This window comes from Zootoca vivipara, chromosome 5 (assembly GCF_963506605.1).
Source record: "Zootoca vivipara chromosome 5, rZooViv1.1, whole genome shotgun sequence".
Taxonomy (NCBI): domain Eukaryota; kingdom Metazoa; phylum Chordata; class Lepidosauria; order Squamata; family Lacertidae; genus Zootoca; species Zootoca vivipara.
Genome location: NC_083280.1, coordinates 88,517,961 through 88,589,748, shown reverse-complemented (window position 1 = coordinate 88,589,748; position 71,788 = coordinate 88,517,961). Strand labels below are relative to the sequence as shown.

The window sequence follows — 71,788 nt, the reverse complement described above, 5'->3', positions numbered from 1 at the left end:
GCTTGGTACTAAATGAGTGTCTCCCTTTTGTTGTGGCCTCTGCTTGTTTTGTCTCCCAGCCTTTGTATGGGCACACACAGCCTGTGACCTGCTTGGCTGCCTCCACGTCCTACAGCATCATCGTGAGCGGATCCGCGGACAGATCCTGCATCATCTGGGACCTGAACCAGCTGACACCCATCGCCCAGCTTCCTGCCCACGAGGCCTGCCTCTCGGCTGTTGCCATCAATGATTCAACGGTAAGATATTCATTCATCATCATCCTCCTGACACGTCCATGAACATTTCATGACGACTTAATGGGTGCCCTTCCCTGCAAGAAACCATCTTGAGACGCGACAGATTGATTTTTCTTCTTTTTACAGAGGTTTCTAATAGTCTCCTTAATGCTGAGAGGGGGCACTAAAAGCAGCCGCGGAGACAGAGCTGAAGCAGGAGGGGGGGGGAATTGTTACAGGCTGTTCTCTCTGTGCTGGACTCGGCCTCCAGGCTTTTTCGCTCCTGTTTGGTTACAGGTGACCCTCTCCACATGCATTTCATTTGTTTGAGAAAATCAGAATCTTCTCCCGGCCAGGGCCGGTGCTAGGGTTTTTTGCACCCTAGGCAAGATCACCTTCTGGCGCCCCCCCCCCCGCCGCCGCCAATCATATTTCAAACACAGATGTATTTCACATCCAGCCTGTTCCTTGTAACCATGATCTCTGCTACATGTTCCAAAGCAGTGGTAGTCCTGCTACCACAGAATAATAGTGCAGGGTGGGGAGGGAGGGGGAAGAGAGAGGGAAGGAAGGAAGGAAGACAAGGAAGGAAGGGATGAAAGAGAGAGAGGGGGAGGGAGAGGGAGGGAGGGAGGGAGGGAGGGAGGGAAGAGACAGAGAAGGGAGGGAGGGAGGGTCCAGTCACAAATTAGTTGCCATGGGTGGGGTAGGGGAGGTGTGGCACAACACAGAATGAGGGGGAGAACCACCATGGCAAAACTTTCCTCAAAATGGCAGTGCCCTCCAGCTTCCCGTCTCGCCCTCTGGCTGCCCGCCGCACTTGGCCTTGCCGGAGGGCACGACTGGGAGCTGGAGGGAGGGTGCAGGCGGAACAGATGGGACAGCCCTGGGCAGGCTGGATTGCGCCCCCTCCATTTTGGCGCTCTAGGCAACTGCCTATTCCGCCTAAATGGACGCGCCGGCCCTGCTCCCGGCCAAGGGCTATGCCCTGTGCCAGCCTGTTTCTTACTGAGAGGAGAATCTGTCTAGTTGGAAGGGGACCACCGAGGCTCATCTAGTCCATCTAGGAATGTGCAGCTGTCCTGTACAGGAATCCAGCTTGCAACCTTGGCGTTGCCAGCTCTAACCAACTGAGCTAGCTACCTTGAAACGGCCTCTTCTTGTCTCACGACGTTCCTCTCCAATAATCAGCTAACGCGGGCGAGGCACTAAATGTAGGGTTAAACTAAATGTCCTATTTGCAGAGGTGTGTCTAAGCTTCTCAACACCACACCTGGAACTGGAAAAGCCATTGGGATTGGAGAAGCAGCGAGGGAAAGGGTAGTTTGCTTCACCCACTGTTTCTGTGCTCCAAATCTTCCTCTCCATGGCTATTTCCCCCCCTCACAGTGCCTTAAATGCAGAATGCACTTAACACCCCAGGGGAGGAAAGTTGTGCGGAGAGGATTCTGGCAAAGAATTGATAGAGTAGCCTAGTGGTCACCAAACTTCTGGGGTGGCAGATGCCAGTCACAAATGGGCACCCGTTGGGAGCTTGGCGTAGCGCAGAATAGCTGCCACACCTAAAACAGTTGAAAAAGACAAGACCACAAAAAGTGTTCAAAGATGGAAAATGTTGCCTTGAACAGGCCAGCCCATTCTTGTGTTCAATTCTGGGCATCACAATTTAAGAAGGGTGTTGACAAGCTGGGATGTTTGCAGAAGAGGGTGACCGAGATGATGGAGGGTCTAGAAGCCAGGCCTTACGAGGAGCTCTTGAAGGAGCTGGGTATGGTGAGCCCAGAAAAGAGGAGACTGAGAGGAGATATGATCATAGCCATCTCCAAGTATCTCAAGGGCTATCACATGGAAGAGGAAACAAGCGTGTTTCCTCCTGCTCCGAGAGCAAGATTTGAACCGATGGCTTCAAGTTACAAGAAAGGAGATTCCAATTAAACACCAGGAAGAACTTCTTGACAGTAAGAACTGTTTGATAGTGGAACAGTCTCCCTTCAGAGGTGGTGGACTCTCCTTCCTTGGAGGCTTTTAAGCAGAGGTTGGATGACCATCTTCCATGGATGCTTTAGCTGAGATTCCTGCATTGCAGGTGGTGAATTAGATGATCCTTGCAGGGCTCCTTCATCAATTCAGAATTTCTGACTTCTGGCTTCGTGAGGCTGGCGTTGTATATTGGCAAGACTATTGAATTTTAACCAGAAAGACGCAGGTTCACATCCGTTCTTGCTGTAATGGTCATTTTGTTATCTACCAGTCACCTTGCCTGTGTTGGTGGACAGACTATGCCTAAGCCTGCCACGTGATGTATTGTGATGGGACACAGGTGGCACTGTGGTCTAAACCACTGAGCCTCTTGGGCTTGCTGATCAGAAGGTCAGCGGTTCGAATCCCCATGACAGGGTGAGCTCTTGTTGCTCTGTCCCAGCTCCTGTCAACCAAAGGCACACCCGTGCAAGTAGATAAATAGGTACAGGTACAGCAGGATGGTAAACGGTGTTTCCATGCGCTCTGGCTTCCGTCAGGGTGTTCCGTTGCACCAGAAGCGGTTTAGCCACATGACCCGGAAAGCTGTCTGCGGACAAACGCCAGCTCCCTCGGCCTGAAGCGAGATGAGCGCCACAACCCCATAGTCGCCTTTGACTGGACTTAACCGTCCAGGGGCCCTTTACCTTTTAACCTTTTACCTTTGTTATTTACAAGTCACCCTTGCCTGTGTTAGTTGGAGAGAGACTATGCCTAAGCCCGCCCCGTGCTCTCCAGTGATGTATTGCGATGTGTTTCAGGGTGACATTGCCTCTTGTGCTGGGACAGCCCTCTACTTATGGAACGTCAATGGACAGCCTCTGGCTACAGCAACCTTCAGCCCTGGAGCCACAATTTCGTGCTGCTGCTTCATGGAAGTGATGGACTGGGACGTGCAGAGCCTCATAGTCACGGGAGACACAGGTGGGGCTGTAAAGGTAGGCCTCTCCAGGGGAGAGTTTCCACTTTGGGGGGCTCCTCAGCTTGTCCCAGCTTGAGGAAAAGTCTCTGGGGTTTTTTGTCATCTTTTGTTGTTTAGTCGTGTCCGACTCTTTGTGGCCCCATGGACCAGAGCATGCCAGACACTCCTGTCTTCTACTGCCTCCCGCAGTTTGGTCAAACTCATGTTCGTAGCTTCGAGAACACTGTCCAACCATCTCGTCCTCTGTCGTCCCCTTCTCCTTGTGCCCTCAATCTTTCCCAACATCAAGGTCTTTTCCAAGGATTCTTCTCTTCTCATGAGGTGGCCAAAGTATTGGAGCCTCAGCTTCACAATCTGTCCTTCCAGTGAGCACTCAGGGCTGATTTCCTTAAGAATGGATAGGTTTGATCTTCTTGCAGTCCATGGGACTCTCAAGAGTCTCCTCCAGCACCAGAATTCAAAAGCATCAATTCTTCGGCGATCAGCCTCCTTTATGGTCCAGCTCTCATTTCCATACATCACTACTGGGAAAACCATAGCTTTAACTATATAGACCGTTTTCGGCAAGATGATGTCTCTGCTTTTTAAGATCCTATCTAGGTTTGTCATTGCTTTTCTCCCAAGAAGCAGATGCTTTTTAATTTCATGACTGCTGTCACAATCTGCAGTGATCATGGAACCCAAGAAAGTAAAATCTTCCCACTGCCTCCATTTCATGCATTTAGTTAATTTCACCATCTTGGCTACTCTTGGGCAAGCCAGCATTTCAAAGTTGAGGCTTGGAACAATGCAAATTTGCTCACCACTAAAACTCCCCCCCCCCAATACTATTGCTTTTAATTTTATGCAAAAGAAAGCAGATTTAACTGACATACTTATTAAAGTTTATTTCATAACGTAAGATTATGTAATCATAATTCAATATGCTTTATTATTAAAGTGGATTTAATAATTATTAAATTTTTATTATTGAAGCTTATTGTATTCAACTTTTAAGTTCCAATGACCTTTATTTTAAAAATATCACCACCTTACCTTTCCCCATTAAAAGTTCAAGGTGGCTCATAACGAAAATTAACTATGAATTAAACGTTTTGAGACATCAGTTGCAAAAACACTGAAACACCAAAAACAGGAGCAGTCAAAATTCACCACCACCAACAGTAAAAGTTATTCCAAATAAGCAGAGATTGTTAGAACCAGTAAAATAAATGGGAAAGGTTTTTTTTTATAAAAAAATAGCTTTTGGTAGAAGACCAATAACGAACAGGGGGGTGAGACGTCCCTTTCTCAGGTGACAATCCTATTATTAAATCTATTTTCTTCTGCTCTTATAGGTCTGGAAAGTTGAAAATAATTCACACCCGTGCCAGGACATTAGTATGAGATCACAAAATAACTCTTCTGAATGCCAAGGGGAAACGGGTAAGGATAGCTTGGACAAATGTTCTCTGTGAAAGAGAAGGCATTATGTTGACTAACAGATTAGGAATATGTTGCCGCAATCTGGAAAGAAAGGAAGTTCTCAGTTCCTCTTCTCCAGCCTACCAGAGGTCCAGCAAAGCTCATGCCTTTTGCAACAGCCAACCTTTGGCCTATCTTACTCCTATGTCTGGTATTCTTCAGTATTTTTTTTAATCAATGACTTAGATCAATGGTTCTCAGTCTTTCTTCTCTGGGCCCCGCTTTCAGAATAAAAAATTGCTTGGACATTTTTTACTGGCAAGAAATACATTGGAAAACAAAAAGAAACAACTCCTTGCAGTGCTTGATTTTATAACATAGATCACAACTACTTTATAAAGCAGCATCCAGAAAGTATAAAACAATGCAGCTCCGTAAGAACATGAATCAGTCCCAAAATATAAATGAGCCTCTTACATATGTACCTTAAGTATGTCTACAAATTCGTTGAGAAGTGTGAGCTTCAAACACTGCAATATTTCACCAGCTAACCAGCAATATATCAATATATCATGATGTCTGAAATAAGGATGGGACTGTGTAGAGATGAATACCATATTCTGCAAATTAAAAAATATATATTCATACTGTACTATACCATACTGAAATGTTTAAATGTCTTTTTATGGTCCTTGAATCTTCCTGCCACAATTGCCATCCTCTCCTGCCACACCAGTGGGAAGACTGTATCCAGACTATTTAAAGAAATATTATAGTACAATGAACCTGCGAGCAGGATTTGAGCTACAGAAGTAATCGGATTATACTATGGTGGTTATGGTTTAACACAGGCACCCCCAAACTGCAGCCCTCCAGATGTTTTGGCCTACAACTCCCATGATCCCTAGCTAACAGGACCAGTGGTCAGGGATGATGGGAATTGTAGTCCAAAACATCTGGAGGGCCGAAGTTTGGGGATGCCCGATTTAATAGATGGGTGCAGCAGAAGGGGAGAAACAACAACGAGATGGGCTCTAGTTGCCCACTGTGTGAACTAGATGGTGTAGGGACATGGGTGGCGCTGTGGTCTAAACGACTGAGCTTCTTGGGCTTGCCAATCAGAAGGTCAGCAGTTCGAATCCCTGTGATGGAGTGAGCTCCTGTTGCTCTGTCCCAGCTCCTGCCAACCTAGCAGTTCGAAAGTATGCCAGTGGAAGTAGATAAATAGGTACCACTGCGGCGGGAAGGTAAACGGCGTTTCCGTGCGCTCTGGTTTCCGTCACGGTGTTCCGTTGCGCCAGAAGCAGTTTAGTCCTGCTGGCCACATGACCCAGAAAGCTGTCTGTGGACAAACACCGGCTCCCTCGGCCTGAAAGCAAGATGAGCGCCGCATCCCCATAGTCACCTTTGACTGGACCTAACCATCCGGGGTCCATTACCTATATATATATGAACTAGATGATTCATTGGCTGAGCCAGCAGGCTCTTTTTATATGCTTACCTTATAAAGTATGACTAAGAAATGGTTATAGAAAAGGCAAGGTCTTTAGCAATATGCATTTCAGAAAAGCTCCCTGCTGCGATGGAATAAAAACTGGAGACCTGCCAAGTCTGCAGGAAGCCAGCAGGGGGCTCCTGGCCCAAAGATTTCTTCCGTTCTTGTCCACTGTATTGAGCTCAAGTCAAATTCAATTGAGCTCCGGGGAGGGAATGTAAAGCTTAGACGTAATGGAAACCCCAGCACTTAGAAACGTAAATAAATGGTTCCAGATTAGCTAACAAATGCAGCAGCTGCCAAGAGTCTTATTTTGACATTCGTATGTTTTTGAAATATTTGCATACACATATGCAGAAAATGCTTTGCAAGTCGATTTTGGGTGAGTGCAAAAGTGTCGCAAGCATTTCCTGTAAGAAGTCCGATTTATGTAAGTTAGGTGAACGCAGTTAACAAGAGATTATGGTCCTGGCAGGCCTTTTTTGCATGTTGACTATCCAAATGTACATTCATAGAAGTTTCTAAGCATGGCATGGGCAGTTCCCACTTACCCCAGAAGGCATGGTTTTCGGGATGTGGGTGGACTAAGATGTTTATCTTACGCTGAACTAGGGCTGTGCACTAAATCTCATTGTTAGGTCAATAATCCTTAGCGTAGTAAGATAATAAATGTATCGTTGGAAGAGAGATTCCACACAGACATTCTTACCACCGCAGCATCTCTCACTACCAATGAGGCTTAATCCTTGCAGACGCCGGAGTCTGTGTTTCCTAAAAAGTCTACTTACTTTCAAGGTATTTTCAGCAGCCTGAGATATTCCCCTGTCTATTTGGCAACATTATGGGGGGGAGGGGGAGGGACTATTAATCCAAAATGTGGTCATTACAAAGACTGAAGTAACAATGATTGAGTTACAATTTTTGCACAGTGTTCTTGGCATTTAATTATTGGTTGTATTATGAGCAGATTTAGATAAGTTGATAATACCAGGACTTCATGTAATTTGTTTTAACTGGGCAATTACGGGCTGCATTATATCCTGGCAGCAAGGTATTCTGGGGCATCTTATTAAGCACCGAGCCAGTAAACACTGATGAACAATTTTGCTGAACTAGGCATGCAATTTAGAAAGCAATAATACACAAATCCAATTTAGCTCACAATTGATATAGCCACACGTCAGCACATGTAACTATCATAGCCTGCAAATTCAATTGGGACAGGCCCTTCTGGCAACAGCACAGGCCAGGATTAAATATATTTGTTCTCCAGTTAACAAGTTGCTGACTATAAACAAAACATTTGCCACTTCCCACACCCACCCCCTGAAATGAAAATCCCCAAGCATTTTCTGAATATATATATTTTTATATATTTTAAAAACCACACTACAGGCAACAAGGTGGAGAAACCATTCACCCTCTGCCTGGAGATGAATCTCAGCATGACTCCGTCGGAGAGAACTAGCAAAACCATTCCAGCTGTAACAGCCCTGGCGGTTTCCAGGTAATCATTTCAATTGCAGTATCTCATATGGCCACGAGAGGGCAGACTAACAATGAATTTGGTCTTGCGGTTTCATTATGAATCAGACTTTTCTGATGGGGGGTGGTGGTATTGCATATAAAATAAGGATTTGCCTTAGCAGCAAAATGGGGGGGGGCTGACAGGTGTTGAGGAGCACTGTGTGAAGAACCCCCCCCCAAGACCACAAAAGCAACATCTGGCAACATAGTTGTGGGCAATAAAAAAAATAGGAGCAAAGTTTTCCTTAATTCACCTATCTTTATGATATCTTTATGAATACCAAGGCCATGAAGCACAGCAGAGACACAAGTACGGCAGGGCGTGTTGGGTTTTTCAATTTTCAAATTCCAAAAATGAGGGGTGCTAAAAAGCTGTAACAAGACTTGGGAATTCAAAAGATATTTTGGTTAAATTAATGTAAATTAATGTAATTCAGTTTTGCTTGGTAAGTAAAACGTTGGCAGAAATTGCACGGACATCATTAAAGATGATAGTACTTGCTGTATTATTATTATTATTATTATTATTATTATTATTATTATTATTATTATTATTTTATTTAGCATTACCTGACATTTTTTGAAGGTAAAATTAAAATTCTTTGGTTTTCCAAAAACAGTCTATGTGCTTCCTCATCAGGCTTACCAAGCTAAATGTTGCCCAATCACAAAATAATAGCAAATTTGAATTCCTCACGCCCAGTCCTTTTTTTCCTGGGGGAGCGAGGGTACGTATACCCCTAAACATTTTTTGAATCTAAGTTTGATTTGATTGAGGGCCAGTATTTCAATATGAGTAGGAAAATGAGAGTGCCCCTAAACATTTGTTTAGAAAAAAAAGCACTGCTCACACCCCAAAACATGTTTTTAAGACCCCTCACAAAATAAATTTGCAAAAATAAAAAATAGGTTTCATCCACTAAAATGGCAGAATTAGCAGCTCAGAGCCAAACCGGAATCATATATTTCCCCCTGGCTTGGGATTCTTGTGTGGGTATAGAAGGCTTCCCCGCCCCCAATGCAGATTGCCCCTCCCACAGACCTGCAGTTTGCACGGAGGGGGGCAGGAATAGCTCCCATTCACTTCAATGGGATCATTTCCCCACACTGCAAACTGCATGGCTGTCTGGGGTGGGAGTGGGGGTAATCTGGATCAGGGTGAAAGCTCATACCCTCCAACATTTCTCTGATGAAAATAGAGGTGTCCTATTATTATTATTATTATTATTATTATTATTATTATTATTATTATTCCCCACCCATCTGGCTGGGTTGCCCCAGCCACTCTGGGCAGCTTCCAACATATAAAATAACATAATGAAACATTAAACATTTTTTTTAAAAAAACTTCCCCGTACAGGGCTGCCTTCAGATGTTTTCTAAAGGTTGTAGAGTTCCTTATCTCCTTGGCTCGGGCGTCACATCATTCCTTACCCTCCCACATATCTCTGATGAAAATAGCGACAACCTAAGGAAAACAGGGACGCGGGTGGCGCTGTGGGTTAAACCACAGAGCCTAAGGTTTGCCGATCAGAAGGTTGGCGGTTCGAATCCCTGCGATGGGGTGAGCTCCCATTACTTGGTCCCTGCTCCTGCCCACCTAGCAGTTTGAAAGCACGTCAAAGGGTAGATAAATAGGAACTGCTCCGACAGGAAGGTAAACGGCGTTTCCGTGCGCTGCTCTGGTTCGCCAGAAGCGGCTTAGTCATGCTGGCCACATGACCTGGAAGCTGTACGCCAGCTCCCTCGGCCAGTAGAGCGAGAGTAGCGCTGCAACCCCAGAGTTGGTCATGACTGGACCTAATGGTCAGGGGTCCCTTTGCCTTTTAAGGGAAACAGATATTCCGGGATCAAATCAGAAACTGGGACGGATTCTGTAAATCTGGAACTGTCCCTGGAAAATAGGGACAAAATAGGACCTGACAGCTTCCTAGCCCCTCACCAGGGCTGTGATCTAGAATTTTTGTAAAAAAAAGAACCCTGCACTTTGCCAATCCTAAGCCTAGTATTTAAAACCCTGTGATGAGTACCAAGAACACCGTGAACTTGTGTACGATACATTTCAGATTACAAACCAAAACAAAGTACACATTTCCAAACCCAGGCACATAACACGTATTTGCAGGACAAGGAGGTGTGTGGCTGTCCCTCCCCAGGTGATTTAATAATAATAATAATAATAATAATAATAATAATAATAATAATAAAATATCTTGTGTGGAAGAGAATGCTAATTAGAGTCTATGGATTATTGCTGTTAGTACTTCTTCCACATTGTGCTTTATCCTTTCTAAAACGGACCTGACTTGAAAAAATGTTTTCTATCTTAAGATATGTGACATTCACGGTAATATTCTCCAGGGCTTTGTTTTGAAACGATTCTGTTCCAATGAGCGCCGACAGCATAAGACTCTGAAAGATGTTGCCGATGGTTTTCTTCCTAAATATGTCCTTTCTGCCTTCTCCCCACGCAAGGAATTATTCCAAGCTCCTGGCAGGCGATGACACAGGAAAGCTCTTCTGCTGGTCAGTAGATGAGTAGGAAGAACCATCGTCTGGTCCTCGATGGCCTCACCCGGACTGTTTCAGCACATAGAGATGTGCAACTGTGAGAGATGTACAGAGAATGATGAGCCACAATGTCAGGCAGAGACCGATGTAGGTCTTGGGTATAATCTTTGCCATTGCCTAAGCCTAGTATTTCAAAATGTGGTATGAGCCCAAAGACTTCCTCCTGACAACCAATGCTGGAGGTTAAGGAAATGTCTTTATTGCCAGCATTTATTCTTTCCAGGAAACTTGGCAACTGCGGACCCTGGCCTGTGAACCCTCTAAAACAGGCATGCCCAACAGGTAGATTGTGATCTACTGGTAGATCACTGGACGTCTGCGCTAGATCACTAGTAGATCAGTGGCTCCCCCCAAAGAAGCTAAAAAACTTTGGCTCCCCTAAAAAAACTCAACACCTTTGTCCTGCACCCCTAAAATGACCTGAACCACCAAAAACAGCGCTTTCCTTCCTAAGAAAAAAGCTCAGTCGCTTTCCTCCTTCCTAAAGAATCTCAAGAACTTTTACGTGAAACAGGGCTTTCCTTCCTAAAAAAAAAAAAAAAAAAAACCTCAACAACTTTGATCACTGCCAGTTTTTAACTCTGTGAGTAGATCGCAGTCTCTTGGGAGTTGGCCACCCCTGCTCTAAAACTTACTGTAACCATGGGGAAAGGGGGGGGGTGTTACCTCAGATCCAACCCAGCTCCATTTTCTCTCCCCACTGCACCCAATTCAGTCTACAAAGGTCTGTTCATCTAGGGCAGGCATCCCCAAACTTAGGCCCTCCAGATGTTTTGGACTACAATTCCCAACTTCCCCAACCACTGGTCCTGTTAGCTAGGGATCATGGGAGTTGTAGGCTAAAACATCTGGAGGGCCGCAGTTTGGGGATGCCTGCTCTAGGGCATGATAATTTTTTTGAAGTGCACTGCCAGTGTGCCCACCGGTTCCTCCTATGGCACCCACAAAAGGCATTGGTAAATGCCCTCTCAAAAAATCCACAAGGGACAAGACAGCTCTTCCTGCTGGGTTCCTGTTTGCACTGCCTTGGCCGCTCTTAAATTGAGCATGCCCCCTTAAACTCACTCGCATGTGTGGATTGGACACCCCCCTCTCCCTTCCCTTGCAAACAGAAGAGCCATTCAAAGAGCTTCTCTCTGACCTACATGTGCTGATAACTGATAGAGGTTCCTTTCCCCCATTGATGGAGGAGCCATGGCCACACCATTTGGTGGTCCTGCCTCCTCCTCTGCTCTTTTGGATGTGGCGGCTATTTTCAGAAGTGCTGCCATGATCCCCTGGCAGCCATCCCATGACCCTTTCCCCAAACGTGTCCAGAGCAGGTCACTTGCCCCCCCAAAAGGGTTGGTAGCCCCTGCCCTGTGATAAATAGTATCAAACTTTGATTTGGTATGTGACTGATCCTGCATTTTCCTGGACCAGCTCCTTTTTCTGATGCAATTTGGGGGCCTGTGCTAAAGAAAATAAAGGTTTCTGTCTACTGTGGCTGTCCAAAGGGTTTTCTTTTGTACTCGAGGCCCAGTAACACATTAGATCAGGCTTCCTCAACCTCAGCCCGCCAGATGCTTTTGGCCTACAACTCCCATGATCCCTAGCTAGCAGGACCAGTGGTCAGGGATGATGGGAATTGTAGTCTTAAAACATCTGGAGGGCCGAGGTTGAGGAAGCCTGCATTAGATACTTATTCATGAAACAAAAGCCCAGTGGAACATCACATGCTCTCCCCAGAATATTTATGGGGGGAAGGATCCTACCTTCAGCAGATCCACAGTCAACAGCCTCGTGGGTGGGTATCATGCCTCACCAGCTCTTTTCATGGTTTTTTTTATTCTGTAGCTTTAAATCATAGAGACTAAGGAAACCCATGCAGGTAGGCAACTTGAGATGGATCAAAACACCAAACTCTGGTACTGTAAACAGACGCAGCCCTGAGCTGGAGGAACTGGTAGTACAGTGTAATAGACAGACAAGGCACTGCCTATGGAGTTTGCAACAAACCATGGAGAGACAACTTACATTGGCCAAAACCCAGATGCCCTGTAGTATTCAGTCGGGGCCTTTTGACCACCATCTCCACCCTTATCTATGCTGGTTTTCTTACCACCAAATGCATTGACACCGGATGTATTTTGTCCTTGGTTCCAGGAATCAAGTGACGTTTCATTGAGGTGGGTATTTTGGCTGTGCCCAAAGCTGCTTCCATGCATTTTCTCCCATCTTTTTCACAGTCTGCAGGTGTCTTGGAAGTAATTCTAATTGTTTGTAAAATACGGAACTGATTTTCAATGTATTGTTTTTATATATGGCGTTGTTTTTTTAACTGTTTTATACATAAGCGGTTGGGAATCATTTTTGCCTGTTTCTTATTTTCTGTTTGTTAACGGTTCTGTTTGTTTTATAATTGTATATTCCATTGTTGCAACCTGCTTTGAGACCTTACGGTGCAAAGGGCAGGTTGGTTAATCTAACAATAAATAAATATCTCATCCCCCTGACCATGCTCTGTCAGTTCACAAAAAAAAGGATTTCCATTTGAAAATTATCAGATGGAAGGGGAAAGTTCAGCAGGAGTTTTCTGGGGTGCTTTAATTTTGTTGTGCTTACCTTACCTTTTAGGTGTCTGGTGGGGGGAGAGGGGCTTTCTACCATTCTACAAATCTAACAGACCCTCTAAGTGTCCCTGTCTTCCAGACTTAAGTCTCAGATTTACAGGCGCTGCCCCGGTTTCTGATTTGATCCTGGAATGCCCCACTTTTCCTATTTTCTACAGAGAAACGATGGAGGGTATGAAGTTATGTGACCCCCGAGCCAAGGAGATAAGTAACTATACAAAGGTATTTGAAGGCAGACCTGTATGGGGAAGTTTAATGTTTTATTATGTTTTTATATACAGTATGTTGGAAACTGTCCAGAGTCATTGGGGCAACCCAGTCAGACAGGTGGGTTATAATCAGGGGTAGGCAAACTAAGGCCCGTGGGCCGGATCTGGCCCAATCACCTTCTCAATCTGGCCCACGGACGGTCCAGGAATCAGCGTATTTTTACACGAGTAGAATGTGTGCTTTTATTTAAAATGCATCTCTGGGTTTTTTGTGGGGCATAGGAATTTGTTCATATTTCCCCCCCAAATATAGTCCACCCACCCAGCGGTCCACGGCCGAAAAAAGTTGCTGACCCCTGGTATAAATAGTGACGTTATTATGATTGAACTAGTGTCATTCAGCCCGTTAAGTAAACAGGCGCTAGAACGTATGTGAGTGTCCTGGGCGCGCGACCGAGATATGGTCTCTGCGTCCAATCCCTGTGTCCGTGGGGCACATGCGCAGTAGCCTGGACACAGGGACTTTATTATATAGGATAATATGTCCCTGTTTTCATCAAAGAAATGTTCGAGGCTATAAAATCAGTGGGCTGAATTCCGCAACCTTCCTAACTGCTCACTGAAAACCTTATGAAGTCCTTGGCTGTGCTTTTCCTGCAAGTTCAGGAATGCAGGGAAGACCCGCCTACTGCTTGTATGGCAGCTGTTTGTTGCTGGTTTTTTAAAAAGGAAAAGGGCAAATTGCGTCTTTTTATCGATAAAGAAATCAGTGTGGATTATGAAAGGCAAAAGAGAAGCTTCCCTTAATAACATAATTAGCAAGCGGGGGGTGGAGTAGGTGATGTTATCGAAGGGACCGGTTGCAAAATGGCTTTCTCTTGTTCCAAGGGCTGTGTTTGGGTCGTTCAGCATCTAGCCGTGGAGTTTCTGTCACGTGAGGGGTGTTTTTGGTGCCTGCTTGTGATCTGAATACAGATGGGCTATTTTGAGCCTGTATTTACAAACCTTTTCTATGTGTCATGGCCGGAGCTGTGATAAGTGGGAGTAGAGGCCTGTGCAGATCTACTCAAGCCTGGCTAATTGTCCCAAATATAACGGCTCACTAGAGTGGAAAATAGTCTCCATCTATCTAACTGAAGAAGATAATGACCTTTTAAATAACAGGAGCAATTTTATCTCAATACCTCAATTACTGTGAACTCTCAAAATGTCAAAGTGCCGGGCACTTTCAAAATAACTTAATTTAGACATTTATAGCTCTTAGACACTGCTAGTTTCTTATCTAACCTAATTATGGGTTGTTCAGGAAATGGCGAAGCATCCCAATTAATGTTATTTTTTATAGTGATACATAGGCATGGCCTTTGGCTTCCTCCCCCACCGTGGACGCTGTGATCTGCTCGCAGGGCATTTTATTTCATTCTCTTCTAGCAGATCATGCCGTCTTTCTACCACGGCCATTGTGGGCACTGCAGCCTTCCTGCAATGCTCAGGACTCCCTCATGGAGCAGTCGTGTGCACCACCTAACAGAGGGGTGGGTGTCTGGGGAGGAGAAACGGCTGATCACACACGCTGAGTCGTGAGAGCCTTTTTTTAATTACAGTTATATCCATGTTTGGAGGACACCATCAAGGAAAAGCTACCACTTAGTGGATGCAGTAGTTAAAGGTACTCGGGGTTGCAGCGCTCATCTCGCTTTATTGGCCGAGGGAGCCAACGTTTGTCCGCAGACAGTTTTTCCAAGTCATGCGGCCAGCATGACTAAGCCGCTTCTGGCAAACCAGAGCAGCGCGCGGAAACACCATTTACCTTCCCGCCAGAGCGGTCCCTATTTATCTCCTTGCACTTTGACGTGCTTTCGTACTGCTAGGTTGGCATGAGCTGGGACCGAGCAACGGGAGCTCACCCCGTCACAGGGATTCGAACCGCCAACCTTCCGATCGGAAAGCCCTAGACCCAGTGGTTTAGACCACAGCGCCACCCACGTCCCTATGTAGTAGTTAGGTCCCCATGAATTCTTCTCTGTCCAATCTCTTACATTTGCACCTTCATCCAGTTGGGGGGGTGTGCAGGGGGACTGTGGGTGCATGCGCAGAAAGTAAGGGTATGTATTGCATACTCTCCAACATTTCTCTGTGGAAAATAGGGGCGTCTCATTCCGTAATATATAAATTTAATAAAGTAAAATAAAAAATGCATGCCATCTCAATCCCTGCCCATCATGGCTAGTAAAACCTAGCGGGAGGGGATTGACTGCGAAAAGCGAGGTTACAGGCAACCAAGCAGAGGGCCTTCTTGGTAGTGGCGCCCGCCCTGTGGAACGCCCTCCCATCAGATGTCAAGGAAATAAACAACTACCTGACTTTTAGAAGACATCTGAAGGCAGCCCTGTTTAGGGAAGCTTTTAATGTTTGATGTTTTACCGCGTTTTTAATATTCTGTTGGGAGTCACCCAGAGTGGCTGGGGAAACCCAGCCAGATGAGCGGGGCATAAATAATAAATTATGATTATGATTAAGACTGGATGGGTCCCCCGGCCTCCCTCTCCCAACAAAGGTCTTTATACAGGGCACCCAAGGCAGTTTCCATACCAACATTGGTATCTGTATCAAAGTGGTTTTGCTCCCACTAGCAGAAAAGTAGTTATGAGGAGATGGTTGGGTTGAGGTGTCCCACATGGTTCCATTCTCTTATCTTATTTAACATTGATATGGAACTTTTGGGAGTTGCCACCTGGGGATTTGGAAGCACAGGAAGTAAGCCCCATAGAGCTCAGTGGGACTTACATCTGAGGAAACGTGCTTAGGATCGCATCATTTTTTTGCTTTCCTGCTGTATTTTCTGATGGAACTAAGCAATTGGTACAGTGCACCCCAACTTTTCACTTGCCTATTTCTGTGCTTTGCTTAAATTCTTCCTCATTGTTACTGGGTGCAACAACCAGCCGGTTTCAACGATGTTTGCTGTTCCCAGAAATGCTGGACAAGCAGAATATTGTTTGTTTATTTTGTTTATATCCCACCTTTCCTCCAAGGACCTCAAGATGCTGTTCATGGTTCTCCCCCGTCTTCAGTTAATCTCAAGACAACCCTGTGAGGTAGGTTAGGCTGAGAGTGAGTGACTGGCCCGAGGTCACCCAGTGTCCAAGTGGGGATTTGAACCCTGGCCTCCCGGGTCGTAGTCCAGCGCTCTAACCCCTACACCACACAGGCTCTCTTGCATGGTGCTTGGCCAATTAGCATTGACTGGAAAAACAGTCATGAGGAATCTACCCTTTATTGCGTGGAGTGGCTCACTTTTAACCGGGTGGACTCTTGAGTTTTCCTGTTTAAGAAGACACCTTAAAATGGAAGAATGGTCTAAAGAGGTGTGGGATATAGCTATTAATGCTAAGTTAACATGTGCCAAAACAAAATTTAAAAATCCTTCCAGTAGCACCTTAGAGACCAACTAAGTTTGTCATTGGTATGAGCTTTCGTGTGCATGCACACTTCTTCAGATACACTGAAACAGAAGTCACCAGACCCTTATACAGAGTGAGAGGGTGGGGAGGGGTATTACTCAGAAGGGTGGTGGGAATGGGTGATTGGCTGATAGGAGTGGTAAACCTGTTGACGACTGTTAACGACTGCAATTGGTCTTGCAGGAAAAAGCAAGGGCTGAGGTGCTAAAGAAAGCTTGATCATGTATAATGAGATAAGAATCCAGTGTCCTTATTCAGACCAGGTCTCTCCATGGTTTTAAGCTTGGTAATGAGTTGCAATTCAGCAACTTCTCTTTCCAGTCTGTTTCTGAATTTTTTCTGTAATAAAACAGCTACTTTGAGATCTTGTATAGAATGTCCTGGGAGACTGAAGTGTTCTCCTCCTGGTTTCTCTGTCTTGTGATTCCTGGTGTCAGATTTATATCCATTTATCCTTTGGCGTAGGGTTTGGCCTGTTTGTCCAATATAGAGAGCTGAAGGGCACCGTTGGCATTTGATGGCATACACAATGTTAGAAGATGAGCAATTAAATAGTCCTGAGATGGTATGTTGGATGTTGTTGGGGCCAGTGATGGTGTTGTCCGGATGTATGTAGCAGCAAAGTTGGCATCTGGGTTTGTTGCAGGCTCTGGTACCAGTGTCCATGTTAAGTCTGGTGGTGGTATTATTGTGGGTGAGGAGTTGTTTAAGATTGGGTGGCTGTCTGTAGACAATGAAAGGTCTTCCTCCCAGAGCTTGAGAAAGGGAGCTGTCATTGTCTAGGAGAGGTTGTAGATCTCTGATGATGCGCTGTACTGTTTTAGCTTGGGAGCTGTATGTGATTACTAGTGGTGTTCTGTTATTTTCTTTTTTGGGTCTGCCTTGCAGCAAGTTCTCTCTGGGTATCAGTCTGGCTCTGTTGATCTGTTGTTTAACTTCATCGGGTGGATATTTTAGTTCTAAAAAGGTTTGCTGTAGATCTCTTAGGTGAGAGTCTGTGTCTGTAGAGTTGGAACAGATGCGGCTGTAACGTAGGGCCTGGCTGTATACAATGGATTGTTTGGTATGTTTGGGATGGTAGCTAGAAGCATGTAGGTATGTTTGTCGGTCAGTTGGTTTTCGGTATAGGGTGGTGCCTATACGACCATCCTGTATTTTTATAGTAGTATCCAAAAAGTGTATTTCTTGCATAGATTGGTTAGGTTGATGGTGGGGTGAAATTCATTGAATGTCTGGTGGAAGGTGTCCAGGGTCTGTTGACCATGTGCCATTAAGGTAAGACAGGGGACACGCAGATACGGAAGGTATTTGTAGAATTTGTACTGTTAAAACGGACAAGGGTCAAACCATCGCAAGAGGTGTCGAAATTTTGGGAGGTTGGAGAGTTACAACGGAATGGTCTCGGGGGTGCGGTACACATTTTTATTTACTTATTTTTATTATTACTTTGTCAACAAATTAATAAGCTGGGGGCGGGGGCAGGGAGAAGACATCTTAAGAAAGGAGGGCCCTGGTTGGTTGTAAATTAGAATAACGAAAGGCCGGAGGGCAATGTTACAGTTATTTAAAAATGAAAGAAAGCAAGTGAGACTTTGCTTGTAATGACCCTGCAATGGCATCCAGGCCAAATGAGCCAATTAGAGCGAAGTGCAATCAATTCCCACATCCTGGGATCTCTGGACAGGCAATCTCCCCTCCCGCGCTGTGTCCCCCCCACCTGTACCCGCCCATGCTAATGTGATTTACTCCTGTTTGCTGATGGTGATAAAGTTTAATGTGGAAGAACAAACTATATTTAGTCAAAGCTCCTCTCTCTTTCTCTCTCTCTCTCTTCAAATGGTAGGACACACAACATTAACGCTAACAGCCTGGTGGGGAGAGGCTAATGGAGCCACACTTGTTTCCATCTCAGCATAAGACCACAGTTTACCAATGACAGCAGAAGGATGCAGAGAAATATCATGACTCAGCAACGCAGCCAGGTGCCAAGTTGTCCTAGAGAGGATGTCTATACCCAAAGGTTCCCAGGTGGGGCAGTCTCTTACTTTCAGAAAGTACTCTGGGAACTAGGCAGGGCTGCCAGCAGGAAATGACATCATGGGAGGGGTACTTCCTCTTAGCCCCCCCCCCCGAATGAGTGTGAGTTCTGAAAGCATGTACCCTGCCTTCAGAATTCCCACCAGCTGATAGAGCAAAAATATTAATGAGAAGCAAACCAGTACAACAGACATAATCATTATGTTGCGTATATATTGGTGTAATGTAAGGTAACCTTAGAGGTAACGGGAGATGAATGTGCAAAACAACTAGCCAATGTGCACTTTTGCCATGCCACAATGCCACATGGAGAATGTGCACATAATCAGCACATGAACAGGAAATTGTTTGCATTCTCCGGGGATTTGTGTATCTCTCCAACAAGGAGAACATGCATGTCTCAGGTGCATTTTGTACATTCTCTGGGCAATATGTGAAAAACTTCGTGACATATTTGAGAATGTGCATATGCTGTCAGAATTTGTATGCGTTTCCCAAGTGCTCATAGGCCCAATGGTTTAATTATTTGTTCTAGGACCTTTCCCTGGTATCAATGTCAAGTGGTTTGTAGTTACTTGGGACTCCCCCCCCCCCGCCCTTTTGAAGATGGGGACCACATTTTCCCACCGTCAGTCTGCAGGGACCTCACCTCTTCTCCAAGAATTCTCAAAGATTAGAGAGAGGCTCTGAGATTGCAGCTCATCTGGCCCTTGAAATGTGATAGAAAAAGAGGTGGTATGGGAACACCTAGTTATCTTGGACTGCAGCTTCCTCCTTGTACCGTTTCTTCTGTTATGACCAGGTTGGGCAATGCTTTCCTTTGGGTTGAAAGCAGAGGCAAATAGGTGTTGAGCAGTTCCACCATCTCTCTGTCCCCCAATAGCATTTCCCCATTTTCTCCACGCAAGGGGTACTTCTTCCTCTTGCTTCAAACATAGCTGAATAAACATTCTTCATTACTTTTAACCTCTCTTGCAAGCCTAAGCTCATTCTGAGCTTTGTCTGATCTGACCTTCTCCCTACAACTGTAGGCTACTCGTGTCTGCTCTTCCTTCATGATCCCCCCCATTTCTTATACATGCCCTTCTTAACTCTCAGCTCATCTGCAAGCCCCTTATTTATTTAGATACCTCCCACTTTTCTTTTTTGTTGCCAATCGTCCATTTTTTTGTCTTCAATATTTCACCTTTCAGAAACCCCCATCTATCTTGGACTCCCTTCTCTTAGAGTACAGTGGTACCTTGGTTTAAGAACAGCTTAGTTTATGAACAACTTGGATTAAGAACGCTGCAAACCCAGAAGTAGGTGTTTTTGTTTGTGAACTTTGCCTTGGAATAAGAACATGTTCCGGGTCCTGTTGAGTGTGTTCCATTTGCAAATTGAGTCCCCCGCTGCTATGGGGAAAGCACGCCTTGGTTTTAGAACGCTTTGGTTTAAGAATGGACTTAAGAAGGTACCACTGTATAGCTGACCATGGGACTTCACCCAGTAGTTGTTTACCAGAAAATCACTACCTTAAAACCATCTTTCCCCCCCCAAGTGACTAGCGACAGGTGTGTGTCCCACCTAGAGTGTGCAGGCGCCAACTGTTCTCGGAGGAATTTTGTGCAACAGAACTTTGCTGTTCACAGTGGTCTGGTGCATAGGCGGTGCTGGACTTGACTGCAATGTGCAGTCGACAGCAACCAGCTGGTAATTCAGGCAACTGAGTGGGTTAACGTATGGGCAACTGGGGGAAAGGACAGTGTGTCTGTTTGTTTTCGTCTTCTCGTTTCCTATTACCTGAGCCAGAGGTACATGAGAAGGTTATCCTCTTATGGCCAGTGTAAAGTCTTTGAAGGGTGTTCGTTGCATTTCCAGAAGACTTGTGTGTTAAGCATTCGTCCTGATCTGTTTGCATAAAATTTGCAGAGAGGTTCTATGATGCCCACTGTTTGCTGAGCATTCATTCTCATTCTTTGCAGGGAGGCCATACATCGTGGCATGACTCCTTATCTCACATTTTCTAGTGCTTTATCCCCATCACTTTCCTTACTGCAAATACAGTGGTGCCTCGCTAGACAAAATTAATTCGTTCCACGGGTCAATTCGTGTAACAAATTTTTCATCTAGCGAGTCACGGTTTCCCATAGGAATGCATTGAAACTTAATCAATGCATTCCTATGGGCTCTGGGGGACTGGCGACGGCGGCGGAGCTTGCTCTCTTGGCTCGGGGAAGGCAGGCAGGCAGGCCCTTGCTCTCTTGCCTGCCTGCCTTCCCCGAGCCAAGAGAGCAAGTGCTGCCGCTACCAGTCCCCGAGCCGAAGCGCGCTGGTGCTCCGAGGAACGGACACAGCGGGGATGGGATGGGGCTTTAGAAGCCTTGTCCTATCCCTGCTGTGTGACAGGCAGCGGGGGGGGGGGGGGAAGCGGAGGAAAGATCCTGCCCCCCCTCCAAACCTGCGCTTCGGCTTCCTCGGCGAAGGCAAGCAGGCAGGCTGTCTGCCTGCTTGCCTTCGCCGAGGAAGCGCCCGCTGCCGCTTCGGCTTCCTCGGTGAAGGCAAGCAGGCCTTCTCCGAAGCCCCATCCCATGGCAGCGGTGCACAGCGAGGCAGAGAAGCGCTTCTCCCCACCTTCCGCCTGTCTTCCCCGGCATGGGACAGGGCTTCAGAGAAGCTCTCCGAAGCCCCATCCCATGCCGGCTGTGCAGGGGGACGGAGCTGAAGCGTGGCGGGCGCTGCTTGCCCCCACCTGTCTTCCCCAAGCCAAGGGGAAGACAGGCAGAGGCAGCCACTGCACCGCCGCACTTTGGCTCCGTCCCCCCGGCAAAGGAAGATCAGCTGTCAGCTTCCCATGCTGACAGCTGATCTTCCTTTGCCGCCTTCCCGCGCTACTTTCTATGGCCGCGCTTCGCAAGACGAAGCGGCGGTCATAGAAAACCTTGTTGTCTTGCGAATGCCTCGCGCAACGCAAAACTCTTTCGTCTTGCGAGTTTTTCGTTGTGCGAGGCACCACTGTAGTCTGGTGTGTGTTTGTTGCTTGAAGCAGGTTTATTGTGCAAGAACAACTTTTAACAGTGCAACCAGAATTTGCAAGGATCTGCTTGAAAAATAGCAAACCAGCAACAGACTAGAAGTGGCCTTTGCGCTCCTTGTTGCATTCTCTTTGCTCACTGGTTTTGCTTCCATGTTTAAGTTATGTTATACTAGTGCCAGTGTTTGGGAACCCAAAGGGGCCAGGACTGGGAAAGTATCCTTAGTTTTGCAAAGTTCTTTGATCTGTGGCTCAACTGGGAAGCTGGAGCTGTGTCTTAGCATGGGGTGCTTTTGTAGCTAACTCCCATCATCAAAAAAGAATCAAAATGCTATTTAATATTAAAAGTGGGTGAAGTAGAGGTTTCAGCACTCTCAGCTTCAAGCTTAAACAGGGCACCACATAGATTCTAAAGATCTTTTAAAAAAAACAAGACAGGAATGGAAGTAGAAAGAAAAGAAGAGAAAACTTTATCTATAAAGAGCAAAAAAAAAAAGAATTTTTACATCTTGTTTTCTTCAAAGAGAATCTGAGCATAAACAGTCATCGTAGGAATGCCTTGTGCTTCCTGGTGAGGTTTGATGAGTTCCAGTTCAGCATAGGTTAGATTCTCATCAGCGATTTTTGGCTGCAAAACACAATCGGAGAAGTGTGTCCATTCAATTGAGTTTACTGAGTAATTTGGCAGTCTGCCTTTTAGCAAACATGTGACAGCAGCAAAATAAAACAATGGCCCAGAGCCAGGGCTTCCCCGGTTACATATAGAATCAAATCCTCAAACATGAATCAGAGGGTTGTATCCAACTGAGATTTAATTCAGAGTAGACCCGCTGAAATTAACGGATCCAAGCTAGCCATGTCCATTAAGCTCAATGGGCTTGCTCAGAGTATGACTGAACATTGGATGCAACCCAGAAGCACCCACAGCACGTGTTTACTCAGAAGTAAGTCCCACTGATTTAAATGGAACTTAACTCCCAAGTAAGAATGCATAGGCCCACAAGCTAAGATGTCTATTTTATAGGCAGAAATACAAAGCATGACTTTTATGGAAAATGTCCAATTAAAATTAGATATATAAAAAGGCAAGAAGGAGCAGCAAACCCAAAGTAGAACTGCTTCTCCACCCTGGTCTTCAATATATAGCTCAACAGTGTTTTTCTGAATACTCCCTGCCTGGCACTCACCTAGAATTCATGGTAACCTTACCAGGACATTCACAGGAAAACCAATATGCTTGTTTACAAAGCTATTGTACTACCAACTTTACTGTATGCCAGCAAAACAGGAACCACCATCTCTAGCTCCTCGAAAAATTCCATCAATGGTATCTCCGAAAAAAATTATATATCACTAAAAGAGAAGAAGTGTTTTGGATTTGATATCCCACTTTATCACTACCCTAAGGAGAGTCCCATGGACTGCAAGAAGATCAAACCTATCCATTCTTAAGGAAATCAGCCCTGAGTGCTCACTGGAAGGACAGATCGTGAAGCTGGGGCTCCAATACTTTGGCCACCTCATAAGAAGAGAAGACTCCCTGGAGAAGACCCTGATGTTGGGAAAGATGGAGGGCGCAAGGAGAAAGGGACAACAGAGGACGAGATGGTTGGACAGTGTTCTCCAAGCTACTAACAATGAGTTTGACCAAACTGCGGGAGGCAGTGGAAGACAGGAGTGCCTGGCGTGCTCTGGTCCATGGGGTCACGAAGAGTCGGACATGACTAAACAACAACAACAAGGAGTCTCAAAGCGGCTAACAATCTCCTTTCCCTTCCTCCCCCACAACAAACACTCTGTGAGGTGAGTGAGGCTGAGAGACTTCAAAGAAGTGTAACTAGCCCAAGGTCACCCAGCAGCTGCATGTGGAGGAGCGGAGACGCGATCCCAGTTCCCCAGATTACAAGTCCACTGCTCTTAACCACTACACCACACTGGCTCTCACTAGATATAGACAGGCGAACTAACGTCAGTGTACTGGAAGATGCAAAGACGCAATTCTTTTTCAACATCAACTTCACTGGACTGGTCATGTTGTTTGGATGTCTGATCCAAAGCAAGTACTCTATTCCCAGCTTAAGAATGGAAAACATAATGCTGGTGGTCAACAAAAGAGGTTTAAAGACTCAAGGCAAATCTTTAAAAATGTAGTATAAACACCGACAACTGGGAATCACTGGCCTGTGAGCGCTCCAACTGGAGAACAGCCTTTACCAAAAGCGTCATGGACTTTGAAGACGCTTGAACTGAGGACAAAAGGGAGAAACATGCCAAGAGGAAGGCATGCTCGGCAAATCCTCACCATGATCAACTCCCGCCCGGAAACCTATGTCACCACTATGGAAGGATTGGAAGGAAGGATTAGTCCCTTATGGACAAACTGTTAAGACCATATTCATGGAAGACAATCTTAGTTGGCTATGAGTGAAGAGGAAGAGGAGGAGGAGAGAAACCAGGTAGATCAGGGAGGTTACATTGGGACCCTTTTCACTGACATGCTCTCTTTCTGTCTGTGCTGTGATATATACAGTGGTGCCTCGCTAGACGAATGCCCTGCTAGACGAAAATTCCGCTTAACGAAAGGTTGCCTTGCTATACAACGAGATTTTCTATGGCCACCGCTTCGTCTTGCGAAGCGTGGCCATAAAAACCTCCGATCAGAAAATCAGGGCATTCATCTAGCGAAAGGGGAACCAGCTGTAGCAAGGGAAGAAGGCAAAGGAAGATCAGCTGAGAGGAGCTGACAGCTGTCACCGCCTCTCAGGTGATCTTCCTTTGCCTTCTTTCCCTGCTGCAGCTGGTTCCCCTTTGTGTTCCGCTGGTCTCTGCCCCGGCAGAGACCAGCGGAACACAAAGAGGAACTAGCGGGGGAGGAACTAGGTGTCCGCCCGCTTGCCTTCGCCGAGGCGGGGCTTTCTCGGCGAAGGCAAGCGGGCGGGCTACGTGTCCCCCGCTTGCCTTTCCTGAGAAAGCCGGGCGCCTTCTCAGGGAAGGCAAGCGCCCTACGATCCCTGCTGTGTGTCGGGCAGGATGGGGGGAGGAAACGCAGGATCTTTCCTGTCTTCCCCCCCCCCCATCCTGCCTGTCACACAGTGGGGATCGTAGAGGGCTTGAGAAGCGCCCTACGATCCCCGCTGTGTGTCGGGCGGGATGGGGGGGAAACGCAGGATATTTCCTTCTTTCCCGACATACAACGGGGGATTGTAGGGGGCTTCTCCAGCCCCGTACGATCCCCGCTGTGTGACAGGCGGGATCCCCCACTGTGTCGGGCTTGCCTGGGCGCTTCAGCTCGGGGAAGCAGGCAGGGAGATGGCAACAGCCCGCAGCTTCCCGGGCTGTTGCCATCTCCCTGCCTGCTTCCCCGAGCCATAGCGCATCGGGGGACAGAGCCGAAGATCGGTGGGTGCTGTTTGCCGGGGTTGACAAGCCCCACAAGCAGCGCCCGCCGATCTTCATGTGACAGGCGGTGGGGAAGGCAGGCAGGCAAGAGAGCAAGCGCCTGCCTGCCTGCCCCGCCACCAGTCCCCTGGAGCCCATAGGAACGCATTGATTAAGTTTCAATGCATTCCTATGGGAAACCGGGACTCGCTAGACGAAAATTTCATTTCACGAATTGACCCATGGAACGAATTAATTTCGTCTAGCGAGGCACCAGATTATTAGAATTCAGCCATGTCAGTCTCCATTTGGAGGCTCAAGTAGTCTAGTGCAGATGATAAAGGTTTTCCATAGGCCTCACATATGAGGAAAAGCCCATTTAGCCTTTGTGTTTTACTCTCGTGGGCACCTTTTGTTCATGCCAAACCAAGAGGTGTTTTTCTTCCCCTCCTTGGTTACATTTCTCATTCCAATTCCATCCCAGAACATCATGAATCCAAAAACGGCCCTGCAACACCCGGCTCATGTAAATTTTAGAGCTAAGATTTATGAAATCACATTGTCCAGGTGTATTATTATATTATCTGGAAATTGCATTGTTTTCTTGGGTAGATTATCTCTTTATTCCTACTTTATTCTATTAAGTTTGGATATGAAAAATAACACTCGATTCTTCCAATACAGGTCACCGGGCAGCATTGGCTGATGTGTTACTTTCATACATTTTTATGATGTTCCTATAGTAAACATAATTTAATAAAGCCAAAACACACTAAATAAATAATTGCATCTAGAAAAGCAATAAAAGCAAATAAAATTAGTACTTTCATAAGTGGGAAAGGTACTTCAATTACTGCTACAAGCAACGGCGCACCATAAAATGTGTAGAATAATTTCCCTTATGCATATTTCCAGTATGTAATAATTTGATTGAAAATATGAGGAAACACACAGGAGGTTCAAAATTGTGGAGCACATACAGTTCTCAACAAAGGACGTGTAATAACTGAACATGGGAGATACAGCTTTATCATAGCCCCTTTCCCAGGCAAAAATCGGAGGAGGGGTGTGTGCGCTGCCATTGTCTATCTTTAATTATATTTTGCAAGTTTGCTTAGTTGGAAAGAGAGCTTTGCGCGATGAAAGTTAAGATGAAACTTTCCCGGCTTCTCAGAACGGCATTTTGAGCTGGAAATTAAGCAGCATCAGCTGAAATGAAAAGGGCCCCCAAACCCAACTGCTGGGGATAGCAGGGGGCCTTGTGACTCCCCCCACCAAAAAAATATATATATTCTCAATGCTTTAGAAAGCACTTGTGAAATATATCATGGAAGAAAAGATATTTGGGGCAGATATGTAGCCAGCGGCATCATCTCTGCTAATGTCCATGCCTAGCAAATGCCATAAAATTGGAACAGATGTTGGGGTCAGCAAGGCAAAGGGGGAGAATGGCCCTTTTTAGCAGTTATAGGTACCTCTAGTTACGAATTTAATGCGTTCTGAACACACATTCATAAGTCGAAAAAATTCGTAAGTCTAAGCAACCCTATCTAAAAATTCGTAATTAGAAAAAAATCCTATCTAAACCGCATCCAAGATGGCGGACGGAGCTCCGTTCGTAAGTAGAAACATTCGTAAGTAGAGTTATTTGTGAGTAGAGGTACCACTGTACAGTCATGCCTTGGAAGTCGAACGGAATCCGTTCCGGAAGTCCATTTGACTTCCAAAACATCCGAAAACCAAAATGCGGCTCCCGACATTTGCCTTCCAAAAATAGTTCACAAAACGGTCACTTCCGGGTTTGCGACATTCGGGAGCCAAAACTTTTGGGAACTAAGCTGTTCAAAAACCAAGGTATGGCTGTACACAAACATGCTGGCGAATAGTTGTGGCCATCTTTGTTTCTCTTTCTGAAGCTGCTGGGTGGTGGGTTAATGGTTTTCAGCATGTTTTTGCTGTTAACAGGAAAAGAGATGGGTATTTGACATGATTCATATGCCTGGCAGTTTCCAGTCACAAGAGAAAAGATACTGGCCTCTCGTAACTTTTTCTCTGCATGGAGGAAAGGCAGGTTGGAAATGGCAGTTGTGAATAAGCAAATGGCAGGGAAGAAGGGTGTTAAACAGCCCTCTCTGCTGAGTGTAGGTGATTTTAAGAGTCACCAAACACCTCTCCAAAGAGGGCCATCACACTAGGTTCATTCACCCGTCAACACCAAGACTCATGATTCTGGTGGGCCAGTCAGTGTAGACTACATTGAGCTCGATAGACTTATGCAACTTCCTATGTTCCCAATCACTCCAAGGCTACAACAGCTGTGGAAGCACTCAAGGAAAGACTCACAAGGAGCAATGGGAAGGAGGAATCCGACACCACGACACTGTCATGATCACCACAAAGATGGCCAAACGGCACTGTACCAATTGGGAGCCCAGAGCTGATTCTGAGGCCACCATGCAACTCTGCAATGTGGTCAGTAGGACTGGGCGATAAAGCAGTATTTCATCCAAAACCAGTTTCAAAATCCATATTGTGATATTGGTTTCATACTTTTTGACCTGGCAATATAAACCTGTTGCGGGGAAAACCAGGAAGCCAGCCAAGGCCTCAACAGAGCTCCATCCTTAGATGCTGATATATCACGATGTTGAAAACCAGGTATCGCCCAGCCCTAGTGGTCAGTACTTTTCTTTCTGCTGCCAAATAATTGGGGGGGGGCATTGAAAATCACTTTTGTGGGAGCAAGTTAGCCCCATTGGCCAGCAGTTGACCTCCTCTGCTGTAGTCTGTGGGAAAGGTTAGGAAATGACACTGTTGCCAATTGTTCTGGCAGTCCAGTCTCATCATTTGATGAGGCCCCAAGACACCATTTACCTAGTTTGTTACTATATTTTGTAATGGGCAAGATAGAGGCTTGTGCATTTGGTGGAGGCAAAATGCATTTCCATTTTGTATATTTCTTTTTTTAAAAAAACGAAAGTATTGTGCAAGAGTGATATTTAGCTATACAGTATATATCTGCAACTAAAGAGCAAAACTCATCTAACACAATATCTGCATATTATTAGTAGTAGTACTACAATTACAGTCTGACATAACCCTCTCCATTACCTTTTTTGTATTAGGGGAAACTGTGCAAACTGAGGGGGTGGGAGAAGCGTCATCTGTAAAAACTGTGTGAGTGTGTTTATGGGTGGGCGGGTGGGTTAAACTCCCTATACAGTGGTACCTCGACTTATGAACGACTCGACAGCCGAATTTTTCGACTTACGAATGGGGCAAATGGCCGCACGCTTACGAATTTCTCGACATCCGAACGGAAACCGCGGCGGTTTTAGATAGGGTTTTTTCCGACTTACAAATTTTTAGACGGGGTTGCTTCGACTTAGGAATTTTTCCATTCCCAATGCGTTCCTATGGGAAATCGCATTTCCAATGGCGCTTTTCGACTTAACGAATTTTTCGACCTACGAAGGTGCCTTCGGAACGGATTAAATTTGTTAAGTCGAGGCACCTCTGTATCTCGAGTGCTCCTCTACTTTTTACCAAAACTAACAGGCATGATGAAATCTGATCCTGGATGACTGCAAGCTTGTCAACTTCAGACCCAAGTCTCCCCTGCTATTTTAGGCAGACCCAGAATTTATTTTGGAAAGGGAGAAGTTTAAAAAGTGCTTACACACAGAGTCTGGCAGAAGGATACATTCAAGTTACACATACAAAATCCTTGCCAGCTGTGCTGGCAGCTGTTGAGAGAGGGAGCTGAATTTCGCCCTCCCTGCTCTACATCTCCTTCCCTTGCTAAACAGCTGACGGCCAGCATTCTGTAACTTCTCAGAGGTTTCAAGTGAATAGGAGGTCTTTAAAAAGTAGGGCATTTTTTCTTGGGCCACAGATGAAGGAGCCCACCTGATATCTAATCTATGGTCTACCTTCCAGCTTAAATGAGCTCTGCACCTAGAAGGTACAAGCAAAACTTGTCACTATAGTTGGAAGGGAATCCTATCCACACAACAACCGGGGGGGAAGTAAGAATTGGATAAGCCTTTGTGGGACTACTTACCAGGAGGACTTTCCTTTGTGGTTTCAGAAGCTTGGGCTTAGGGAAAGAGGCGGATATCGGTGCTGTAAAGGTAAGAACAGAACGGCGAGGAATTACTCCTTGTTTCTGCAAACTGGGTTCCTTCTAGGGCATGCAGAAACACTCTTAAGCTTTGACTCAGAGGCAAGGCAGACGGCACTCCAGATTCAACAGTTTGCGCTCAGGAATGCACTGCCTTGCCTAGCAATCTGCAGCATCTGCTCAAAAAAGCAGGGTTTTCCAACCACAGCCTTGTGGTCAAAAAGATTGCAATGTTCACACAAAGAACCAAAAGTCCTTTTTTTAAAAAAAAAACCTGTATCTTCAAAGGGCTAAAAGAAACTGTGGCACCCTGAAAATCAAGGCAGAAGCACCAGATTTATGCAGGAGCCACCTTCAAACCAAAGCTTCCGTCTCCAGGTCATGGGTTCGAGCCCCATGTTGGGCAAAAGATTCCTGCATTGCAGGGGGTTGGACTAGATGATCCTTGTGGTCCCTCTTCCAACTCTACTATTCTAGGATTCAAGATGATTCTGTGTGGAACATCCCAAGTCAAGTGAGGAATTCCCCGCAGAAGCACTTGCACAGCTAATACCCCATCCTCCTCCAGTTACCACTTGTGGAATCTTTCTGAAAAATGAGCTATTTTACTTATCAGTAGGCTTGGATTCACCACCACCCTACCTATCAAACAACCAACCAGTTGGTGCAATTATTACTTTTGGGAGACTGCTTTCTATGCACGCAGCTCCACTTGCTGCATGAGAGTAAATTACAGTTGGATCGGGGCCAAACCTGCGATGTACTGGAGTCAATCTCGCATGGGTGCTGCCGTAGCAGCAGATAGATCGAGGGTGAAGAATTGGGTCTAGCCTACCTGTCAGTCATCTGACACCAGTTGATTGTCACCTGTCGGATTTCAAAAGGTGATGTCAGATGGTATCAGAGGAACTGCTGATCAGTGGTTACCACAATCTCCTTTGAAGACACGCTTTCAATTGGCTGATGGCCCTGGGAGCGTTGCCGTCAAAGGGACCAGCTATAACTGCTGACTGGTGCTAATGGTGAGCCCCTTTTAAAGTTCATTTAGAACTCTCCTGGTGCATCAATATCCTGTTGTTGTTGTTGCATGGTGTGCACATGTGGATCAGTAAACTATGCTGGAAAAAAGATGCAAACCGAAAACTGGCATATCTGCCAGTTCTGGAGATCATCTGATATTCTCCAGGACAAACCAGAAAGCTAGTTGTGTCAAACATGAGAAAGAAGCAACTCACAGACCAACAACGAAACTGAACGAACAAGGGTTGTCCGCCCATTGCCAATTCTGGACTGTGAAGATTCGGTAACTTTCGCCTCGGCCACTTCTTTGAACCCATCAAACCACCCACCATGATATGCTGCTCAGGAGGTACCACACACCTTTGGCTGGGATGGCAGGAGGCTGCTCAACTTTCTTCTTCTTCTTCTTCTTGATTTTTACAGGCTGTTCTGGAGACAAGCTTGTCACACTGGTGACCGTTTCCCCTAAGCTGAGAAACGAGAGAGCCTGGTGAATAGAGAGCAGGAGAAGAAAAGCCAGCACATAAAACCCTCTCTGGGATGTTTAATTCAAGGTTCATTTTAAAAGGGTGGTCTCTTCTCCAAAACCTTAAGCAATATATTCCCTCCTGGTTGCCCCAAGATAGGGATACATATTAGTGATTGGCTTCCATTTCTTTATTGTGTATCATTTCAATCAAAGCAAATGTGGCAATGAGATATCCATTTCTCAGGGTGAAAACAGATGTGACAATCTAATCAGGGTTTTTTTTGCATTTTGGGTTTTTTGGGGCAACCTGGAGTTCTTCAGATGTCTTGGGCCACAACTCCCATGCTGGTTGGGGCTAATGGGAGTTGCAGTCTTTGGCCAAAATATCTGGAGGCCACCAAGTTGGCAAAAGCTGATCTAAAATGGTTTGCGCACACATTCACTGCTCTGAAATCACATTACGGATTTCTACCACAACATCTACCACACTTATGTTTCTCTTGGTCTTCCCCCCTAAAATGCAACTTTATGATTACAAGCACTGGAGTTTATTGTATCTTCCCCTCTCAAGACACCGTGAGAAGTTTGACTCCCCCCGCATTTTTCTTTACATTAAGTTGTTTGTTTTTAAGTATTTATAACCTGCTCTTCACTGAATTTTTCAATCCCAGAGCGGGGAACAATGAAATGAAATAGCAATATGAATGTACAGCTAGCAATATACAAAAATTACAGAATCCATGAAAGCCAGTCCAATGAATAAAACAAATTAATTGCTCCATCATAAAATAAACAAAGCTGGTAGGGACAACAATTAGAATTTCCAATTTAACCTTGTATCACTATAGTAATTTACACGGAGGTCTAGTTTATACAGAAAGTAGAATCGAGAATACTGTTCCTGGACTGCAAAAACACTAATATTTTAGTGCTCCCCTAGAAGAACAACTTCCTGTGCTTAGAAAATCAGTACACCTGGGAATAGACTAGGCTAAAATATTTCCCTAAGGTCTTAGTATTTTACGTGCAGGGAAAAATTTATTGGCAGGAGGTGGTAAGCATTCAACTGTAGCACTATAGCAGGCTTCCTCAACCTCGACCCTCCAGATGTTTTGAGACTACAATGGTCCTTCTACCGTAGCTAGGGATCATGGGAGTTGGAGGTCAAAAACATCTGGAGGACCGAGGTCGAGGAAGCCTGAACTATAGTCTGAAACGGTGTGGTCTTTTTTTGGACAGCCAGGGGCTAGTGCTTTTTGGAGAGTCATTGGGTTTTTGATGCTGCTTGTCTTTGCCCTGTTTATTGTGCTGCTGCTGTTTATTGGCACTGTTTTGCTCAGTGTTTCCTAAACTCACTCAACCGACATGCAGTCGGCTAGAGCCACTTTGGATCCAGATGTGGAATGTGACCTCAGGAGAGTAGGTCCTCATAGAGTTCCTATGTTTGAAGCACCAGTAGGTTCTTCATGACCAGTGAATAGATCTCCATGACCAGTGAATGGAATTATTTCTGCACAGATCATAGTGATCTTTCCAAGTAACCTGGAGCATGTAAGAACTGGTAGAAATGCCGATAGAGAAGCCCGGGCCCCCCCAAAGGCACCTGCTGCTTCGACTTACAAGAACTGGGAAAAGAGCAACTTTTTCTCGGCATTTGTCGTGTAATTTTAGTGGTCTAATACTGGGGCTCTCCAAAGCGTATTTCCTGGTACAGGCTCTACAAGCTCAGAACAAGGTCAGCCAGGACATTCTGGTTTCCCTGCTCAGCCCCATCTAAGACAGAAAAAGTACCCCCATCAGAGGATTTCTGGACCTGATACCTCCTTGGCAGGGAATGTGTGGCCTTGCTAAGACTTTCATCGGTGAGGATGGGGACATGTTTGCTCCGCATCCTGTGAAAGAAGGCTTTTGAGGTGAGGCAAGCTCCTCTCAATCCTATCTTCATTTCATCATTGTTCTTGAATAATTCTTTTAAAAGGCCGTAAAGCCAAGGGGGTAGTGCTTCTGGCAAAGATGGAAAGTTGCCATGTCCTCATGGACTTGACGGAAGGTAGTTTCATTCTTATGGCAGCAAGTTATTAAGGAGCGTCTCCACCCCCATTGTTCTACCCGGACACTGAGGTCCAGCGCCGAGGGCCTTCTGGCGGTTCCTTCGCTGCATGAAGCTAAAGTTAGGCAGAGGGCCTTCTCGGTAGTGGCACCCGCCCTGTGGAACGCCCTCCCACCAGATGTCAAAGAGAACAACAACTAACAGACTTTTAGAAGACATCTGAAGGCAGCCCTGTTTAGAGAAGCTTTTAATGCTTGATGGATTACTGTATTTTAATGTTTTGCTGGAAGCCGCCCAGAGTGGCTGGGGCAGCCCGGCCAGATGGGTGGGGTATACATAATAAATTATTATTATTATTATTATTATTAATCTCCCTCCATCATTAGGGTCCACTGCCTTGGAGCCAAGGGCATCTAACCAGGGTATTTTAAGATGAGATAGGGGCCTGGGAGCTTCTAGGGAGCTTTATTTGGGAAGACATATAAGCTTCCATCTCTGCTCGGAGAGGAAAGGAGGAAGAGCCAACCCTGTGTGTGTATGTGTACACCCACCCACCCACACATAGTGGGAATCAGGCTGGATAAAAATCAATTTGTAAATAAAATGGATCTTTTTTATTTAAATCGATTTTTTTATTTAAATAGGATTTGTTTTTATTTAAATAGGATTTTTAAAATAAAATGCTTTTGGAGGAAAATTCTTTCTAAAGATAGTTTTCTATTTAAGTTATACTCTAAAGGCTATTCAACAGGAAATAAGGATTTGTTTTAAGTTTTTCATGTGTGCTGAAACTCAGTCTAAGATTTTCTTTTAAATTGTTTAACCACATCAGTTAACAAACATGGATACAGATGCTATGTTATTGTTTTAGTTAAATAAATTGTTTAAATTGTTCTTAAGGAAATGATTATTTTTCACCTTCCAATAAAGTACAGCAGAAAAGTTGTCCAAATATGCAACCTCACCATCATTTCATAATTAGCTGTCTATGTATTTCTCATATAACCAGTATAACCAAATCAGTAATTTTTGATATAACTGTAAAAACTACTTATTCCAAAAATGAAATCTTCATCTGGTTGTAAATATTAAGAATAAGTCTTTCTGTTAAAAAAGTGATTTAAATCAAGTCTTACTGACTAGTGATTTAAATGGATTTGATTTACCGTAAATCAAATCCACCCTGGTGGAAATAACAATTTCTCTTGGATTTCTGTGAAAAGAAAAGGGCCTGATCAGCCCCACAAATAGGAAGGGGGTTAAAAGGCTGTGGAGCCCAGATTAGCTTCTACCCTCTTGCCTGGGTTACCTGCCTCTGTTTCCCCTCCTCCATTTCCTTTCTCCTTGCCCCCCAACACTGCTTCTATTGCCTAGCCCTAGCAGCTCTCAGCAGTCCACCATCATGGATAGGTACAGTGCCACCTATCAGCAGCCAAGTGAACTGCAGCACGATGGCAGCCGAACCTTTTTATTATATGCTAAGATATATATTTGTCAGACAGAAAATAAGCAAAACAATCCGTATAAACTATTTGGGGACAGGTAAAACAAAATTATATGTATTGCCTCCTTTTCCTACCTGTTCTGGGAACACTTCACCAAGTAATGTTTCACTGTGAAAAACACAGAAAGAAAAGTAGGGGGGGAAGAAAAGCATGGTTTTAAAAAAGTGTGGCGCTGCAGATAATATGCCCTTTGTATGTAGGTAAGCAATTGCCATCTTCTTGTTACAGGTTGAGGGTCTGCAAGTTGTAAAGCATATGTCAGGCATCCCCAAACTGCGGCCCTCCAGATGTTTTGGCCTACAATTCCCATGATCCCTAGCTAACAGGACCAGTGGTCAGGGAAGATGGGAACTGTAGCCCAAAACATCTGGAGGACCGAAGTTTGGGGATGCCTGCCATATGTGAATCTCAAAAAGGTGGAACAGAGGAAAAAGCACATTCTTCATTCAGGCAGTGGCCAGCTAGGTAGGTCCATGATGCAGGGCTTCCTCAGCAAAGCCACGTGACAAGTCAAAAACAGTGTTTCCCTCTTCTCTGGTCCGCAGGCTGAGAACGCCCTCCCATCAGATATCAAGGAAATACACAACCATTTTACTTTTAAAAGACATCTGAAGGCAGCCCTGTTTAGGGAAGTTTTTAATGTTTAATGCTGTATTATGTTTTTAATATTTGGTTGGGAGCTGCCCAGAGTGGCTGGGGAAACCCAGCCAGATGGGCGGGGTATAAATAATAAATATTATTATTATTATTATTATTATTATTATTATTATTATTATATATTTTCTCAGCAAAATGAAAGAAGGAAGCTTCAGGTGTATTTGAGAGAGAACGAGAGGGAGAGGGGGAGAAAGAAATATCTGCAAAATCCGAATTGTGACAATGCTACAACAAATTACAATGTTGTGGCATGTTTATCACAATGCTAGTAAGTTAATCAAGCAAAATACTGCCCTTATAAAGATAAAAAGCAAAGCAATGTGAATAAAAACGATTCTATTTGCTACCTGAGGGAGCGTCTTCACCCCCATCGCTCTGCCCGGACACTGAGGTCCAGCTTCTGACGGTTCCCTCACTGTGAGAAGCAAAGCTACAGGAAACCACGCAGGGAGCCTTCTCGGTTGTGACTCCCACCTTCCCATCAGATGTCAAGGAATAAACAACTATCTGACTTTTAGAAGACATCTGAAGGCAGCCTTATCTAGGGAAGTTTTTAATGTTTTATTGTATTTTTAATATTTTGTTGGAAGCCACCCAGAGTGGCTAGTGGGGGAAACCCAGCCAGATGGGCGGTGTATAAACAATAAATTATTTATTATTATTATTATTATTATTAAAGTCATGAAATTTTCCCCAATAACAGTTCATTGCATCTTCATTATTCCAAAAGAAAACAGAGAAGCCCACTTCTCTGTTCATTTGCTATCCTGTTGTCTACATGCTTTCCTCATACTTCTTAACTTGGTCATATATGGCATGACCCAATTTCTTGTGCTCCCAAATATTTGCAATCCATTAATCGGTCATAGGCAGACTAGCTCTCTTCCGGGGATAGCAGACAAGCATACAAGGCTGCCGTCAGTGAGTAAACTGTCATTTACAAATTGTCTGTTAGAACTGTCCCTTTAAGATAGCAAAAGGATATTACTAAAGGCTCTTTTGGCAACCATCTCGGCGATTTTAATTTATGCTAAAATAGAATCCCAGAAGATGTTGATCTGAGGGCATTATCAGAGAATATATCCATTTGTTCCTGAAGCGCCGGCATTTCAAATATTGATCTAGCATTAGGAAATATTTGATTCAATCTTGCTGGTGTCAGATACCATCTCCATAATAACTCAGAGAAATTCTCTTTAACATGTATAATTCATACACGTTGTGAGTTGGAGAAGGTTTTAATAGAAACAGAGTAATAAAAACAAACCCAAAACAGTAACGTGCATGGAAATGGGTGATGAATTGTGAGTACTGTTAAACAACTCTAAAACAAAAACAAATGGGGGTTGGACTAGATGACCCTTGAGGTCCCTTCTAACAATCTAGGATTCATTGAAAGAAAAGCAAAAAGGTGACTATGTGCAAAACAACATGGCAATATATAATGGTATTGCTAAATGCGCACAAAAACGTCATTCAGCCTTTCTTCATCACTCACCACGGGAGCGTTTTTTGTTGATCAGGGTCTGGCAGAGGACAACCACGGTGAACAGCAGGACACTGACGATTCCTATGGAGCACACGAACACAGCATAGACATACAGGTCTGAAAGGCAAACCATGGATGCGTATCAGCCATCTGCTTTCATGTATACCCAAGAAAGAATCATACCTGCCAAGTTCCTGCCGGAAAAATAAGGGATCGGGCCGAAAGTAGCAGACCGGAAGTAGCACTGCCGCCATTTTGGAACTGGGTGGAGCATGCTCAGAAGCAACTTTTGATGCTGCTCTGCCCAGTTCCAAAATGGCGGCTGCACCAGAAGTCGCGCTGCAGCCATTTTGGAACTGGGCAGAGCAGCATCAAAAGTCGCTTCTGAGCATGCTCCGCCCAGTTCCAAAATGGCCGGGAAACCGGGGGGGAAACAAAAAATCCATTTTTTCAGCTGGGAACAGCTGGAAAAACGGGGGTTTCCCGGGGAATACGGGACACTTGGCAGTTATGGAAAGAATACACAAGTTTTGAACAAAAGTAAAACTGCGCTTGGAGCCCCGGACCCAAAATCTTGGCAAGAAAGGTGTGAAAGGAGAAGAATACTACCAACCATGCATATTGGGCAAGACCAAAGGCCTGTTCTACCAAGAATCTTGTCTTTAACAGGGACCCGACATAGAGGTAAAAAAAGGTAAAGGTAAAGAACCACCTGGACGGAATATGTCCAGTCAAAGGCGACTATGGGGTTGCGCCGCTCATCTCGCTTTCAGGCTGAAGGAGCCGGCATTTGTCCACAGACAGCCTCCCGGATCATGTGGCCAGCAGGACTAAACCTTCCCGTCACAGTGGTACCTATTTACAGTATCTACTTGCACTTTGACGTGCTTTTGAACTGCTAGGTAGGCAGGAGCTGGGACAGAGCAACGGGAGCTCACCCCGTCGCGGGGATTCAAACTGCTGACCTTCTGATCGGCAAGCCCTAGGCTCTGTGGTTTAGACCACAGCGCCACCTGCACCCCTTATACCTGACACAGAGGTACTTGATAAAAGGCTTAAATGATAAAGGGTTTGATCTCATTAAGAGAAGTGAGATTACAGGGAACCAGGTAGAGGGCCTTCTTGGTAGTGGTGCCCTCCTGTCAGATGTCAAGGAAATAAACATCCATCTGACTTTTAGAAGACATCTGAAGGCAGCCCTGTTCAGGGAAGTTTTTAATGTTTGATGTCTCACTGTGGCAGTGGCAGGGGTGAGGAGGAGCATCAGAAGATGCCATTTGCCCACTTGGCCATTGGTTTTTTTGCCTCGCTGGCAGGAAAGCAGTTGAGAGCAATGATGAGGAAGGGCTTCCCCAGCAGGCGATAATGGCTGCGAAAAGGCAGGTTCCCTGAGGAATGGGAGGGGTGGAGCTTTTCTATAATATTATACTTTGCATACATTCAGAATCTGTCAAGTGTTCCACATCCCTTCTCCGGTGAAATTTTGCAGCCTCCTGAAAAGGCTTTTCGCTTGCCTCTTACTCGGTTTTCTTCCAATCCCACTTTCTCATTTTTTATGGCCTTGTTGATATTTTATCCACAACTCTTCTGTCAGCTTTGAAAGCTGCTTCTTCTGATTGACTTTCAGTTTCTGTATTTCTTAGTCACTTTGAACTATTTAAGTTTTGAACTAGAAACGAGAGGATGTGAATATTCCTAACAAAGCAAATAAAATTACTGTTTGGAGATGGCATGAAAGATTTCCACAATGCCAGGAAAATGTGATATTGGAGTTCAAAAAGGTTTTGTTTGGCAGATAGTCAACAAAACTGCACATCTTCCATATAGAAGGATTTCAAACAAGCAGAGAGGCTGCAAGCCAATGACTTCACTCCAAAGGCAAGTGAAACCAAAGGCTCTAATATATAAAATGTTTGTGGTAACAATCCATGTTTAAAACCAGACTCATTGACATGAATTTCAGTCACATTTCAAGAGCAAATGTCTGTCTGTCTCTTTCAAGCTTTTTGTACCGATCTTCTTCTATAAGGAACAGTTTGCATCGTTTCAGTTTCCGAAAACTTCCCAGATTTTTGTCCAAATTAATTTCTGCTCATTTAGTAATCTGCTCTTTAATGACAATGAATGTTGAATACGCAACACTTGCTGCTCTACTCTTAATATTCTATTCAGTCAGGCCTAGGTAAAGGTAAAGGGACCCCTGACCATTAGGTCCAGTCGTGACCGATTTTGGGGTTGCGCGCTCATCTCGCATTATTGGCCAAGGGAGCCGGCATACAGCTTCCGGGTCATGTGGCCAGCATGACAAAGCCGCTTCTGGCAAACCAGAGCAGCACATGGAAACGCCGTTTACCTTCCCGCTGTAGCGGTTCCTATTTATCTACTTGCATTTTTATGTGCTTTCGAACTGCTAGGTTGGCAGGAGCTGGGACCAAGCAACGGGAGCTCACCCCGTCACAGGGATTCGATCCGCCGACCTTCTGGTCAGCAAGCCCTAGGCTCAGTGGTTTAGCCCACAGGCCTACCCACATATAAATGTCCCCCCAATATTTTTTTCAAGTTGGCACAAAATCAATCAAATCAATCAATCTCCCCCACTTACAGAAAACAGGATTATGTGCCAATTACGTTTAGAGCCCTGAAGCATTTTGGGGGGGGTGACTCCTGGTTACAGTAAATTTGTGACCATGGCTGAAACCATTCTAAGAGCTTCTAAAACCTGTGGGTGCAAAATTCTGTGGTGTGTGAGTGTTTTGGCTTACTTCCCCCAAAAGAAAAAACAAGGCTGCACAACGGTACTTTTCAATGGATTCTCACATCTTCGCGAAGATGACCAAAGGGGGAAGCGTATACTTAACCCTCAAAGAACTTCCAGGCCTTGTGGTTTTTCTCAGCGTCGGAGTCATCCGAAACTCTGGATGAAATCACTGCAATGGGCACACAACAACATTGGCAAACTAGTCACACACTTTTCAGAAGGGGTCACTGTGAAAACGGATTGCAGGTCAACAAAAGCAAGCAAGTGATCCCCCTAAGCCATCTAATAAACTTCTCAGCTCAGTGAAATAGTAGAAAACAATGTGGGGGTTTGTATCAGGGGCCACATAAAACACAGTATGTTCTTTAAAAACTCTGCAATTGAGATTTTTCTGGGAAGATTCCCCCCCCAAAAAAAATCATTTGGGTGCTTTTCTTTGATTTTTAAATTAGCCCAACTTGCCATACGTCCGGGTTTCCCCAGACATTTTGCAGATTGAGCAAAAATCCGCCTGACGTTTTGCTGAGCGATTCCAGGACGTGTCCAGGAAAACCCGAACATATGGCAACCATATCTGAATTCACTTTTAAGTAAATGTGTATAAAACAAGGCTGTTAGCATTGGTATATGGGATGCGCCAAACGTATGCAGCTCCCCAAGCATGTAGGTCTGTGGCAGTGCAGTTTGTACTGGAAGAAATTCAGTCAGACTCTCAACTTTTCAGCCGGTTAAGTCCCTTTACTGGCAGGTGCAAAGCACTAAGGCGGTTCCTCTATATTTGTAAAGTACAGGCTTCCCCTAGATTCCCAGTAAAAGCTGCAGACTTCAAATGCAAGGCAAGTGCAACTCGTAACAGCGTACATACAGCACAGAATTCAGTATCAATCTGGCAGAGCTTCATCACAGTGAAGCAAGGAAGGCAATGTACAGCCTGCGGGATGTAACATAAGCAGTCAAGTACAACACTTCCTGTTTGCCCAGAGGGGACATGCAGGGGGGTGATACTCCATAGCCAGGAGGACTTCCTGTCACACCTGGTCTGGAGCTTCCTTCCCCTGCATGCGACCAGATAGAAGGGCATGACCCCAGGAGACCCCATGAAAGGGGCTGGCCACGCAGCCATCCCTCCTCCTCCCCCTCCCCCTCCCCCTCCCTCTTCTTCTTCTTCTTCTTCTTCTTCTTCTTCTTCTTCTTCTTCTTCTTCTTCTTCTTCTTCTTCTTCTTCTTCTTCTTCTTCTTCTTCTTCTTGCCATGCTCTCTTGATACTGATGTATTTTGCTGTCTGCTGGCTCTCAGCCACCAGGACATGGGCTCATTCCCATATGGGACGAACTCAAACCCTCTTCTGTAACTCTAAGCTAAAGCCTGCCTTCCGGGATCCAACTGTGAACTGAATGTGAGTAAACTTATTACTTTTAAAAGAAGCTTCTTCTGCCTTTATTCTTTTTAGGAGGGACAAAAGAGGTCTTACCAGGAATATACTCCAATCTGAACAAAGCCAGATTGGGTTGCTTAATTAAAGAGATTCAAACGAATCTACCAACTAGCTTCCTGCTACCGGTATATATTGGGGAATGCACTCTGCTGCTGACTCACAAGTGTGAGCAAGGAAGGATATTATTAAATCAATATATCCTCTCCTAGTATCTGCAGTATTCCCACCCTCTTAATTTACCCAAGAATGGCCACACCCTTGGCTGTTGTCAGGTCACTAATCACAAGACCTGAAGGTGCAAGGATGAGGGAAGCACAAGCTCCAGATTTTTCTTAAAAGCAATTAAAGGAACTTCATCAGAGGCTTGCAGCGTATAGAGAAGAACGGAGAAATCTGGGGCCCTCTACTGATGTTGTTAAGACTACAACTCAGAATCATAGAGTTGGAAGGGTCTTCTAGTCCAACTCCCATCATGCCTGGCAGGGGTCCTGCTGGGGGGGGGTGATGGGCGTCAAGAGTCCAACAACATCTTGAGGGTTCGTCGTTCCCCCACCCCAAAATGGAGACAATTTGACAGATTAACACAAAATTATTGCCCATAACTGAAAAATGAACAACATTTATCCAGGCAAGACATTCAGAAACTCTCTCCATATGCAGAGTATTTAGCAACCAAGTTCAACGTGCTGTCGTTGTGAAAGGGTCGCCCAATGTGCTGCTGCTTATTTGCGAAGGCAATACAGTGGTAACTCTGGTTACAAACTTAATTCGTTCTGGAGGTCCGTTCTTAACCTGAAACTATTCTTAACTGGAGGCGTGCTTTCACTAATGGGGCCTCCTGCTGCCTCTGCACTGTCGGCACGCAGTTTCTGTTCTCATCCAGGGGCAAAGTTCTCAACTCGAGGTTGTTTCTACTTACGAATAGAGCTCTGTCCACCATCTTGGATGCGGTTTAGATAGGATTTTTTCTACTTACGAATTTTTAGATAGGGTTGCTTCTACTCACGAATTTTTTCTCCCAATGCATTCCTATGGGATTCGACTTACAATTTTTTTCTACTTACAAATGTGTGTTCGGAACGCATTAAATTCGTAAGTAGAGGTACCACTGTACTTGCTTTTGACCACTTTTGACAGATCCTAAATGGTTTGGGTCAATTTTGAGTTCTTTCTCAATTTCTTCAATACACACAGGCCGGCAAAAATGTCAAACATTTTAATCAATAAAAATAAATGCCCCATGGGAAGATTGCAAGACTCACCTTGGATTTCCGTAGATGCGCTACCGTTCGACCACGCCGTCCACTTGTTCCTATACTTGCCAATCTCCTGAACTTTGCAAATATAGAGTCCCTGGTCAGCTTGCTGGAGATTCAGGATAAAAAATGTGTACACCGTCCCATGTCTCTCCTCCAGAAGGTGAAGTCTTTGCTTATAGAATTGACGGTTGTAATTCCCATAGTACTGGACTACTCCATATTTAGTCATTTTGATCATCAGGTACTCTTGGGTCGGCGGAAGGGCAAAGAGCCACCGGACAGCCAGCAGATTCTCTGTTCGCCTTTTTTGAGACACGTGGCAAAAGAGGGTAGCGTTGTCTCCTACCATGTATTGTACTCTGGGTCCCGGAGAAACGGTGACATTCAGAGCTTCATAGACACCTGCAAAAGAAAAGATGGGTAAATGCAAGCAGACACTTGCAAGAGTGAGAAGGGGTACATGTGACCTCCATGTACCGTACAATGAATGCAAAGCTATTGCTTTAATGGTGATGACGATGGGGAGCAGATTTGTGCATCTTTTATAGGGGTTTAATTTTTTGTGGGTGGGATATCCTATTTCCCCAGCACTTACCCTGTGGCATAGACTACCGGTATCAACTGTCAGCAGCAAAAGGAAAGGCCATTGGATTATGATGAGTTCCACATTAGTGAGCGGGCTTTCGTACTGAGTTGTTTAAATGGCACCGAGCTATGTTAAACACATCCATTTCTAGTAAAACCAAAATGTGATTTTCTCTTTACACCTGGTACAATCTGTGCTGGAGAATTATGGTGCTGGAGGAGACTCTTGAGAGTCCCATGGACTGCAAGAAGAACAAATCTATCCATTCTGAAGGAAATCAGCCCTGAGTGCTCACTGGAAGGACAGATCGTGAAGCTGAGGCTCCAATACTTTGGCCACCTCATGAGAAGAGAAGAATCCTTGGAAAAGACCCTGATGCTAGGAAAGATTGAGGGCACAAGGAGAAGGGGACGACAGAGGACGAGATGGTTGGACAGTGTTCTCAAAGCTACGAACATGAGTTTGACCAAACTGCGGGAGGCAGTGCAAGACAGGAGTGCCTGGCGTGCTCTGGTCCATGGGGTCACGAAGAGTCGGACACGACTAAACGACTAAACAACAACAACACAATCTGTGCTATATACCCTCCAGAATTTCTCTAATGAAAATAGGGAGTAATAATAATACACTGCCCATCTGACTGGGTTGCCCCAGGCACTCTGGGCAGCTTCCAACATAAATAAAAACTAATAAAACATTAAAAATGGGGAGGGAGAATTCCCTATGCAGTGGTTTTCGAACGTGTCTCCACCCCCATTGTTCAGCCCAGACACCGAGGTCCAGCTCTGAGGGCCTTCTGACGGTTCCCTCACTGCGGGAAGCGAAGTTACAGGGAACCAGGCAGAGGGCGTTCTCAGTAGTGACATCTCAGGTGTCAAGGAAATAAACAACTATCTGACTTTTAGAAGACATATTAAGGCAGCCCTGTTTAGGGAAGTTTTTAATGTTTGAAGTTTTATTTTGTTTTTAATGCACTGTTGAAAGCCACCCAGAGTGGCTGGGGAAACCCAGCCAGATGGATGGGGTATAAATAATAAATTTATTAATTATTAATTATTATTATTATTATATGCATTATTTGATTTGCAAGCTGTGTGGGCCAAAAACGAGACACCTGAGATTATTGTCACATCAGGTGATAGTCCGAGTGGATACCACGCAAACACAAACCCCATCAATCTTGACCCGGACATGAGGGAAATGAGGATCCCGCTGGCCAGATCAAACTCTACAGCCCTTGCTACTGCAGTGTGAAAGGAAACTGTCATCTGAACATGAGGAAAGTGACAATAAACCCCAGTTCCTGTTTTGAAAGCCATTCAAGCCCATTTCCACATTCTGCCCTAGTTGTGCTTTCTTATCCTGTATCTGAGCTGCAGATGTAATTATACCAATGCCTATATAACCATTTCCTACTTTTTAGACATCAGTGGCAATTTTTGAAGCGTACATTGCTCTTAATGATATCTTGCCCGTTGACCTTCAACCCAGAGCTACCTGCATTTTGCCTGGGGGGGAAGTGATCCTTGGAGAACTTAGCATCATTCCTAAGAATGATTAATCAACTGGAAAATGTATGAATTAGCCCCAGCATGCAATTGATCATTCAAGTGAGAAAATGAATAATTACTTAACAGGGTGAATAATTAATTAGTATCATTAATAACTGATTCTCAAAACATTTTGCACTCACAGAGTTTCTTCGAGAGAAAATCTTGAGTCAACAATATTCAGTAATAGGTGTTCTCTCTCTCACTCACTCACTCACACACACACACACACACACACACACACACACACACATACACAAACAATATACAGTGGTACCTCGGTTTACGAACAGTCCTGTTTACGAACTATTCAGTTTACAAACTCCACAAAACTGGAAGTAGTGTTCCGGTTTGCAAACTTCACCTCGGTCTAAACAGGATCTTAAAAAGCAGAGATAGCACCTTGCTGACAAAGGTCCGTATAGTTAAAGCTATGGTTTTCCCAGTAGTGATGTATGGAAGTGAGAGCTGGACCATAAAGAAGGAGTGCCTGGCGTGCTCTGGTACATGGGGTCATGAAGAGTGGGACATGACTAAATGACTAAACAACAACAACAACAACAACAACAACAACAACAACAACAACAGAAGACAAATGGTGGAAGGGCACTGGTGGCAGGAGGCCTCATTAGGGAAAGCACGCCTCCGTTTAAGAATGGATTTGGTTTAAGGACTGATTTCAGGAACGGATTAAGTTCCTGTACATCACTTGAATTCTTGTACAATTTCCCACTGCTCTGTGCCCGAGTTTGTTAGTTTTTTTTCCATTTTCAATCACAGCAGAGGCACTCGGGGATGAACATTAAAGTACAGTCATACCTCGGGTTACAGACGCTTCAGGTTGCACGTTTTTGGGTTGTGCACCGTCCGAACCCGGAAGTACCAGAACGTGTTACTTCCGGGTTTCGGCACTCGCACATGCACAGAAGCGCCGGATCGCAACCCGGGCGTGGGCAAATGCGGCACTGTGGGTTGCGAACGTGCCTCCCACATCGATCATATTCACAACCCGAGTGTCCACTGTACAGCCAAGCCCAAATTTATCAGAAAACATCCTGTTCAGAAAATATTTGATTTTTCTTTCCCCGCCATCCCCTGCAAGGTATCTTTCAGATTTCTTCTATGAATATTCATCACAATTTTTGTTGCAGCAGCCATTTACCCCCACAATGCCTGGAAATGATACTTAAAGTCATGACGGAAGTTTCAAAATGATGCTCAGGTTGCCAGCACAGTTGCTGCCGCTGCTGCCAACTGCAATGGCTAAAAAGCAAACAACCCATAGGAAAAGAATTTACTGAGGTTCTGTTACTGCCGCTGCCATGGATGAGCCCAAAGCTGCCATAATTTATTAGAGAATTTTCCGCTTCCCCAGAGAAGTCCAATCCAAATTTTCCTCCCGATTTCTCTGTCCAAAAATAGGATGAGAAATGTCTTGGTCACTTGTACCCAGCTCTAATTTAAACCTCTCCCCCCACACCTGTATTTCTCCCCCAGCCCACCTAATGGGATTAAGGTACAATTTACGCACGTTTAAAAAATGCTGTGAAAATGGTTTTTAAAAAACCCAAAAAGTTTTGAAAAATACATTGAAGTTGGCATAGCTCATCTAGTGTCATGTTTGTATATTGCACTTTACAACACATTTACAGTAATACGTTTTATTTGCAGCTGTATAGCACAGTGGGAAGGAATAAAGAAACACACACACGTCCCTCCATGCTACTGCTTCAGTCTAAATCTCTTATGGCTGCTTTTCAGTTTCACCTTTTTTTTCTGGGCATGGGGATCCTGTTTTGATCCGGTAAAGCAAGGGAATGGAAACCGTGGGTCAGTCTTTTATTTTGGCATAGATGATGCAGATCTCAAGACTGTCACCGTGGCAACAAGGAACCAATATGCCAAAGAGCACACACTCTTTCTGGCCCATGATGCATTGCCAATAGGGTGAATAAAAATCAATGATTTTTTTTTACTAAAAAATAAAATCAGATACTTTTTTAATTTTTTAAAATAATACTTTATTAGATTTTTACAACAAAACAAACAGAACAAATATTTCAAACTGAAGTAACAATAAATCCACCGTCGTCTCACAAAAATAAAAGTTTTCATCCAACAAAGAGTAACAAATTTGTTTATATTATTATTATCCTGCTGACTTTCCGTCACCTCCCATAGCGCAACTCTTCTTTTTTTGCAAAGTACATCATTTTCTCTTCATCTTCTTATAATCTCTTTTGTACATCAATAAATCCAATCATACCGACAATTCTTATAAGTTCTAATATTACTTTATAAGCCAGTCATTCTAAGGCTGCCATGGAAATTACAATATGTCTATTTCTCTCCTGCAAATATCTCCTAAACACATCCCATTTTTTAAATTTAAATCAAGACTTTTAAAAAAAATTAAATAGGATTTTTAAAATAAAATGCTGTTGGAGGAAAAATCTTTCTAAAGATAGTTACTTTACAGCTATTCATCAGGAAATAAGGATTTGTTTTAAGTTTTTCATGTGTGCTAAACTCAGTCTAAGTTTTTTTTTTTAAATTGTTTAACAACATCAGTTAACAAACATGTTATAATGTTATTGTTTTAGTTCAATAAATTGTTTAAATTGTTATTAAGGGAATGATTACTTTTCTCCTTCCAATAAAGTACAGCAGAAAAGTTGCCAAAATGTAAACAGTTAACTTATTAAACTGCACCATAATTTCATAATTATCTGTCTATGCATTTCTCATAGTATAACCAAATCAGTAATTTCTGATATAACTGTAAAAACTACTCTGAGAATTTATTATTCCAAAAATGAAACCTTCATCTGGTTGTAAATATTAAGATTATACCAGCAAGAATGAGTCTTTCTGTAAAAAAAAGGGGGGGAGTGGTTTAAATCATGTCTTACTGACTACTGATTTAAATCGTGATTTGAATCGATTTGATTTAAATCAAGTCCACCCTGATTGCCAGCATCAGTCCTACAACCACTTAGCAGCTATATATCTTTTAAAAACCTTCTCTCTTTTATAGATTTAATTCTCCAACCTTTTGTTATAGTGTTGGGATTCCAGTTAAAGTGGCAATAATACAAAGGTAAGATTCCCCCCCCCCCAATTCCTCAGTTTTTGGGCCCATGCCCAAGAAAGTGACATTGCTGTCTCTCGCTGTGCCTTGCTTTCAACTCACTCATCGAATAGGTTATAACGCTTGTGGTGGTTGCCCTTAATGGCTAATTTAGAAACTGCTGCAGAATGCAGAAGCCCCACTTCCTGATGTGGGAGCCTGTTATACAGTGTTCCATATGCATCTTTGAGGCACAGTTCAAAATCATACCTACCAAGTTCCTCTCTGAAAAATAAGGGACTGGACCGGAAGTAGCATACCGGAAGTAGCGCGACGACCATTTTGGAAGTGGGGGGAGCATGCTCAGAAGCGACTTTTGATGCTGCTCTGCCCAGTTCCAAAATGGCTGCAGCGCGACTTCTGGTGTGGCGGCCATTTTGAAACTGGGCACAGAATAAACCGTGAAAAAACAAAAAAATCTGTTTTTTCGACTGGGGACAGCCGGAAAAATGGGGGTTTCCCAGGGAAAACGGGAGACTTGGGCCCTGCACATCCATGAAGTAACGTTCTCCATAAAGAAAGGGATGGTATCTTCTTCCACATGTGCCAAGGGGTAAAGGCTTTCTGGGAAATGATACATAATGAGTTAAAGAAAGTGTTTTAAAAAATACTTTTGTTAAAAAAACAAACCCAGAAGCCTTTCTATTGGGTATAGTGGATGAAGAGATTAAAAAAAACCATTTATGTATGCAACAACTGCAGCAAGAATTCTTTTAGCCCCAAAATGGAAACAACAAGAAGGACCAGCAAAAGAAGAGTGGCAGATGAAGATGATGAACTTTGCCGAACTGGCAAAGCTGACAGGAAAAATCCGAAACCAGGAAGATCAAGTATTCCAAAAAGACTGAAGTAAATTCATACGATATCTGAAAGATCACTGTAAGCAATTAACATCACTGGCAGGGTTGTCTGAAGACTTGTAATGAGAATTTTTAAAAATTTGAGATACTAGCTGTACCCGGCCATGTGTTGCCATGGCTTAGTCAGGGCCCCTGACAGGGACAGGGGGAGGATGTGACCCACCCCCCCAACCCATCTGTCCCCCCCCCATATTAAGGAGGGGGGTACCTGTAGGTAATGTTGGGGAAGATCTCCCGCTTCCCCCATGGTGGAGTTTATTTTGGGGCATGGTCTGGCAGGGGAACCAGGCCTGGTTCCCGGGGTGGCCTGGATCTTGGTGGGTGGCGCTGCCTCTGGGGCAGCCTGGTTCCGGGGCGGGGCAGTCTCCGGGGCGGCCTGCATGTCGCTGGGCAGCGCTGCCTCCAGGGCGGCCTGGTTAATAATAATAATAATAATATAATTAGGGATGGTGTGAGCAGTTAATGTGCATAACAACTAGCGAATGTGCACATTCACCAAGCCTCATGGAGAATGTGCACATCATCTGTCAATCAGGATACCAAGAGGTGGACACAGAGGAATACTGATGTACAGTGGTACCTTGTTTCTCAAATTTAATCCATTCCGGGAGTCCGTTTGACTCCTGAAACAGTTTGAAAACCAAGGTGCAGCTTCTGATTGGCTGCAGGAGCTTCCTGCAGTCAAGCGGAAGGCATGTCGGATGTTCGGCTTCTGAGAAACATTCGCAAACCAGAACACTCACTTCCGGGTTTCCGGCGTTCAGGAGCCGATTTGTTTGGGAGCCAAGCCATTCGACTATCAAGGTACCACTGTCCAGGGTTCACAGCCAGCATGGGTCCTAGACTCTGAGCTGTAGAGAAAGAAAAAAAAATCTAGCCCTGCTTGTGGGGGGGGGGAGTTGTGAAGTAAAATGTACCCTCTCTGTGATTTCTGAGAGATGAGCCATTATGGCTGCTTCTGCCCGTCAGTGTTTTTAGCCAATGTGTGAAGTCAGAGCTGCGTTCGGCAAGTGTGTTGATCACCTGGTGACAAGAATCCCTGGAATCCAAAAGAGCTGCTCGTAGATGTCTCATGAATTCATAGAGTTGGAAGGGACCCTGAGGATCATCTAGTCCAACCCCCTGCGAGGCAAGAATATGCAGCTGTCATATGAAGATGATGTATCGTTGGTATTTAACACTCAATAAGTTAGCAAAAACGTATAGGACTAACTCAAATGTTTGTTGGAAATGTAAGGGAAAAGAGGGTACCTTTTATCATATGTGGTGGAATTGTAAAAAGATAAAGGAATTCTGGGAAATGATATATGATGAATTAAAAAAATGTTTAAAATAACCTTTGCCAAAAGACCAGAAACCTTTCTCTCAGGAATTTTAGGTGCAGATATACCGAAGGATTTGAGAAGACTGTTCATGTACGCGACCACCGCTGCAAGGATGCTACTTGCCCAGCGATGGAAAGAGGACAAGAGGCTGACAAAGGAGGACTGGCAGATGAAACTACTTGACTATGCAGAGATGGCTAGATTGACTGGGAAGATCAGAAATCAGGAGGACCAAAACTTCAATCGAGAATGGGAGGACAAATACAGATTGTATTTTAAAGAACACTGCAAATACTTGAACTCTTTGGCAGCCTTTGAATAACACTTGCAATGTTGCAAAGATTTCGGATATGTTGGAGGACTATAATTCGGATGAACTATAATATGCAGTCGATTGTGATATTTAAAGGACCCACGGAGGGGAGGGGAGAAGTCCTAAGATTCGGGTGAATCTTGTTTTATTTCAAAATTTAATTGTGTTAAGTGTGTGATTTATTTTGTAAAACCAATAAAAACTATTTCAAAATCAGAAGAAGAATATGCAGCTGTCCCTTACGAGGATCAAGCCTGAAACTTGGGCTTTGCCAGCACCACACTCTAACCAACTGGGCTCTCCAGCTGTTTCCGCTTCCTCCTTGGGTGAACTTTCCCTGCTTTCTGCCTCCTTTTTGAGCCCTTGGCATGTCTACAGGTGTCCCTCCTTCCTTCCTAGCAACCAGGATGCACCTTTCCTGAGGGGGGTTCATCTGAAGCCATGAAGCTGGTTTCTGCAAATACTACGACACAATAAGTGCAGGTGGGTGTTAAAAGGATACACAGGCACATGGCAAATGCAAACTGTGGTGATGTGCATTCCATTAGTTCTAAGAGCTTGGAAGAGCAAAGCAAAGCAACGAAGAGCTAACTGAAAGCACTCGAGAATAATGGCTTAAAACAGTGTTTGGATTCATTCCTGACTGACAAGCTAGCAACTTGATAACATTTCCACCACAGGTGTATTATGCAGAATACACACACACACAAGGGACCCAGGTGGCTCTGTGGGTTAAACCACTGAGCCTAGGGCTTGCTGATCAGAAGGTCAGCGGTTCGAATCCCTGTGGCGGGGTGAGCTCCCGTTGCTCGGTCCCAGCTCCTGCCAACCTAGCAGTTCGAAAGCAGATCAAAATGCAAGTAGATAAATAGGAACCGCTATAGCGGGAAGGTAAACGGCGTTTCCGTGTGCTGCTCTGGTTCGCCAGAAGTGGCTTTGTCATGCTGGCCACATGACCTGGAAGCTATACGCCGGCTCCCTCGGCCAATAATGCGAGATGAGCGCGCAACCCCAGAGTCGGTCACGACTGGACCTAATGGTCAGGGGTCCCTTTACCTTTACCTTTTACACACACACACACCTTTGAATGAGTAAGTCAGGCATCCCCAAACTGCGGCCCTCCAGATGGTTTGGCCTACAACTCCCATGATCCCTAGCTAACAGGACTAGTGGTCAGGGATGATGGGAATTGTAGTCCAAAACATCTGGAGGGCCGAAGTTTTGGGATGCCTGGAGTGAGTCATACAGAAGGGTCACATACAGAAGCTTCTGGAATCGGACCTATCCCACAAAAATGATGTGACACAGATGCAGGGTGGGTAAACTCGCTTATCTGAATAAATAAATGAACTTAAATCTTATTGGTTTTGTTGTACAGCGGAACCTCAGTTGTTGAACGCTTCAGAAGTTGAACGTTTCAGTTTCGAATGCCAACAACAGAAGTGAATGCTTCAATTTCAAACGCGACTCAAAAGTCAAACGGCTTCCAAGGTGCGTTTCTCCATTTTTTCAATGGCTTTTGCCGACCGGCAATTGCGCCTCGGTTGTTGAACGGTTTTCCAGAACGGATTACATTCAATAGTTTTGTCTTTAAGATTGTAAGTGCTACATTTCTCTTAAAAAGGAACTTGGCTGATATTAATTTGAATATGACCATATTACTTCAATAGTAAAGATAAAAGGTAAAGGACCCCTGGACGATTAAGTCCAGTCAAAGGCGACTATGGGGTTGTGGCGCTCATCTCGCTTTCAGGCCGAGGGAGCCGGCGTTTGTCCACAGACAGCTTTCCGGGTCATGTGGGCAGCAGGACTAAACCACTTCTGACACAACGGGACACGATGACGGAAACCAGAGCACATGGAAACACCATTTATCTTCCTGCTGCAGCGGTACCTATTTATCTACTTGCACTGGTGTGCTTTCGAACTGCTAGGTCGGCAGGAGCTGGGACAGAGCAACAGGAGCTCACCCCATCGAGGGGATTCAGACCTCCAACCTTCCAATCGGCAAGCCCAAGAGGCTCAATGATTTAGACCACAGCGCCATCCGTGTCCCCCTTCAACAGTAATGCCTGGACATAACACTGAGCTCACTGGGCACATGCATGGAATGCAGCCTACTGTGAAATAAATATATGTGTCACATTGATTGCTCTGCCTGCTTTCTCCTCTGGGCCATGCCCACCACTGGCACATGGAATCATGGAATTGGAGAGTTGGGAGATACCTCTAAGGCCAACCTCCTGCGTTTCTCCGATGAAAATAGGGACATCCTAAGGCAGGGGTTGGCAAGGTTTACCTCGCCTGGGCTGGTTCACTCCCGTGAAGATGGCTCCATGGGCCAGATCACATCTGTGCAGATGCATATTAAAGGCACTTTGTACTTGGTAATATTGCAACCAGCTTTGACAGAAGCACTCAACCTGCTGATATGATTTTAATCTGTACTCGCCATTTACTTTTTCCACAAGATCCTTGTAGGTCTGCCACCTCCCTCCCTCCCGCCGTTCATCGCCACCATTTCAAAAGGTGAGGCCCACCATGGGGTTTTTGGTTCTAATAAATTCGTATATTCTTCCCATATATTATAAAGTGATTTTTTAATTGTATGATTTAAAAATGAATTATAATCCCCTTTTCTTTCTTTCAACAGGTACGCATGCCATCCGCCAGAGTTCCTGAACCCTTCCAGTCTTAATAAATCTCTGTCTTCTAGAGTGAACCATTCCTTCATCCAACATAAACTGGCTGCCGCATGATACAACTTTAAATCCTAAGGGAAAGTGGGACATTCCGGGATCAAACCAGGATGGCTTCCTTAAATACAGGACTGTCCCTGGAAAATAGGGACACTAGGAGGGTATCCTAAGTCACAGCTTACACTAACCACAATTCCCAGTTCAGACAAAACAACAAAACAACTAACTCATGCACACAATACCAACCTGCCTTTTAGCGTTAGGCATGGACCCGATAAATCTCTAAACTGAACTAGATACATAAAAAAGCTTCCTTGAGTCCAGTGTAAAATGAACAGTCAATTTGGTCATGTATCAAATATGAATATTTACATTCTGTCTACCAAACATATGTAGCAAGCACAATGAAGCAGATATGAGGATATTTTGTTTCACCGAATGGGAACAAGCTGCTCTCATCTAGCAACAGCTATCAAAGCCCCTTTCAACCTCTCAGTTGTGGCGATTTCATTTTTGCTTGCTTCTGCCTTCTTGTGAGCATGTAGCCAACACAGAATGAACCAGAAAGGAGCCGCAATGGAAAGAAGATGACAGATTGCTTTATGCTCCTATATTGCATGAACTGTTATGGTTGCTGATTGAGGAAAGGTGATATACTGTATGGGGAAATTTTAATTTGTCTCCTGGGTTTAAAAAATGTTACCTAGAAACAGAGCGGGGGGAGAGGGAGGGAGAAAACCAAGTTATTAAAAAAAATGGTATGCACCGTTCCCATGGCCCCTTTTAAATGGTGTCATGTACTGTAAATTATATTCTATTTAGTTGTAAGTTAACATTGTTCAAGGAAATACACAATGGGAAACTTGCACATTTCCCCCCCTTAGAAACAGATGGAAAATCCTAAGAAACATGTGGGCTGCAGTCTAAAAACTGACATCACTTTTGACTTGTAAACTCTTACAAACCAACACTTGCAAACCAACTCATCACTGTACATATCGCTGCTCCTGAATTTCATGAATTACGTTGAGCCATTTACAGGAAAAGCAAAGTTGAAGCCATTCATTGCCAGCCTGGAAAAAGAGTCGTCCCTGGGAATTAGTTGTTTTTTAAATTTGTATACCACCCTATACCCACAGCTCTCAAGGTGGTAACAACATTAAATCCCATTATAAAAACACAAAATACATAATAAAAATAGAAACAAACAACCGAAGACCCCCCCTCTCCCCCAACACATTTTTAAAGGGCATTGGATGTCAATCAACCAAAGGTTAAAGAGGAACATTTTTGCCTGGTGTCTAAAGGTGTATAATGAAGGCGCCAGGCGAACCTCCCTGGGGAGAGCATTCCACAGATGGGGAGCCACTGCAAAAAAGGCCTGTTCTCATGTTGCCACCCTCCGGACCTCTCGAGGAGAAGGTACACAAAGAAGAGCCTCTGAAGGTGATCTCAGGGCCTGGGTAGGTTCATATGGGAAGAGGCCTTGCCCTCCCAGCCAGGAATGAAGACCTGAGGCTTACATGGGATAAATTAGCAAGAATTTTACTACTTAACAGACAAGATCGGACATGTTCTGGGTAGTATGGCCCTTATTGGAAGGTCGGCACAGGAAGATTGACTACCCAGAGAGAAAATGTCCCTGTGACTCAGGACAAACAGAAACATTAGCGCACTTCTTTCTCCTGCTCCTGTATTACAGAGACATTTGTAGTAACCACTACTCTGTAGTACCCAGTGCGCACAGGGAAATTCTATACCTCCCTCCTGCTCTCAGATACCAATCCTGCTAAAACATACAATGTTGCTAGCTTCTGCACAGCAGAACTCACAATTCGCCGGAGGATGACCTGCTCTGTAAATTAATAGTTAAAGTATTTTATATATCAACCTTTTATGCTCTTCCACACCCGCCCAATGCCCCTAGCCCTTCTTTCAGATTCTTTCAGCTTATTTTAAAAATCCTTAGAGACTTTTATATTCACCACCTGTTTTAATACCTTTTAGCTTTCCAAAACGCTTTTCAGATTTTAAATGGCTGTATCCCACCCTGTTGGGAAGCGGGTGGTGCTGTGGTCTGAACCACTGAGCCTTGGGTTCGCCGATCAAAAGGTTTGCATTTCGAAGCCCCACGACGGGGTGAGCTCCCGTTGCTCTGTCCCAGCTCCTGCCAACTTAGCAGTTTGAAAGCACGCCAAAAGTGCAAGTAGATTAATAGGTACCGCTCCGGCGGGAAGGTAAACAGCGTTTTCGTGTGCTGCTCTGGTTTCGCCAGAAGTGGCTTAGTCAAGCTGGCCACATGACCCAGAAAAACTGTCTGCAGACAAACGCCGACTCCCTCGGCCTGTAAAGCGAGATGAGCGCCGCAACCCCAGAGTCGTTCACGACTGGACTTAACTGTCAGGGGTCCCTTTATCTACCCTTTTATGGCCATAATAAAGATTTGAATTGAATTGCTACCGTACTTAACAAGCAGCAAATAAAACTTCAGGCTCTGAGTGCCAAATCAGCCAACTGACCAATATGTGCTTGTCCTTGCCTCCCCAAAAATATACGGAGGGGGCACCTGACATGCCACCATGGCTGGAAGGTCCCTAGATGTGATGAGACAGCCAGAGTCTCCCCAGTCCTTCAGTCAAACCACAGGTACATTGCAGGGGTAGGATGGAGCAAGAAATTGAAGAGAGACTATTCACATTTGTATTTTGTCTTGCATCTCCTTTTGCACTTCTAAGGGAGACAATACCTAGTGTGAACACAAATGCTAGAATTCGTGGCAAATCCAGCTTGCAAATTCATTATGACACTTCAAGGAAAACAACAACAACAACAACAACCCTTTATCTATTTTGCCAAGAAACTCAAAAGTTGCTTCCCCAAGAACACCATGCACAGGTTACTATGGAAAAAAGTTTGCAGGAAAAACTGAAATGCCCTTCTAGAGGAGCTGAATGCAAGGGGAAAAGTAACATTTGTTAAACATGTGTCCCTGAGCAGGCAGTGTGTATGTGAACCCGGGAAACCAAGGCCAATCACAGCTCTCTAGTCAGTTCCCAGAGTGTGCAAGATTTATTCTCCTGTGGAGGAAAAATCCCGGGAATTTACAGCAAACAGGATTGTTTAGTAAAAACATGAGGTTGCATTCCACACTCTTAAATTTAGTCCCATATGGGTTGTCTGGCTCAGAAAGATGCATACAGTATTATCACCCCCTACCCCAACCCTGTTTATCCAGCTTGGTTTTTTTATTGCATTTAAGGTTCTCTCTCACCATTTTGCACATTGATTTATCCATGTGTCATATTAAGAGGATTCATGGGCAAATGTATACCTGTAAAATAGGGGTGCCAGCTTGAATAAAATATTGGGGAGGTGGGCCCAGGTAAGACCTGCCCCCACATAATTGATCACAAGACTCAGCACACACACACCCCATTTGAATGGCAATGGCCATCCACTTTGCAGGGGCCTGGCCCCCTCAAATATTTTACTGGGGGGCCGGAGGGACCTCAGTCCCTAGGAGTTGGCTCCTATGCTATAAAAGGAGGTGCACTAGCATGCTCACATTTACAGATCTGTCACTTATCGGTGCCATAGGAACAGTTCGCTGTGTCTGGCCTGAGTGAATATCCAGCAGCAGACGGGTCACCCCGCCCCTTCGCTTGCACCCGAACCCCTTTTGAGCAGAATTGGCGCCCGCCTCAGTTCACTTTTCTTGGAGAGGAAGGCAGCAAACAGGCGCCCCGCACAGTTTGTCGGGAGGATGCGAGGGGACCGCAGATCCCCTCCCTCTGCCCTCGACAGCCTTGGCTCGCCTCCCAGGCGGACGCCGTCGCAGCTGCTGCCCTGGGCGCCTGGCAGGAGAGCAGCAGCTGCGCCCGTCCCGTCCAAGAAGCGCAGAGGGCGCCGGGTGGCGGATCCAGAAGACGGTTGCTGGAAGGGACGGGGAGGTAATGGGGAAGAGCTTAGGGTGGTGGGGGGCAGAGTCGAGGAGGGGAAATCCCCGGTCCCGATCGACGTGCGCTCCCCCGCGCGTGCCCTCTTACCTGGTGTGCCAAGCAGCATCAGGACCAGGAGACGCATCGCCCGCGGCGGAAGGAGGGCGATGGGTGGAAGGAAACAAGGGCCGGGCTCCCGGTCGCCCTTTCCGTCGTGCTCGCCCCGACTCTCCGTGCCCGCCGGCCGCTTCTCCCCTTCCCGGCCTTCCGTTTCTCAGTCCCGCGCGGCTCAGGCTTTCTGCTTCGGCCGGAACCAGCGCCACCAGCACGGCAGCAACAGTTTCCCAAGACCGCCCCGTCGGGGAGGCCCCAGAAGTCCCGGAAAGTCACGCCTGCCCAGCCCCCCAACTCCCACCCCACTGCTCCGCGAGGAGGCGGGGCGAGAGCGTCTCTTAAAGCGGCTGTTTAGGAAAAGGACCCAAACGCCGCCCTCACCCCCCCCCGGGAGGGGGGTTTAGCTGGAGCCAAGCAGGCAGCCTCTCTTGCATGGGCAGAAATGGCACAGGGAGAGCCAGGGGGGCTTCGCCAGGGCAGCCGGCCAGTTCTCTCGGTAGACGCGCGAGCCGAATGCAGGACGCAGGGCGCGTTAACTGCGCGCACCTGCGAGAGATTTCTCGCGCAGCTGCTTCTCCTAGGCTGGGGTGGATTGCATCGAGTGTATGCGTCAGGCCAGCTCACCGTTTCTTACAGCATCCCCTCCGCGCTCTTGCTCCAAACTTGGCCGCACCTGGTTTCCAGGTGACTCACCTGTAGCAGCTGTAGCAGGTAAGCGCAGCTTCTGGGGCGCCGGCTGGAGAGGGAGCAGGGATGTAGGAGAAGGCATTTGGAAAGGGAACGTAGTGGGCTTGGAAAGGGTTAAGTAGTCCCAGACTTCTAATTCCTCCCTTTGGCTTGCCCCGTCCTTTATTTCAGATCTTTGTGTCCCAGGTAGCGATGGCCCACTCATGAGGCAAGGTGAGGCGGTGGCAGCATTCAAATGGGCAGCAGATCCTGGTGTAGATTTTTAAAAATGATTGTATCATTATTTATTGTATTTTTTAAAAATTATATGGTTTTCAAAAGTTTACAAACTTAATCACAAACAATACCAATTTATTGATAGACTTCCCTGTATTCTATGTTTATCCTTTAATGCTGCGCATTTTAACTTATAACACCCCACATGTACAACCTGAGTTATTAGCCTTGCTGCTGTTGCTCATATTTCAAATCCTGCTTGCGTTTTCAGGTAACTGTAATAGTTCTTTCAACAATCTACAAAAAGTTTCCAGTCCTCAGGGAGTGTGCCGTCATTTTGATTTCTAATTTTTGCCATTAGCTTTGCCAATTCCACATACTCCCACCCATCATTTTGATAAGCCATTCTTCCTTTGTTGGAACCTCGTTCTCTTTCCATTTTTGAAGATCCTGGGGTAGATTTTTATTCCTGCCTTGCGGAGGGCTGGACTAGATGACCCTTGGTGTCCCTTCCAACTCTACAGTTCTATTATTGTACACACACACCCCTTGTTCTTGATATCAATCTTCACTGACCTCCTTCATCGCCACTTTATTTGCCTTGAGTGCCAAAAAAAAATCTTGGGGTGGCCCTGCTTATAGGTTGTCTGGCCCTCTGCCCTCCTCCCAAGTAAAGAGGAGGCTTTTCTTCCTTGGATTTGGAGAGGAGCAGTAAGGGGGGAGGACCACACATCCTTACCCAGTAGTTAACCTGCACTTTCTTGCTGAGTTATTCCCAGATGGATTTCCATCTTCCAAGTAAATGCGTGAAAGCTCAGGGAACTGAGCAAAATTTCTATCAGTTCATTTTTAAAAGTGGGTGCCAAGCAGCCAGGACACTAAAGAGGAATGCTTTCTGCAAATCTAACTTTTGCAGAGCCTCTGTAGATTCTATGACGCTTCCATCTGCAAAGAGTTAGCTGCACGCTCAGGCCATAGGAACCTGGAGTTTCCTGTCACATGTTTGTGTGGCAGAATAGTTGTGTGTGTGTGTGTGTGTTTGCCACATGTGCTGGTGGGCCGCTGGTGAGTAACGAAAGGTCTTCTGTATGTTCTCGGAGGCATTCTCATATTTCATGCATTCCACAGCTGGAACTCATACTTTGGGGATAGAGAGGAGAGGAGAGGTGACTGGGGTTGCTTGCCTTAAATGCTGATCTAGGGAGCATACACTAAACATAGAAATTATCCACTGCCGCCACAGTGTAGGAAAATATTGTGGAAAGGAGTAATTTGAGTGAGGATTGGTAATCACAACGTTTGGTGCAGCACATTCTTCCTGTAAAAACCACATGATTCCCTTTGTGTGGGGAAGACCTCTCTGGTCTCATTGGATCTGTTAGCAGATCAAAGTTTAATGTCCGTTTTCCAGCATGAAATTGAGGACTGGGGGATCCTGTCGACCCCGTACTTAAAAACACTGACTCACAATATGGTGTAGGGTGCCTTCTCATCTAGAAGATGCTACCCTAGGATTGAACACAGTCCAGCTGGAACAATCCCCCCCTTGGGGGGGGGCAGAAACTCTGGGTCAAACTACACTAAGCACACATTTTTTTAAAAAATGCTTGAGGGTGCCACTTATAACCTGAAGGGAAAGTTGACACTTGCCCAGATGAGCTCATCAGCAGCCCTGCTGGCAATGTTCAAAATTGCTATTGCCCACATGTGACCAAGTGAAGAAGCCTGGGTGCCAGGATGGGGCCTGACATCTCCATCATCTGGAGGTGCTTGCCTGGGGACCACTGTTTTCCACACTAATACCTCACCCTGTAGAATTTTATCAGATATATTTTTTTTCTCAAAGTTCTTAACCCAGCTGAAGGTTGTCATCCGAACTAGCCAGATGTTTAACTGAGAACCAACCGCAGTCAGTCCATCATTTGAAAACAAGACTTTACAAAAATGGGAACTAGACGTTCAATTTTGGTGACTGTAACCTTGGTTACATTTGGCACCTAGCTTCTATATCTCAGTTTCCAACACTGCCTGCTGGTGCCCACCCTGGCACCAAGGCTGCTTGCTGCCAGCCATTCGCCTCTCTCCGCCCTACAGCCATGTCTTACCCAGTTTTGGCTCTTCCTCTGAGAGCCATCTCCAAGCCAGTGCCAAGGTGTGCAGAGTACAGTATCTGGGTGGGCAAATCTGGGAATGATCTGCTCCACCCAGCTCAGTCATGCAGATCTCCATAACACACACCAACTTTGCCTCTTCATCTCCATTTCAGATAAGCTGTTTTGATCAGTTTCCCTTGGCATGGTAGGGATTTATGGACCTGTTTTTTATTTAAATTATGATTACTAGATTATGCACCCAATTTACAGCCCCAAGGACTCATAGGCAAGTAAGATTGTCTTCCATGAACATGGTTTTAACAGTGAGCCCATAAGTGACTGTGGAGGCCAATTCTGGATCCACATGTCCTTCCACAGTGGGGATATAGGTTACTGGGCAGGAGTTGATCACGGTGATGGTTTGCAAAGCGTGCCTTCCTTGTAGTAGTAGTAGTAGTAGTAGTAGTAGTAGTAGTAGTAGTAGTAGTAATTTATTACTTATACCCCGCCCATCTAGCTGGCTTTCTGAGCAGCTTTCAACAAGAGATTAAAAATACATTAAAACATCAGTCATTGAAAACTTCCCTAAACAGGGTTGCCTTCAGATGTCTTCTAAATGTCAGGTTGCTTATTTCTTTGACATCTGATGGGAGGGCATTCCACAGGGCACGTTTCTCCCTTTCGTCCTGAGTTCGAGTGTTCATGACACATTTGGTAAAGACTGTTCTCCAGCTGGAGCACTCACAGGCCAGAGTTTCCCAGTTGTCGGAGTTTATACTACATTTTTTAGATTTGCCTTGAGAGAATCTTTAAACCTCTTTTGTTGTCCACTGGCATTACGCTTTCCATTCTTAAGCTGGGAATAGAGGACCGGTAGTTGCTTTGGAAGACAATAATCAGACATCCAAACAACATGACCAGTCCAATGAAGTTGATGTTGAAGAATCGTTGCTTTGACACTGGTGATCTTCACTTCTTCCAGTACAGAGAGACCAGAGTGTTGTAGGCACCACAGGGATGGTTTCTGGGGGTGCCATATTGGGGACCCATGATTCCACCCCCCAAGCAGTTTCTTCAGATAACCGAAACCATTCCTTAGGCTTCTCTTTCTAATTTCTCTATGACACCCTGCATGAATTCTAATGTCTCTTATGAAAATGAAACCTTATGCTTCAGGTATGTTGCTTCTGCAAGGCTTTGTGAGCCTAATGATGTAGTCCATCTTCCCAGATTAAAGCTGAATTAAAAAATTGGATAATTTACCAAAACCAGTTAATAAATGTTTAGAAAAGGAAGCTAATTGAATTATCCCTTGTTTGGCAGAGACAAATATTGTACTTGTGAGAAATCACATTTCCCCCCCCTGAAAATGATTAATTGGCCCGACATGCCAGAAATTATGACAAATTAGTAAAGAGGGCACATTGAATAAACCAACTGGAAGCCTGACAGTAGAGAAAAACCTGCAGTTGTTTCTGCTATCCAAATTAGGCCAGGGATTGCTGCCGTTTCTGAACACACCTGCAGGCAGTGTTAAGATGCTCTTTCTTCTCTGCTCAGCCTGAACTGATGCCTCACACCTGATGCTTCTAAGCCCTTACAGAATTTTTTGGGGGTGGGTGGATTCCAATAAATTTTATGCTGGTTTTGGAGGAACTAGATATCTTTCCCCCAGGTTAGCACTTCTAACTGAAGCTATTCAAGCTATTCCTCATGCTGACAGCACACTTAAGTTAGATGATATTTTCATTATCTTAAGGAAATGTAAAAGGTTAAAGTAAAGGGACCCCTGACCGTTAGGTCCAGTTGCAGAAGACTCTGGGGTTGCGGCAATTATCTCACTCTATAGGCCGAGGGAGCTGGTGTTTGTCCACTCCGCAGTTTTTCCGGGTCATGTGGCCAGCATGACTAAGCCGCTTCTGGCGAACCAGAGCAGTGCACGGAAACGCCGTTTACCTTCCCGCCGTAGTGGTACCTATTTATCCACTTGCACTTTGATGTGCTTTCGAACTGCTAGGTTGGCAGGAGCTGGGACTGAGCAACAGGAGCTCACCCCATCGTGGGGATTTGAACCTCCAGCCTTCTGATCGGCAAGCCCTAGGCTCAGTGGTTTAGACCACAGTGCCACCCGCATCTCCATTTTTCCTTAGGACATCCCTATTTTCATCAGAGAAATGTTGGAGGGCATACAACCTCGCATAAGTTTGTCCCTTGTATAAGGAACTATACAACCTTTAGAACAGCGTTTCTCAACCGCTGTTCCGCGGCACACTACTGTGCCGCGAGACGCTGCCTGGTGTGCCGCGACGTGCGGCGACGAGAAGGGCGATTTGCAGAACTACCGTACCTATGTGCGGAGAACCTTCTCAGCATGGCTGCGTTTGAGCGCGCCCTTCACAAGATGGCGGCGATTCCTGTCATAACCCGCCTGCCTGCCCCGCCCGCACCACCACCACTCTCCGCTCTCTCTTTTATCTCTATGGTTCCTCCTCGAGCGTCCCTTTGACTTAGTTGTCTATGGTCTTCCGCACCCAATCGAAAGCCGCTGAGCGCTCCCCCTCCCCTACTCACCATCTCTGCAGCCGCAACCTCAGCCCAGACCCCCCAGAGAGGAAAAAGCAGCAGAACCCCAGTATCCCAACATGCACCGCAACCTCGGGACGGCCCAGCCGGGTTCGACGGGAGGAGCGGAGCCACGTGGAAATGAAACGATGCATTTTGTAACGCATAAAAATCGCACAGGGACTCCATAGGTGCAAAGAGAAGAGCCTCTTTTGTCCAGCCAGCATCCAAACTGTCACTCTGTCAGGGAGTGAGCGGCCTCTTCGGCCAGGAGCACATGCTGGCAGAGAAATCAGCGGCTTGTGAAGCCTTATTACAGGAGATTGCAACCAACACAGCAATTGGCAAGTGTTTCTTACAGTCATAGTCAATATAGGGTGGCACAGAGTTAAATTAATGGTGGTGTGCCGCATGATTTTTTTCACGGAACAAGTGTGCCGTGGCCCAAAAAAGGTTGAGAAACACTGCTTTAGAAGACATCTGAAGGCAGGCCCTGTATAGGGAGGTTTTTTAATGTTTACTGTTTTATTCCATTTTTATATATGTTGGAAGCCTCCCAGAGTGGCTGGGGGAACCCAGTCAGATGGGCAGAATATAAGTAGTAAAATAATAATAATTGATATTAATATTATTGAATAGAAAGTCCCTATTTTCATCGGAGAAATGTTGGCGGGTATGCAGTTGTTTCGTCCCAACATCTGAGAGCAAAAGTAAGATTAGGGATAAGTATGAACTCAGATCAGCTCTTCTTGGTTCGTGGGAAACAAAGCAAGAGAAATTGCAACATGTATATAAAGAACTCTACTAGGTACAACAAAGTATTTGCTAACATATCTCTTAGTTACTTGCTGACCTCCGTTTGGGGAAGATTGCATGGTTCCCATAACGTCATAGGTGCTGCTAAATCGTTTCGTTCTGCTTTTCTGTCTGTGCAACTGATCCTTATTTCTTCCTCCTCTGTTATTTTCTGCTTTGCTTTTTTTCCTGCTGTGGTTGTGATGGAGGGGATTAAGCAGTTACAAGTAGAGATGAATGGATGTCTTCTAGTTTCTCTGTATGACCACATCCTCCCTCCTGTTCCAAACCAGAAATCTTAATTAAAATGCTGCTACAGAGAGGAAATCAATTAACAGACACCTTACAGGATGGTTTATTCTCTACTACACACACTCAAAATTACTTACAAGCATAGCATTACTGATTTAGGATATTAGTTAGCCTCTGCCACTAATGAGCTACAATATTATTGAACTGGATAAAAGACACCTTGGGAATCCACGCAAATTATTCTAACGCAGCACTTTGCTTTCCTGTGTACCTCATCTTTCATTGCAGAGAATAAGGGGGAATCTCATTCACACAAAACTCCACAGAGATTAGCCTTCTGGAGTCTCCTGAGCAAATGCAATTATTATATCTTTGCCCTGGTTTTTTAAAAAAACATTCTGTTCCAGTTTTTTGGTTGTTAAGCACATTTGAATGCAGAGTATAAATTGGAGACATATTTTCTTAAATAAAACGAGTGCCATTCCCTTGGGACAACAAATCCAAAGGAATGTTATCCTTTTGCACAATGTGAGCCACACAATTCCATTTTGGGGAGGAGGGTGTCCCCAATTTGTTTGTCCCTAAGATAACTTCAGTAATGACATACGATAAATTTATTTAAACTCGCGGTGATTGTGTGAAGCTGAAAGATGAAAGGATTGAGATGGAAGCAATTTACGCAAGGCCATGATGGTAATATTGGTGAAGCTGCAATTTGACCTCGAATCTCCCAGACCCTTAGGCTCTGTATTTACTTCAGGTGCCTCCAATCTTTTGGGGCACACTTGGAAACCTAAGGAGGTGTCGTAGACACCACAAAATACCCATTTCACAGAAGAACTGACAATGTTCGGAAATTACTCTGCACACCCAACAGGCAAAACATCTACCTCTACCCACCCATCTACCCCCCCCCAAACAAAACCCCCAGATAAAGCACAGATCTACTTAGAGGTTGAGACACTACCTCAGCACCCTAGCAGTTGAGCTGTCCGATGCTGTAGGACACTATTTATTCTTCTGTGCTATTTGGCACCTAAAGGAACTCGTGGGGGCCTATAATTAGGTGATTTGGGGCCCAGTGCCATTGTTCTGCTGATGACGTCCCAACACTATTTATCTGCAACTTTTAAACTGGGAGAGGTGATGCATGTTCTGAAACTGCTTGGACACCATGATGGGCTGGATGAAGGCTAATCCACAGAGTGCATCCCAACCAAACACAGACATTGTGGTCCCCAGAGCCAGGAGTTTCACTGTTTGCCTGTTTTGGACAGGGATGCACTTAGGAACAAGGATGCACAGTTCCAGAAACACTCCCAGGCCAACTTTGCCATTAGAAATTTGCAAGGCCTATTAGCAACTCTAGTTGGAACCACAGCCATAGCTGCCAAGTCTCCCGTTTTCCCCGGGGAAATCCCCGTTTTTCCAGCTGTTCCTAGCTGAAAAAACAGATTTTTTTGTTTCCCCCCCGTTTATTCTGGCGCGGCAGCCATTTTGGAACTGGGCGGAGCATGCTCAGAAGCGACTTCTGATGCTGCTCTGCCCAGTTCCAAAATGGCTGCAGTGCGACTTCTGGCGTGGTGGCCATTTTGGAACAGGGCAAAGCAGCATCAAAAGTCACTTCTGAGCATGCTCCACCCAGTTCCAAAATGGCGGCAGCGCTACTTCCGGTCTGCTATTTCCGGCCCGGTCCCTTATTTCTCTGACAGCAACTTGGCAGGTATGACCACAGCTAGGCCCGCTCCTGGACAGCTGCAGCATGCGGTCCATGAATTGATAGCCACAATTAGACTGCTGTAAAGCTTCCCTTATACCATGTTCGGAAGCTGCAGCTAATGCAGAATTCAGCAGCTAGGGGGCTGAGTGAAGCACTGAGCTATGCACATTTTTCACCTCTGCTGAAGGAAGTGCCCTTGTTGCTGACGTGCAACACCCTAAACGACTGGGACTTAACAGACGACTTTCCTTTGTACAGTGGTACCTCTACTTATGAATTTAATGCGTTCCGAACGCACATTTGCAAGTAGAAAACATTTATAAGTCGAATCCCATAGGAATACATTGGGAGAAAAAATTTGTAAGTTGAAGCAGCCCTATCTAAAAATTCGTAAGTAGAAAAAATCCTATCTAAACTGTATCCAAGATGGCGGATGGAGCTCCATTCGTAAGTAGAAACATTCGTAAGTAGAGTTATTCATAAGTAGAGGTACTACTGTACAGAGCCAGTTTATCTGTCTTTATTGCAATTCTTTTGGGTCCAAAATCCTCTATAAACGAGTTAACAAGTATTTCTGGACCGGATAGTACCGTATTAGAACACTTATTTGGTTATTCAGAAATTTCCTCCTCCCCCCCCCCCACAAAAAAAAAACCAACAAAAAGTTGAGGAATACCACTTTCTGATGGTAGTATCGAAACCTAAAATAGGATTCCTATTTTATATATTTTATATTGTATATTCCTGCGTATAAGACTACTTTTTAACCCGGGAAAATCATCTCAAAAGTCGGGGGTCGTCTTATACACCAGGTCGTATTTCTTATATGGCGAGTGTATCCCAAACTCTATATTTTAACTGGAAAAGTTGGGGGTCGTCTTATATGCCCAGTCTTATACACCGGAATATACGGTAATTCAAATGGGGACTTAAAACACCTCATAGCTTTATGAATATACAATGGATTTTCATTAAAGTAAGAAAGGCACTACCCCTAGTTGAGAGAGAGAGAGAGAGCACAAGCAATTTGTTCAAGGCCACTGAATTGACATATAAAGATACATACAATAACCAATGAATGCTGTAAATCAGGCACGTCCAACAGGTAGATCGTGATCTACTGGTAGATCACTGGACGTCTGTGGTAGATCACTGGTAAATCACTGGCTCCCCCCAAAGAAGCTCAACAACTTTGGCTCCCCTAAAAAATGCTCAACATTTTAGCCATTCACCCCCCCCCAAAAAAAACAGGGCTTTCCTCCCGCCTCAGAAAAGCTCAACAACTCTGACCTGAACCCCTAAAAATGGGCCTTCCTAAAAAAATCTCAACAACTTTGATCTGAACCCCCCAAGAGGGGGTAGATCACTGCCAGTTTTTAACTCTGTGAGTAGATCACAGTCTCTTCGGACTTGGCCACCCCTGCTGTAAATCAACAACTGTACAGCAGTAGCGTAGGAAGATGGGGGCTGTGAGGGTGTGCCGCCCCGGGCAGCGCGATCCCTGGGGCACTATCGCGGCTGCCCCCGCCCCCAAAATGTGCCCCCCCAAATGCACGCCCCACCCCAAAACACGTACCATGCCCCTGCGCACAGCACCCCCCACCCCCAGAATGCGCATCTCGTCCCTGGGGGCAGCGCACCTACTCTCAGCCCCCGGTGGCGGAGCATGAAGCTCCGCCACTGCTGTACAGGTGTAGAGATCTCAATCAATGTCATTGTAAAGCACCCTGTCATCTTTAGATGAAAGGCGGTATAGATATTTAAATAATAATAATTAGAGACGAAAGTGCATTCTATAACCCCAAATACTTCTATAGTGCACCCAAACACTTTCCTCAGATTTCCTTGAAGGAAAGCATGTTAACATTTCTATTTTAGCAGTCATCATCTTGCATTTTTCACCTAGTAAATTTTCCTCAAATATTTGGGAGTGCCAGCCGGGCCTTATTTATTCTCCAGCTTTCTATGTTATACCAAAGCAGCCATGAGGGTCTTGTGCCTGTAAAATGATCACAGGAACCTATTACTTTGTCTTTATTATATATTAAACAGGAAATACTATGTTTTTTTTTTACGTTTGCAGACAACATGGCTCTTACATCCCTCACCTAATAAGGGTTGAAATTATTGATGGTGGAATTTGGGGGTAGTAAATTAGAACAGATCCTACCAGACACAAATGGAAAATGGATGGACAGGTCTCAGAATAAGTGAGTGGATTTAAATAGCTAGGGATCATATATAATGAATGGCTCGATTGTAAAAGCATATAGATACCTTTAAAACAGTTACTTCCCAGTCAGTGCAAGCCAGCTTTAATTTTTTCTAGGAATAGAAGGGGTTTGTAACCTGGTTGTACCTACAGTTAAAATATTCATAGGCAAAGGGATTAGTCTGTGGTTCTGAATTCTTGGCACTAGATTTTCCCATGGCATTTCAGGTCTTCCAAATCAAATTCACTGGCATTTTTGTACCCTTCTAAATCTGCAAGCTGAAGCCCAGTTACTCTTCCTTAATATTCTGATTTCATAAAGCCATTTTAATGTATTGGCTGAAGGTGAGTTCTATGACTGATAACAGACTGCCAAAAAGATGCATTAAAGAGCAATTAAACCCACCCAGTTGGAATTAATGGTTTTAAGACTTTTATTTTCTAAATGCAATCTCTCTCCAGATACTTTGTTGAAGAACTCAGGGTCCTAAGTAATAACTATTAGGAGTTTAAACTTTTGTACAGACATATTCATGATACTATAAGGTAAAGGAACCAGTCCAGTCGCGGACGACTCTGAGGTTGCGGCGCTCACCTCGCTTTACTGGCCAAGGGAGTCATTTGTCCGCAGACAGTTTTTCTGGGTAATGTGGTGAAACCAGAGCAGCGCATGGAAACACCGTTTACTTTCTCGCCAGAGTGGTACCTATTTATCTACTTGTTTTTGAACTACTAGGTTGGCAGGAGTTGGGACCGAACAACAGGAGCTCACCCCGTCATGGGGATTCGAACTGCCGAACTTCCGATCAGCAAAACCAAGGCTCAGTGGTTTACACCACAGCACCACCCATGTCCTGTTGTTGAATAAAGGGTAAAGGGACCCCTGACCGTTAGGTCCAGTCGCGAACGACTCTGGAGTTACGGTGCTCATCTCACTCTATAGGCCAAGGGAGCCGGCGTTTGTCCGCTCCACAGTTTTTCCGGGCTAGCATGTGGCTAGCATGACTAAGCCACTTCTGGCAAACCAGAGCAGTGCACGGAAACGCCGTTTGAGGCAGCATAGGTAAAGGTAAAGGTAAAGGGACCCTTGACCATTAGGTCCAGTCGTGACCGACTCTGGGGTTGCGCGCACATCTCGCATTATTGGCCGAGGGAGCCGGCGTATAGCTTCCAGGTCATGTGGCCAGCATGACAAAGCCGCTTCTGGCAAACCAGAGCAGCACATGGAAACGCCGTTTACCTTCCCGCTGTAGCGGTACCTATTTATCTACTTGCATTTTGACGTGCTTTCGAACTGCTAGGTTGGCAGGAGCTGGGACCAAGCAACGGGAGCTCATCCCATCACAGGGATTTGAACTGCCGATCTTCTGATCAGCAAGCCCTAGGCTCAGTGGTTTAACCACAGCGCCACCTGAGGCAGCATATTGGCCTATAAATCCACTGCCCAAGACACAGAAGCCCTGCTGACCATTCAAAATGCTGGGCGTTACCAGGATTTCAAAGGCAGAATTGAAGTCTGGGGGAATTTTCCGAAAGGCGGTGCTTTATCCTGGATCTTAGGCAAGTCAATTGAAAAACCGTGTTTTCTAACTCTAATTAGAAATAATACAGACCAAACATTTATTAAAGAGTGGGACATCTACAGAAAATATCTTAAGAGCATTGTGAAAATGTGAATTCTCTGGCAGGCTTAGAAGGACCCTTGTAAAAACAGAAAAATTTGTAGAATAATGGGATTGGAGATTGGAGTAATAACGAAAAGTGTGTTGCATAAAAGTGACCCACGACCTTTGACAGGGTGACTGGAAGTCATAATAGAAGTTGTGCTGTAAGAAATCTATTTACTTTTTGTAATTTGTATTATCTTTTTGTTTTTCATTTGTTGATTTTTTTTAAAAAAACTAATAAAGCAATTTAAAATTTAAAAAAGAAAATAGGAAAATTGTGTTTTTTGGCGTTTTTCTGGGGAGAGGGGAAGCTCAACAACTTTGGGGTTGGTCTTTAAATAGCCCAGAATTTTGGGGGTTTCCTTAAAAAGCTCAACCATTTGTTGCTGGGGAGTGGCAGATAGGAATCCATTGCACCCACCCCAGTGTGATCTGGCTTCAGCCAACCTCGGGATCGGGGTGGGAAGGAAGGAAGGACGGGAACAAAAAAGCAGTAGAGGAAGCACACCAGGGAGCTGTGAAAATTCTCAATGCAGGAAGAACACCAAGGTAGATGAAAATAATAATAATAACTGTAGGATGAAATTGTAGCGCCAGGGAATGACAGAGGGGGTGGAAAGTCACTGGAGGACTGAGCAGGAATCTTCCTCCTTGGCCTACTGTGAAAGCTTCCACCTTGGAAGAAAACAGCCGCAGTTAACAAAACAAACAGCTACAAAGCAGAGTGGGCTGAAGATCAAATATAGAGCGAACCAAAAGGGAAACAATGGTGAATCACATCTCTGAAGTCAGGATTGTTTCGAAAACAGCCCTACGTGGTACCATTAGCCTATTCCTACACTGTTGGAAGGAGAGGAGACAAATGCTGCAGGATGTTGGTGGTGGCTGTCTGCTTCTGTGGCTAAGGGGTTAGGGGGATGACATGTGGTGATTTCTAACCCAGGAACTCCCTCTTTTTTGCCATATATATATGGGGTGTGTGTGTGTGTGTGTGTGTGTGTGTGTGTGTAAGTTACAAAGGTCATGTGCCACCCTCACTCTCTGCGAGATTCCTAGGGTTCCAGGCACTCACCCAGGGCAGAGACTGTCGTGGCTTTAAGAAATATGACTTATTGGCTTATTCACCTATTTACACCTTCAGTCTGCATGGAGGGAGTCCAGATCTTACGGCATGGCCATTTCAAGAGGGGCTTGTCCCCCACACCAGTGCAGCCAGCCTTCAGCCAGCCTGCCCAAGATGGATCCCAGTCTTTCCTCTTCCTTCTTCTTCCTGGAACACCCTGCTAAAAACTCTTGTTTTCCTGTCACCTCAAAAACATACCCTATCGCCTTGGCAACATCTGTCTCTGCAGGCCAAAGGATTCCTCCCAGATGGCCCATCAACAGCTTTTGTCTTTGTTAACAAGATTTGATGGTTTGCCTAAACTAGCCCGGGGATTCCCTGTCTGGCACAACTGTGCAACTTGTACTTTCATCCATATCTCAATTAATCAAAATCCTACCATTTATTAATTTCTAGGGATTAGCCCCCCCCCCCAAAACCCTATGATTCCTCTGGTCCTGCCTGCAAAAGATGACTGTGGGACGTTCTGCACTTCACCTGGTGGGGCTTAAATTACTGTCTCCAAGTTCCCAACCTTCACCCTAAGGAGAGATCTACTGAGACTGTTGGAGTGTGTGTAATATTTGTGTTATGAGGCATAGGGGTGTTCTGAAGGTACACTTGGATCATTGTGGCATCACTGGCTGCCTCCATCTCTACCTGCCATGTGGGCATCTATTGCTGGCTCCATACCTGACTGCTGGAGCCATGATGGTGAATTGATGCCTTTGGGGGCTATATAGTTCTCCCTCCCCATCCTGGGCTGCATTGGCATAGAATGAGGATCTGGGGTGTATCTTTGACCAAGTGCAAATGTAAATATAGGACTGCTATGTGGAAGAGTGGTTAGAAGATAAAATTCGAGGAAGAGGAAGAGGAAGAGGAAGAGGAAGAAGAAGAAGAAGAAGAAGAAGAAGAAGAAGAAGAAGAAGAAGAAGAGAAAAGAAATCAGAGTAAAAACTAAGGTCACTGAAGTAGCTAAAGGATATGATTTAAAAAACAACAACAACCTATAGCTTAGCAACATGAAGTTTGTGAAAAGATGAAAGGTAATGAAAAATGCAGCTGCAGTTCAAGAACTATAAATGAACTTTTGTTATTAAATCCAGATGTGGTGGGAAAAGGAGCTACAAGTTTTCAGCAATATCAGTAACAGCAGGGAAGATTTCAGCAGCAACTGCATGGGGGATGCAAGTGAAGGGGTTATTTGATAGCAATGAGAATGCACGATAAAATAGAGTGGGAAAAAGGAAGTCAGAAATGTCCCTGCAATTTCCTCTGCAATTTTAGTGTGTGTGTACACACACTGTTTTTCATTGGGGGTGGGGGAAAACGCATTAAGTAAAGGCGTTACTAACCTGTGGCTCTGTAGCTATGCCTGGAGTAAAATTCCCATCATCTCTGACCATTGGTCATGCTGGAACTACCTCACAGGGTTTATGTGAGGATAAAATAGGAGACACATGTACATTACACTGAGCTGCATGGGACACATATCCAATTAATAGCTCAACCTGATGCCCATTGTCTTTATCTCCCATTGTCATTTGCCTCCTTTGTCCCTCTTCCCCTCTCTAACAGAATAAATCTTGTTGCGCTATAGTTAATCCAAAGTGCTCTCCATATTAAACATGCCTAGACGTTTTTATGAATGCATTAAATATGTCTGAATTTGGGGGGCATTGTAATTTACCAGGTTCAGATGGCTTTCCAAATTGACATGAACTATAATTTTCAATGGACTATTTTATTGCTCATCTTCTAACATTGTGTATGCCATCAAATGCCAACGGTGCCCTTCAGCTCTCTATATTGGACAAACAGGCCAAACCCTACGCCAAAGGATTAAAAAAAGGGTAAAGGGGACCCCTGACCATTAGGTCCAGTCATGACCGATTTGGGTTGTGGCGCTCATCTCACGTTATTGGCCGAGGGAGCCGGCATACAGCTTCCAGGTCATGTGGCCAGCATGACAAAGCCGCTTCTGGCGAACCAGAGCAGCGCACGGAAATGCCATTTACCTTCCCGCTGTAGCGGTACCTATTTATCTACTTGTACTTTGACGTGCTTTCGAACTGCTAGGTTGGCAGGAGCAGGGACTGAGCAATGGGAGCTCACCCCGTCGCGGGGATTTGAACCACCAACCTTCTGATCGGCAAGCCCCAGGCTCTGTGGTTTAACCCACAGCGCTACCCGCGTCCCCACGCCAAAGGATAAATGGACATAAATCTGACATCAGGAATCACAAGACAGAGAAACTAGTAGGAGAACAATCTATACAAGACATTCTATACAAGATCTCAAAGTAGCTGTCTTATTACAAAAGAATTTCA

At 45.0% G+C, this 71,788-nt stretch overlaps 2 protein-coding genes across 4 annotated transcripts in view; one reads left to right on the top strand and one right to left on the bottom strand.

Moving 5' to 3' along the window:
• WDFY4 (WDFY family member 4) overlaps positions 1-12,474 on the top strand; it is a 173,296-nt gene extending 160,822 nt beyond the window's left edge. For 2 of the 3 annotated variants that reach the window (XM_060275113.1, XM_060275114.1), the window contains exons 58-62: positions 60-239; positions 2,999-3,175; positions 4,497-4,584; positions 7,454-7,565; positions 10,061-12,474. In XM_060275113.1, the coding sequence (XP_060131096.1) occupies positions 60-239; positions 2,999-3,175; positions 4,497-4,584; positions 7,454-7,565; positions 10,061-10,127 (624 nt within the window). In that variant the 3' untranslated portion in view covers positions 10,128-12,474. Of the gene's footprint in view, positions 1-59; positions 240-2,998; positions 3,176-4,496; positions 4,585-7,453; positions 7,566-10,060 lie in introns of those variants that run through there. The other variant, XM_060275115.1, reaches the window with a different exon arrangement.
• Positions 12,475-21,993: 9,519 nt separating this feature from the next.
• On the bottom strand, positions 21,994-56,438 carry VSTM4 (V-set and transmembrane domain containing 4). Its single transcript, XM_035138587.2, has 8 exons — positions 56,144-56,438; positions 41,638-42,036; positions 39,041-39,109; positions 36,192-36,299; positions 34,111-34,144; positions 30,373-30,482; positions 28,933-28,994; positions 21,994-22,119 (listed from the first exon to the last, which is right to left on the bottom strand). The coding sequence occupies exons 1-8, from the start codon at positions 56,178-56,180 to the stop codon at positions 21,994-21,996; spliced, it is 945 nt and encodes a 314-aa protein (XP_034994478.1). The 5' UTR covers positions 56,181-56,438.
• Between the last annotated feature and the right edge of the window lie 15,350 nt (positions 56,439-71,788).

Bases quoted from the DNA above. Each gene is read 5' to 3' on its own strand.
- VSTM4 (XM_035138587.2), bottom strand. From the start codon at position 56,180: ATGCGTCTCCTGGTCCTGATGCTGCTTGGCACACCAG. The intron at 39,110-41,637 runs GTGAGTCTTGCA...TGCCCATTGCAG, and splicing joins CGCATCTACGGAAATCCAAG to TGATTTCATCCAGAGTTTCG. The intron at 36,300-39,040 runs GTTAAGTATACG...TTTGCCTTTCAG, and splicing joins GGCCTGGAAGTTCTTTGAGG to ACCTGTATGTCTATGCTGTG.